The sequence below is a fragment of the Macrobrachium rosenbergii genome, chromosome 51, assembly GCF_040412425.1.
Source record: "Macrobrachium rosenbergii isolate ZJJX-2024 chromosome 51, ASM4041242v1, whole genome shotgun sequence".
NCBI classification, from domain to species: domain Eukaryota; kingdom Metazoa; phylum Arthropoda; class Malacostraca; order Decapoda; family Palaemonidae; genus Macrobrachium; species Macrobrachium rosenbergii.
The window spans coordinates 915,449-987,537 of NC_089791.1; the positions used below are offsets into that span (position 1 = coordinate 915,449).

Here is a 72,089-nt window from a genome sequence, read left to right on the forward strand (position 1 = left end):
CAGTCAACTTGCAGTCAACTACACCCTGATTTTTGGACTAATAAAATAATGAATGCTGTAATAAGCTTTTTATTAATGCCTATTTAACATTAAATTCATATAGCCTAATGAGTTAGCATCTAGGGTTACTGTCAGGCCACTGTCCCTACTACTAGTACTACAGTGTACATAGTATCATGAGGCCTAGCCTAGGGCTGCTGCAGTTTAAAGTGTTAATGAAGTGTTATAATGTTGTTTACCATGTTATCATTAGGTTCTCAAACCTCCTTGTATGCAGAGGGCTCAGCTCAAATTCAGACTACATTATGGTTTTAAAAGTAAACTTTACCAACTAGCTGGTCTACCAGGGTTGATCATCAAAAAACAAAGGGTAGCCTAACCTTAGCTTAGCAAAGGTTAGGCATAACCTTCAGGAATGTTGATTTTTCTATCTGTCCCTCTCCACAGACTATGAAATACAACTCAAGTCTTGGTTAGCTATGAAAGTCAAAGTTATTCTTACAGGCTATTCTAACTTAGACTGTAAATAAGTATGTAGAATTATAGGTCAGTATGACTGTGACATGTTACATAGCTTTATATATGTACTTCCTGGTAATAATTGCACTTGAAGCTGTACAAATAGCTTCTATGTCATTGTTCAAATGCTTTGATCTGGTTCTGTATAGTATGTAACAGTGTACTTTCCCCAGAATCACAACTGTATGAATATGAATTAATGGAGATTGTAATTACTTTAATACTGCAATTAAATACATAGTTTCTCTTATAAGATCTATGAGTAGCCTCGTAGGTTCAAATATGCCTTAAAAATGTTTAGAGGTCAGTGTAGGAAGCCTGTTAATATGTGAGATTCAGGACTGATTTTTGTCAACTTTGTGTTTAATAGTTCCCGACAAGAACAAATAGCAAGACCTCTACCTTACTTGGGTCAGAAACTGCAGAAGGTACAAAGAGCCAAACTACTGTATGGACCATGCATATGCAGCAAGCATTTTCTGCCAAAGTACATTTTCAAACCTCCTGGTATGCATGAGCTTAAGTTTCTGCAACAGACTTTGAAGTCAGAATATGTTAAGAGGCAACAATGTGGCTACCAAAGCAGATTTAGTCTGATAAGAAGCAACCAGAAGGGGCAAGCCGGCATGTACATCAGTATTGGCAACGGCAAGATCTAGACAGCTCTGCAAACAACGATATTAATTGTATCCCTATAAATAGTATCAGGTACAGTGAATTTTAAAATCCAATAAAATTATTGTACAGACTATTGAATATTGGCTGTTAGGTATCAGGCTATTAATAATATCATTATGCCTATGGATGAACCTTATATGGGATGACAGCTTTGGAGATGACAATTATTTTAGCATACTGTTGTCAAATTGTACTGCCTGTCAGTTTGGCCCATGAATAAAGTTTAAAGGTGCTAAATAATGAGCAGGAGAAAAGTTACTGCTGATTTATTCAGGACACAGGCGGTTTATGTAGCAGCGGACTGACGTCATGCCGAGGAAGACAATGAGAATCAGGGTGACCTAAGGTCAATTACTCTTGACAATAATTACAATAAATAAATACAATCTGAGTTACAAAAATGAGCAATGATCAAGCTAACAACAATCTGATACATGTGCAAAAGAAACATATGCAATATAAGTTAGTAACAAGCTTAAATTTACATAGGTCAGTTTGATTGATTCAACATGGCTGCTCCCTCTTGACCCGCTACTATGGGAGCAGTATAGAAAACGGGTCGTCATCATAGAAGACCCGCTTAGCGGGGACTTTACAAATACTCCCCCCCCCAAAACGTGGGTAACGTCTGATCAATCCATGTATCTGCTGGGGCATTGAAGAGTGCCGCGGCTCCGCGAAGTGAGCTAGGGGTTGTGGTGTGCATGGGAGCGGCTGGCTACGGGTGTGGGCGGATGCTTCCAGGGGCGGCCCAGTGGTCTCCTTTTGCGGCGGCCCGGCTGCGGAGGCGACTGCTCTGGCGGAGGGCGCGGCGCGATGACGTCTGCTGTTTCCTCTAGGAGGGCAGGCTTGAGGCAGTTGATTGACACCCAACCATCCTTTCTGTGCAGAGCGAGGCAGAAAGCCTTGCTGTGCCTCTCAAGCACGCGGAAGGCCTGCTTCCAGGCGAGGTCCCCGTAGTTGATTCCGAGCTGCAACGCGTTGAGCTTGATTCTGGAGAGGGCGTCTGCTACAAGGTTCTTCCTGCCGGGAAGGTACTTGATTGAGCAGGTGAACTCCACGATGGCCGCGAGGTGTCGCTGCTGCCTGGAAGACCATGTGTCCCCCTGCTTGGTGAAGGCGTGGACCAGCGGCTGGTGGTCCCTCCAGATTGTGAAGGGTGTACCCTCCAGGAGGAACTTGAAGTGCCGTACCACCCGATACACTGCACAGAGTTCCCTGTCGAAGGTGCTGTAGCTGGCCTCTGTGGGGGTGAACTTTTTGCTGAAGAAGGCGATGGGCTGGGGGGCGCCATCGATGATCTGCTCCAGGACAGCTCCGCAGGTGACACTGCTGGCGTCCGTCATCAGTTGGAGGGGAGCGGTGGGGTCCTGGTGGGCCAAGGTGGTTGCCTCGGCGAGGGCGGCCTTCATCAGGAAGAAGGCCTGCTGCTAGCTGGTCCCCCACACTAAGGATTTTGGTTGGCCCTTCAGGGTCTCCGTCAGGGGGGCCATGGTGTGTGCGATCCCAGGGATGAATCTCCAGAGTGGTTCCCGGAGCCATTAGCGGACTCAGACGGCGACCTAGTCTTGGCTCCATGAACTACCCCAAACACAGCACTGTAACCAGCGTTTGGGCGTGCTGACTCTCGTCGGCAAATCACCAGCGTCATTAGCGTACCACCACAAGAAAAACCCACCAGGGCCTTCCTACTACCACCAGCGGTATGGCAAGGACGCCCGAAACTGCCAACCCCCGCCCCCCTGCTCTTTTGCCCATCCAAAAAACGGGGGAGGTGGCAGCCAACAGAACAGGCCGCCATGGCAGCAGAGGAACCCAGGAGCCCAAAACCATTAGGCTTCTACGTCCGCAACACCGTCTCCGGCAGGATGATGTTGGTCGACACCGGGGCCGTTCGATCAGTGTTTCCACCATCCAGGGAGGACCGCAGACGCCCGCCGGACCCGGCTGCCTTCCTGACGGCTACCAACGGGTCCCCCATCCTCTCCTATGGCACCAGGCTCCTGTCGGTCTCCATCCTTGGCCTGAGATATACGTGGAAATTCATCGTCGCGGACATAAGGACCCCACTCCTGGGCACAGATGTCCTCACCCACTTCGGGCTGGCAGTCGACGTCGGTTGCAAGCGTCTCCTAGACACCGACTCCTGCCAGTCCCTCCCCCTGGCGCCGGAACCTAGCGTGCCTACCATTTGCTCCATCGCCCCACACCAGTACACCCAGCTGCTGAAGGAGTTCCCCGACATTTTCAAGCCCGAGCTGCGCTAGATACCCGGGGCCCCGGCAAAGCACAGAATCTACCACCACATTAAGACAAAGGGGCCCCCAACACACGCAAAGTTCTGGAGGATTTCCCCTCAGTGCCTTCAGGAGGCCAGGGACGCTTTTGCCGAGATGGAGCAGATGGGCATATGCAAGAAGGCCTCCAGCCCGTGGGCCTCTCCCCTCCACATGGTGCAGAAACCGGATGGCTCCTGGAGACCCTGCGGCGACTACAGGTGGCTCAACCTCGCAACTGAACCTGATCACTACCCTCTACCAAACATGCAAGATCTCACGGCCTCCTTTCATGGGGCCAAAATATTCTCTAAATAGACCTTTTGAAATCTTACTTCCAGGTACCAGTTGCTCCAGAGGATATCCCCAAAACCGCTATCATCACGCCCTTCGGGTCCTATGTCTTAGCCTTCTCCACCTTCGGCCTGAGGAACGCGGGGGACCTGAACTTCTGCGTCTGCTACGTGGACGATATTCTGATTTTTTCCAGATCCCCCAAAGAGCACCTGCGACACATACGGATGGTCCCGCAGTGCCTGCAGGAGAATGGCCTCGTCGTCAGGTTCGACAAATGCGCCTTCAGCATCAAAAAAGCTGACTTCCTGGGCCATGAGGTATCCCTGGAGGGCGTCCGTCCACTCACATCAAAGGTCGCAGCCGTCACCAGGTTCCCTACCCCTAGCTCCATCAAGGCCGTACAGGAATTCCTCGGGATGGTCAACTACTACAGGAGGTTCATCCCCGGGGTTGCACACAACATGGCCCCCCTGACGGAGATCCTGAGGGGCCAATCGAAATCCTTAATTTGGGGACCCAGCCAGCAGCAGGCCTTCTCCCTGATGAAGGCCGCCCTCGCCGAGGCAACCACCTTGGCCCACCAGGACCCCAACGCCCCCCTCCAGTTGACGACGGTCGCCAGCAGCGTCGCCTGTGGGGCCATTCTAGAGCAGATCATCGCCGGTGCCCCCCAGCCCATCGCCTTCTTCAGCAAAAAGTTCATCCCCGCGGAGGCCCGCTACAGCACCTTCGACAGTGTATCGTGCGGTACGTCATTTCAAGTTCCTCCTGGAGGGTACGCCCTTCACAATCTGGACAGACCACCAGCCGCTGGTCCACGCCTTCACAAAGCAGGGGGACGCATGGTCCTCCAGGCAGCAGCGGCATCTCGCAGCCATTGCGGAGTTCACCTGCTCAATCAAGTACCTCCCCGGCAGGAAGAACCCTGTAGCAGACGTCCTCTCCAGAATCGAGCTCAATGGGATCAACTACGAGGACCTCTCCCGGGAGCAGACCGCCGACCCAAAGACTCCAGCTTCCGCACCGCCATCATGTCCCTCAAGTGGAAGGATGTGACCCTCACCCCTGGGGGACCAAAACTGCTGTGCGACGTAAGCACCGGCCAGCCTCGCCTGCTGGTGCCCGCCTCCCGCCGCCGTCTGGTGTTCGATGTCATCCATGGGCTGTCCCACCCCTTCGGCAGGATGACGGCCAAGCTGCTGGAAGAGAAGTTCGTCTGGCACGGGATGCGGAAGGACGCAACGGCCTGGGCGAGACAGTGCATCTGGTGCCAAACCAGCAAGATAGAGCGTCACACCTAGACAGTGGTAGGCGAGTTTCCCCAGCCGGGGAGGCGGTTTGGACACATACACGTAGATGTCATAGACCCCCTTCCCCCATCAGGCGGGGCCAGATACCTCCTGACGATCGTCGACTGCTCAACCAGGTGGCCTGAAGCGACGCCCATGCAGGAAGCCACCGCCAGTGCGTGCGCCGAGGCCCTCCTCTCCAGCTGGATCAGCCGGTTCGGTGTCCCGGACCACATAACCACCGACAGGGGCCCAGCTTTCCTGTCCGAGATGTGGTCCGCCCTGTCATGCCTGCTGGGGATATCTCACCACACCACCACCGCCTACAACCACGCAGCCAACGGATTGGTGGAGAACCGCCCCCAGAGCCAATGGTGACCAGTCCGCAGCAGAGAAAATCTGCGGGGAGCCCCTCGTAGTCTTGGGCGAACTCGTCACGGGAGATCATCACAACCCGTTGGTCCAGAGGCTCCGCGACATTGTCGGGAAGTTCGCCCCCTGCCAGCATGACGTATACTGATAGGTCAGCAAGCTTCACGCCTCCCAGCCTATCCTCCACCACCCACATCTTCGTCCAGGACGACGCCGTCCGCCCCCCACTGACTAGACCCTACAGGGGGCCCTTCCGCGTGCTCAAGAGGAACACGAAAGCATTCCGCCTCGCCCTGCACGGGAAGGACAACTGGGTGTCAGTCAACCGTCTCAAGCCCGCCCTCTTGGAGGACACAGCAGACGGTACCACGCAGCGCCCTCCTCAAGAACCATCACCTCAGCAGCCGAGCTACCCCAAAAGGAGGCCGCGTGGCCGCCCGAGAAAGCAACCAGCCAAAACCACAGCCAGCCGCTCCCGCTCACACCACACCTCCCAGCTGACTTCTCGGAGCCACGGCACTCTCCAACGTCGCAGCAGATACCTGGATTAATCAGACATTACCCACGTCTTGGGGGCGGGGGAGTATTTGTAAAGTCCCCACTGAGCGAGTCTTCTATGATGAACAACCCGTTTTCTTCGATACCGCTCCTTATAGGATCGGGTCAAGCAGAATCAGTCATATTTTCCTATATAAATTTGTATCTATTACTAATTCATTTGTATCTGCTTCTTTTGTACATGTGTTAGAATGTTGTTATGTCGATCTTTGTCAACTCAATTGTTACATTACTTGTAATTATTGACAAGAGTAATTGACCTCAGGTCACCGAAATTCTATTGTATTCCTCTGTGTGACGTCCGCACGGCGCTTTATAAGTGGCCTGCTTTCTGAATAAAGTAGCAGTACCTTTCCTCCTACTCATTCTTTTGCACCTCTTAAACCTTGTAAGGAAGTAAAAGTGATTTTCAATAATTTTGCAAAAAAGATTGCTGCATCATTGTTATTTGGACTATAGTGATAATTTTTGGTGAACATTGACAAATGATTGCTCTACATAGACCAACTGCCATTTTGGAGATTGATCATGGCCAAGATTTTTTTTTTTTTTTTTTGTTACTTTTCTAATTTTCCATTTTTTCCATTTTTTCAGATTTCGCCATGTTGAGAAGGGCTATTGTGAAGGAGGAGGACTACGATAAGCTACTTTTTTTTCCGAGGATGACGCCAGTGACATGGAGGGCCCGTCTGAGATTGTTATTGAAGCGGACAGGGTGTTTGACGACCTGCACGATGCTCTCACATGGGAGGACGAGGAGGTAGACAAAGTCACACAGGAAGGCGTGGAGGCTGAGTTGGAAGGTGTCGCACCCCAGAAGGACAGGCCTTCTACGTTGAGTGCTGCGACAGCTTCTCCCCTTTCCCTTAGCCCCTCTGAGTTACAAAGCAGGAAGAGGGGGAGGGGGCCACTACATCCTGCAGCTGGTGATGCCCTCAAGAAGTTGCCAGAGGACATCTACAGAGGAAAGGACAAGACAGTGTGGCAATCAGAGCAAAACCCTGCCATGCCATCTATTTCGAGGAGTGACAACATTGAGGAGGGGGCTCCTACTACAAACACGCTATCTGCTAAGATGCCCTTGGAGGTGTTTTCTTTGTTCATGAATGACCCTTTGCTGGCAGAAGTCTGTGTGCATACGGTTGACAAGGTCACATCCTTGCGTGATAAAGTGAAACACCAAGATAACCCCACCTTCAAAAGACCTCCTCCTCATGGAACTGAAGGCACTACTTGGCATGCTCATCATGGCAGGGGCACACAAGGACAACCACCTCACTACAGAAGAGATGTTCTCTCCAGCATTAGGATGTCCCTTCTACAGGAGTGCCATGAGTGAGTGGCACTTCACATTCTTCATGAGGTCCTTACGATTTGATGATGCTGCCACAAGGACGGACCGTCTGAAGACGGACAAGTTCGCCCATGTTAGGGAAGTTTGGAATACTGTCATCCGGCACTGCATAGGCAACTACTCTCCAGGGCCTCATCTTACCGTGGATGAGCAACTGCTAGCCTTCAAGGGACGTTGCAGCTTTCACATGTTTATTCCAAACAAACCAGCGAAGTAAGTAAATGTTTTATTCTGTGTTAGTGATTCAGTTGTGTCAGTTCTCTGATATGTATATTTGGAAATATTTTGTATCATTAATTATCATTATCAATAATACTATTTTTGTTTTATAATGTTTTAACATTTCTGTTATTTCATTATAACAAATATTTCATGTTTTGATTGATAACTAATGTTAGTTTCTTTTTCATTACAAATATTTCATGTTTTGATTGATAACCAATGTTTTCTTCTCATTTTTACACATATTTCACGTTTGATTAATAACTAATGTTAGTTTTCTTCTTTTCTCTTTCCTCTTTAGGTATGACATCAAGTTGGTAGTGGCTTGCGACACAGAATCGCACTATATGTGCAATGCAATCCCCTATTGTGGCAAGACCACTGGTGCTGACAGGGTCATATTGCTGGGGGAGTTTTTTACAACAGAGTTGGTCAAGCCCTTCAGGATGGTGGGGCATGTTGTCACCACCGGCAATTGGTAACATCCCTGCCCTTAGCCAAGAGCCTGCAGAAGTACGGGATGCACTTGGTTGGTGCTATTCGTCCTAAACCCTACATGCCCCTGGAGTTGCTGACATTTCCGATGGTGGTGGGACAGGTGGTTGCTGTCTACAACTATGAAGACAAAGTGACCCTGATGTGCTAACATGTGAAGTCATCCAAGAGGATCCAGATTTTGTCCAGTCCACCATCAGCCCACACATGTGGAACGTCAGAAGACATACATCCACATGTACTATAATGTGACCAAGGGAGGGGTCGACACTTTCGACCAGCTGTGTGCCGCCATGACCTGCAGCAGGAAGACCCGTAGGTGGTCCTTGTGTGTCTTCTTTGGCCTGCTCAACATCATGGTCAATAACTCCTTCATAATTTATCAGCACCGACCAGAAAATTCCAAAGTTTCCCGAAGAAAATTTGCAATGGATTTGGCACTTGAACTTTGTCGTCCCTGGGCATTCCACCGCCTGCAGCAGAAGAGGTGCCTCCCAAGGGATGTCTCATCCCTTATTTGTTCTGTGTTTGAGGTGTAAGACATCACAGTTGCCACAGATGAAGCCCAGGGACGCTCTGAAAAGCGGCAGAGATGCCATCTTTGCCCCTCCTCATCTACAACAAGATCAAGAATTCTGTGTAACAACTGCAGGAAGCCAACCTGCGCCCACCACCTGAAGTACACCTGCGATAAGTGCTCTAATTCCTGGTAAGTGTTCCCAAATTATTATTGCCATTGTTTATTTATATTATATATTACATTTAAAAAACATTTGACATAAAATGAAACCTTTTTAGCCATTTCATAACCCATTTTTACATGAAAAATATTTTGGCACTGGATGGCAGTGTGTGATGCCATCCAAATTTGCCTGTTTTTACCCATTTGTAGCTTTCAAATTATCTTTTTTTATTTTTCCCATGCTTGTAGAATACTTATACCAAATTTCATCCAAATCCATAAAGGTTTAGTGGTAGAAAAAAATAATTTTGTTAGGTAAAATTTTTTATTGGTTTTCAAAAAAAAAATTACCTATATTTCTCCTCTTTCCAGATTTCGCAGTTTTTTGTCCTATTGGACCCTGACTAGTCTCAAAAGGGTGCTCAATCCTTTTTCTTTCAAGTCTACCTCGCATTTCTCAAGAATTTTGGACCCCAGGAAACACAAGTGTGTATACATGTATGTATATCAATTTTAATACTTATTGTCAGATTTTAAATAAATAGGGTATTTTTTTTAACTAGAGTTTTTTTTCCTACACCAGTAGAAAGAAGAATAGTTGCTGAGTAATTTGAAAAAAAAAATTGGTTCCATAGGAGCCGAGCAGTTGACGGCCAAAGTTGGTGTGTCGAAACCAACATTAACCCTGGACAGGTAACGTCAGAAACCTGTCACGCTACCTGTCCAGGGTTAATGTCCTCGTCGAGTCGAGCAACGGGAGGAACGCTTCACTACGAAGGTGTATACGAAACCCACGAACCCGGGTATGTCTGAATGGAGAGAGTGAGTACCCCGAGAGATAAAAATATCCAACCACACCCGTCTCCAGAATCATTTCGCACGTTTTGAAAATGACCAATGGGCCAGTCGGAATACCGAACGAAAAAGAAACTCCGAAAGTAATACATTGAAGTGTCCAGAATTCATCTGTTGGCAAGTTTACGGATTTATGCCACTGCATTCCAATGTCCGTACTTGTACAGAGAATAAAACTGCTGTATAAACGCTGTTAATGTATTTCTCTTTGCCGAAGTATGAACATTGGGCAGCTGTAGACCAATGTTAAAATAGAAGAGAAAAGAGTCATAAGGAAAATTGAGAACAGAATAATAATAATAATAATAATAATAATAATAATAATAATAATAATAATAATAATAATAATAACTACAAGCTTATATTTGTGGAAAATTAACAGCTACATGAAAAAAATCATTTGTAATGAAAATCAAATTCATGAAGACATATGCTCCCAGTGGAACCTTCTCTTGCTACATTATAAGCCATTACCAATCACACAAGACTTTATGTCAGCTGTAAGTTTAGGCAACACCTGACTCGAAGGCCCTGACAACCCCAGAAAATGTTCTTGTTAAACATCGATATTGGGAATGAAGTTGCTGGTTCCATGTTCCATGACTCCAATTGCTTGAAATACATCAGAAAAAAACATTCAAGGGAAAATGAGATGAACGAATTTATAAATATTCAAAGAATGAAAAATCCCTTGATATTAAGGAAGCTATAATATCGCCGTTAATGACGTACTGGAAACAAAGAACTCAGTTTTATCGGCACCAAGTTTTCATCAGTCGGAATAAGTTGTACAAAATTTTAGCGTCAATTAGAGGAGTCACTGAGCAATTACCATAAATAGCAGAAAAGGAGAAACTTAGTCATTAAACATAGCCTTGCGGTGTCTTGTAATGATCCCAGACCACTTGTACAGCAATTATGACTAACTTCTTTGAGGTTTAAATGAGGATGATGTATAAATTCATTTGCCTAATGCAGACAAAAATGAAAGAGAATTTACTCTCTCTCTCTCTCTCTCTCTCTCTCTCTCTCTCTCTCTCTCTCTCTATATATATATATATATATATATATATATATATATATATATATATATATATATATATATATATATATATATTGGATTATTCTCACTGTAACGTCACAAATACCTCACATACAAAGTACACCTGTTCCTACATAAGTGCCAGAAGCAAAAGATAAGAAAAGCATTCTACAAACGGGTCCATAAATCAAGTATCTTGAATGCAAAGCTGAAACGTTGTTTCCCAATTCATGACGACCGCTCAGTCTTACCATTCCTTAGGTCTCTAGCATTATATGTTTGGCCAATGATGCCATGTACACTCACGTATGATCAGTGATACACGTGCACACACCCACACAAACACACACACACACACACACACACACACACACACACACACACACACACACACACACACACACACATATATATATATATATATATATATATATATATATATATATATATATATATATATATATATATTCACATACTTAGAAATTCGTAACTTCAACCCGTTAGCTAGGAAATCAAATTTAATGGCAGCTGGGGAGACTCCACTAGGGGTGGATGTATGCAGGCATGTTGGTGTTCAGTTTATTTTAGTCCACCTTGAGTATGTTTTTCATTTTCTTTGTAAGCCTAGTGTTGTCATAAACACTAGATGTCATGAATGTTGATGTTGCAAAATTGCATTTTCCTTTATGCCTAATTTGTAGGTCTGTAATATTTTTGTTGAGTTTCTTTAAAAGTGTAGTGACATTCATTTGTGTATTATCTTTTTCAAAAGTGTTTGGCTGTATCATACTGATAGTCCACTGTTTGTTATGGGTGCCTGACAGATTGTTGGAACTCCAAAAGCCTAGCAACTCCATTCTTCATTCTTGGCTTATTCTGTTGTCATGTAAACCTTGTATTATACATTCTTACAGCGAATAAAAGCCAACTGATTATGAAGATATCATCTTTGCTTCCAAACCAACCAAGTTTTAACAATGGTTATGGGCCCAGTCACAAGTGAAGATGAGAAGACAGTTAACGGTGTAGGTAACGGTAAGCTAGGCTATGGACGGTAATCGTTTGTTTTGGGTGGCTGTGATTCGACGGAGTACCAAGGCTATAGTACATTCACATCAGCCATGCATTTGGTGCCTAGCGCCGTCCCTTACGACACTCCTGATTGGCTAGTGGTCAGCCAATCACATTACTGGAAAATGGCCAGCCTGCAGTCTCTCTCAAAGCTCCAGACAGCAAACATCTCCGCTCCGACACCTGAAGAACATGTCTTTCAAAAGTTATAACTTTCATTACACCTCAGTTTTACCCAAAGAATAGTAGTGTTTCCCAATATCATCACTAAACATGTCAAGCCAATGGTTGAAAGATTATAATGATATATGAATTATTTACTTCAATAAAATTAATGGTAAGATATTTGATAGTGAAATATGAACAAGAAATTTTTAATGATAAAATGTATTCTTTCATTCCTTACATGGCATCGCAGCGCATTTATCGTCTTTTGTCTCACAAAATTTCGTAGCTTAAATGTCATGGATGGCAATGCTACCTAAAAAGTATGGGTAGGGCTATCAGTCAATATGAAAATAACAAGCAAGCGATTAAGAATATTAAAATGCGTGGGGCTGCACGCAGACTATAGCATATATCCCGGGCAACTAGCCAGCCCTTTACACATTCCTTAGGCCTACTTCTAATGGAATCTCTTGCTTTTGCTTGTTGTTATTTGGGGCCACACTTGAATGATGCTTGTATGTCAGATCTTGCATTCAAGTTCAATAAATGAGCCTAGGGTTGTAAAGCCACCTACAGAGCCATCAGCGGAGTCTCCATCGGACGTGTCATTCGCTAAGTCTGCGCTGAGCAAGTTTTCTATGGTGGCGTCCCATTTTCTTCACCTGTACAATTAGTCGCGCCTAACATGCCAGGTCACACGATTTCAATCATTTAAACTATGTATGTATTTTGTTCACCTGTTGTCAATTGTGTATCTTGCATTTCTTCTTTCACAGGCATCAAGATTGTATCCAATTTCACTTCTGTCTATTTTCACATTGTAAAGTGTACTCGATCGCTGTTTTTATTGTTATTTATTATCGACTTCAGGTAACTGAGGCTCCCATTGTATTCCACGGCTCGACGCCAGTCTGCCGCTATATAAACCGCCTGGATCATGAATAAATTAGCAGTTCTCTTTTACTTGCTCGTTTTTTTGCACCTCTTACAGTGGTGACCCCCGAGTAGTCCTGGAGCCATTAGCGGACCCATATGGCGACTCAGTCTTGGCTCCAGGTACTCACTCACGCCCTTAGCGGACTAAAAACAGCGCTGTAACCAGCGTTTGGGCGTGCTGACTCTCGTCGGCAAAATCACCAGCATCATTAATGGACTCACACGACGCGCTTCCAAGTGCGTTTTGACGCGATTACCCCACTCCAGTAAGAGGGCAAGGAGCGAGCATGGACGAGGACATCCCCTCCCTTGTACAGTTAACCGCGAACCTCGCAGACTCAGAGGTCTACCTTCCTCCCATCTCACCCGCGCCCGCCCCCGCGCCAAGGCTCTCAAGCTCCTCCACACCCATCCCCGCGCCCCACACACTCCCTGGTCCAGCAACGCAGTCACGGGCCACCCTGTCCATAAAGCTCACACAGGGGAACCCAACGACGTGGCTGTACAGGGTTGAGAGCCAGTTCAGGATAGCGGACCTTACCGATGAAGTGCTGCAGGCTGACAGTCCTTAACGCCCTGCCAGGGGAAGTATATAAAAAACTCGTCCTGTGAGTGTCTGCCGCAAGCCCCCTCACATACCACATCCTGATGAAGGCCCTCCTCGAGACATGCTCCCTTCCAATCGACGAGCGGGACGCCCACGCCATCAACCTTGCCGTCAACCCACGGCATGATCTGAACGCAGTGGAATCATGGGGCATGATCAAGGACCTGCTCTCACTCCCAGACTTCAACGGCAGCAAAAAGCAGCAGGAATTAAGCCTATCACGGGAGATCTACCTTCGCCAGCTGCTCCCGGAGGTCCACACCCAGATTCCTCACCCCTACATCATGCCCCTCGACACCCTCATCCAAACGGCGCAGCACCTGACGGACTGCGTGAGGGCAACGAAGCAGTTAACAGAGCCCACACTCCCAGTGAACGCCATCCAGCAGGAAGAAGCCACGGAGAAGGAAGTCAACGTCATCACCAGGAGGCGACCACTGCCCCACAACAAATGGAGTTCCCCAGGCCTGTGCCACTACCACAAGTGGTTTGGCAAAGATGCCCGGAACTGCCTGCTGCCCTGTTCATTTGCCCGTTCAAAAAACTGGGGAGGCGACGGCCAGCAGGACAGACCGCCATGGCAGCCGAAAATCCCAGAGGCCCAGAATCACTAGGCTTCTACGTCCGTGACACCATCTCCGGCAGGATGATGCTGGTTGACACGGGGGCCATGAGATCGATCTTCCCAGCATCCAAGGAGGACCTCAAGCAGGAACCGGATCCGACTGCCCTCCTGACAGCCGCCAATGGATCCCCCATCCTCTCCTACGGCACCAGGCCCCTGTCGATCTCCATCCTTAGCCGGAGTTATTCCTGGGACTTCGTCATCGCGGACGTAGGGACCCCGCTCCTGGTTGCTGATTTCCTTGTGCACTTCGGGCTGGCAGTTGACGTCGGGCGGAAGCGCCTCCTCTTCACCGACTCCTGCCGGTCCCTCCCGTTGGCAGCGGGACCCAAGGCGCCCACCATCTGCTCTGTTGCCCCCAACCAATATGCACAGCTGCTAACAGAGTTTCCGGACATGTTCAGGCCCGAGCTCCGACAAGTCCCCAGGGCCCGAGCCAAACATGGCATATACCATCACATAATAACCAAGAGCCCCCAACACATGCGAAGTTCCGGAGGCTTCCCCAACAGCGCCTTCAGGAGGCCAAAAATGCATTCGCAGAAATGGAGCGAATGGGAATCTGCAAAAAGGCCTCCAGTCCATGGGCCTCCCCCCTCCACACGGTGCAGAAACCAGACGGCTCCTGGAGACCCTGCGGCGACTACAGGTGTCTTAACATCGCAACGGAGCCCGACCACTAGCCCCTGCCGAACATGCAGGACCTCACAGCCTCCTTCCACGGGGCCAAAATATTCACTAAACTAGACCTTCTAAAATCATATTTTCAGGTACCTGTCGCACCAGAGGATATACCAAAGACCGCCATCATCACGCCTTTCGGGTCCTACATGTTCGCCTTCTCCACCTTTGGCCTGAGGAATGCCAGGGCAACCTTCCAGCGACTCATGGACAGCATCCTCGAGGACCTGAAGCTCTGCGTCTGCTACGTAGATGATATCCTAATGTTTTCCAGGTCCCACAGCGAGCACCAGAAGCACATCCAGGCAGTCCTGCAGCACCTGCAGGAGAACGGCCTCGTCGTGCATTTCGACAAATGCACCTTCGGCGTCCAGAAAACCGACTTCCTAGGCCACGAGGTATCCCCGGCAGGTGTCCACCCGCTCACATCCAAGGTCGCAGCCATCACCAGATTCCCCACCCCCACCTCCGTCAAGGCCGTTCAAGAGTTCCTTGGTATGGTGAACTACTACAGGCGGTTCATCCCCGGGATCGCGCACACCACGGCCCCCCCTGACGGAAGTTCTCAAAGGCCAACCAAAGTCCCTGTCGTGGGGACCCAGCCGGCAGCAGGCATTCTCCCTGCCGAAAGGCTGCCCTCGCCAAGGCAATCGCCTTGGCACACCAGGATCCTCCAGCTGACAACAGACGCCAGCAACGTCGCCTGTGGTGCTGCCCTAGAGCAGGTCATCAACAGCGTTCCCCCGCCCATCACCTTCTTTAGCAAGAAGTTCAACCCCGCAGAGGCCCGCTACAGCACCTTTGACAGGGAACTCTGCGCAATGTACCGCGCAGTCCGGCACTTCAAGTTCCTCCTGGAGTGGACACCCTTCACAGTCTTCACGGACCACCAGCCGTTGGTTCACGCCTTCACCAAGCAGGGGGACGCATGGTCTTCCAGGCAGCAGCGACACCTCTCAGCCATCGCTGAATTCACCTGCTCCATCAGGTACCTCCCCGGCAAGAAAAATCCTGTGGCAGACGCCCTCTCCAGAGTCGAGATGAACGCGGTGCAGCTCATGGTAAACTACGAAGACCTCGCCAGGGAACAGGTTGCGGACCCAGAAACCCCAGCCTACCGCACCGCCATCACGTCCCTCAAGTGGAGGGGTGTGTCCCTCACCCCCGAGGGCCCAAGTCTCATCTGCGACATCAGTACTGGCCAGCCCCACCCCTTGGTTCCAACCTCCCGCCGCCGCCAGGTATTCAACATCATTCATGGCCTCTCACATCCCTCTGGCAGGACAACGGCCAAGCTGCTGTCAAAGAAGTTCGTCTGGCACGGAGTGCAGAAAGATGCCAAGTCCTGGGTGAAACAGTGCCTGCAGCCAAACCAGCAAGATGGGACGTCATACACAGTCCGAGGTAGGCTAGTTCCTGCAGCCAGAGCGGCGCTTCGGCCACATCCACATCAACGTCGTCGGGCCCCTTCCCCCATCAGGCGGGTCCAGATATCTCCTGACGGTGGTAGATCGCTCAACGCGGTGGCCTGAAGCCACTGCCAGCGCTTGTGCCGAGGCCCTGCTTTCCAGCTGGGTCAGCCGTTTCGGCATCCCAGACCACATCACAACCTGGCTCGGCTGCTGGGAACAACGCACCACACCACCACGGCTTACAACCCGACGGCCAATGGCCTGGTCGAGCGGTTTCACAGGTCCCTGAAGGCGTCTCTCATGGCCCGCTGCACCGCCGAGGATTGGAAATATCAGCTGCCATGGGTCCTCCTCGGTTTGAGAACCGCTCCCAGGGCCGCAGCTGAGAAAACCTATGGCGAGTCCCTCGTGGTCCCAGGCAAACTTGTGACAGAAGATCGCCACAACCCGTCAGTGCAGAGGCTCAGCGATGTGGTCGCCAAGTTCGCCCCCTGAAAGCGTACATACACCAACAGGTCGACCACTTTTACACGGCCAGGGCTGGCATCCACCACTCACGTCTTCATCAGGAATGACCCCGTCCGCCCGCCACTGACCAGGCCCTACAGGGGTCCCTCCCGCGTGCTGGAGCGGAACAACAAGGCGTTCCTGCTTGCACTTCCCGAGAGGAACGATTGGGTTTCGATAGACCGGGTAAAGCCCACCCTCCTGGAGGACGACGCAGACATCACCGCAGCGCACCCCCTGCCCAGCCACCCTCCGCCACAACCGGTGCCCCGCAAGCAGCGGGCGCGCGGCCGCCCCAGAAAAAGGCTGCCCTCACCCACAGTCAGGTAGCCTCACGCACAGGGTGCTCTCCAATTGCTCTCCCGCAGCCGTGGCACCCTTCAGCGCCCGAGCAGATACGCAGACTGATCAGACGTGTCCCACGTCTTGGGGGGGGAGTATTTGTAAAGCCACCTACAGAGCCGTCAGTGGAGTCTCCATCGGACATGTCATTCGCTAAGTCTCCGCTGAGCAAGTTTTCTATGTTGGCGTCCCATTTTCTTCGCCTGTACAATTAGTCACTCCTAACGTGCCAGGTCACACGATTTCAATCATTTAAACTATGTATGTATTTTGTTCACCTGTTGTCAATTGTGTATCTTGCATTTCTTCTTTCACAGGCATCAAGATTGTATCCAATTTCACTTCTGTCTATTTTCACATTGTAAAGTGTACTCGATCGCCGTTTTTATAGTTATTTATTATCGACCTCAGGTCACTGAGGCTCCCATTGTATTCCATGGCTCGACGCCAGTCTGCCGCTATATAAACTGCTTGTATCATGAATAAATTAGCAGTTCTCTTTTACCTGCTCGTTTTTTTGCACCTCTTACAGGGTTATGTAATGACTCGTCCATGGCCATCTGCAATTAGCTACACTTCTAATATTGTGAGCCTCCTCGCTCCCCTACAAAAAAGGTTCCATACACATACCATACTTTTCTATGTATCTACGTATGTATGTAGTCTATAATTACTCATTTTAATTGTTTTCCATATCGTGGCCCCTGATAGGGTGCTACCGTAGGCTTACAGTCAAGTGCAGCTGGTCGTACCCGTGTAGAGAGGTTACCTCTTTATTCGGACAGCCATAGACGATTCATTACATAATCCTAGGCTCGTTTATTGAACTTGAATGCAGGATCTGACATATAAGCGTCATTCAAGTATGGCCCCAAATAACAAGCGAAAGCAAGATTCCTTTAGAAGTAGGCCTAAGGAATGTGTAAAGAGCTGGCTGGTTGCCCGGGATATATGCTATAGTCTGCGTGCATCCCCGTACATTTTAATATTCTTAATCGCTTTCTTGTTATTTTCATATTGATTGATAGCCCTACCCATACTTTTTAGGTAGCATTGCCATCCATGACATTTAAGCTACGAAATTTTATGAGACAAGACGATAAATGATGAATGCACTGCGATGCCATGTAAGGAATGAAAGAATACATTTTATCTTTAAAAATTTCTTGTTTATTCCACTATCAAATATCTTACCATTAAGTTTATTGAAGTAAATAATTCATATATCATTATAATTCTTCAACCATTGGCTTGACATGTTTAGTGATGAAATTGGGAAACACTACTATTCTTTGGGTAAAACAGGTTTAATGAAAGTTATAACTTTTGAAAGACATGTTCCTCAGGTCTCGGAGCGGAGATCTTTACTCTCCGGAGCTTTGAGAGAGACTGCAGGCTGGCCATTTTCCAGCGCTGTGATTGGCTGACCACTAGCCAATCAGGAGCGTTGTTAGGGACAGCGCTAGGCACCAAATGCATGGCTGATGTGAATGTACTATAGTGATAGGCTGGATTAATGCAGAACCTTATTAGCAGGGACAGAGTTGTATGCCACAAAGAATCGTTGATGGGTTACTGTCATTTTTGGTGTGCTGTCGTCATCTGTGGATGTCAGTGGAGTCCTGTCATCATCGACTGTCGTCGTTGTTGGATTACTGTCATTTTGGTGAGTTGTCAAGAGAAGATACCCAGCCATGGAGCCCGGTAAGATAACCTTAGTACCGTTAAAAGAGAAGAATTATGCTACGTGGAAAGTGCAGGTAAAAATGCATTTGTTAAAAGATGATTTGTTCAGAAGTGTGGAAGGGACAGAAGAAGCTCCTTCTGCAATAGATGCGGAAGTTTGAGTTAAGAAAAGACAGAGCTTTAGCTACAGTTGTGTTAGCGGTAGAGCCTAGACTTCTTTACTTAATAGGTGATCCTAAAGATCCAAAAGTGGCATGGCAGAAACTGCAGGATACATTTCAAAAAAAGTCATGGGCCAATAAATTCAGGTTAAAAAGAAAATTATACAGTCTGAAGCTGAAGCCTGGTGATGATTTACAAGGGCATCTTAAAACTTTTGCAGAAATTTTTGAAGAATTAGCAGTTATTGGTGATCCAATAGAAGATGAAGACAGGGTAATAAATTTATTAGTTTCACTTCCACATGATTATTCAACTTTAGTGACAGCTCTGGAAGCTATGGAAAAAGTTCCTTCATGGGAATCGGTCACTGAGAGGTTGCTGCATGAAGAATATAAAATTAAAGGTGATAGGCTTAAACCTATGCAGGAAAGTGAAATTAAGTCTTTACTTGATAAACGGAAGAAAAGTGTTAAGTGTTTTGAATGCAACAAGACAGGTCATGTAAAGAAAAATTGTTACATTTTTATTGAAAGGTGCAAGAAAAGGAAAGAGAATAATAAAAAGAGTCAAGGTCATAAGGTTAAACAAAGCCTAATTGCCAAAGGGCAAGGTAGTGATGATAAGGTTACTTTATTTGTAAGTGTTTTATCTACTAGTGATACATGTAATGACTCTTGGGTACTTGATTCAGGTGCTACTCAGCATATGTGTAATGATAAGTCTTTCTTTTCTAATTTTGTAAATCTAAGAACACTTGTTAAAGTTGAAGTGGGTGATGGGAGACCACTCACAGCTGTTGGTGAAGGCTCTGTGTCTTTGCAAGTTAATTTACCTAACAATAAGGTAGAAAACCATATACTTGAAAAACTTTTGTATGTGCCAAATTTAGCTTATAACTTGATTTCTATTGCTCAGGTTACATTAGGAGGTAAGGTGACACAATTTTATGAACATTCATGCAAGATTTTCAGTAAGAAAAATTAGTTGCTAGCTGTGGGGAAAAAGTTAAGAAAATTATATAAGCGTGATTGTTTCCAAAAGGCAGCTGCTCATTGTTCAAATGTATATTCAGATGAAATCTTGTGGCACAGACGATTTTGTCATCTTGGAATGAATAATGTGAGAAAGTTGATTTCCAAAAATGTGGTTAGTGGCATTGATTGCAAAATTACCTATGACTCATATGTCTGTGAAAATCGTTCAGATGGTAAAATTCATAGATCCTCATTTCCTACTGGAGAGGTTAGAAAAGAATATAAGGTTTTAGATTTAATTCACAGTGATGTCTGTGGTAAGATAAACCCAGGTTCTGTGGGTGGTGGAAATTATTCTGTTACTTTTATAGATGATGCCTCAAGGTATGTTTGGGTGTATATTTTGAAGAGTAAAGGGATGTTTTTAGTGTTTTTAAGAGTTGGAAAACTCTTGTTGAAAACCAGTATGAGAAGAAAATTAAGATTTTTTTGCACAGACAATGGTGGAGAGTATACTGTACATCTGTTGAGTTTGAAGGATATCTGCAAGATGAAGGTATTCGTCATGAAAAGACAATTCCCAAGACTCTTGAACAAAATGGGGTTGCAGAACTAAGATCTTTTGGGGCTGAAGCTGTGTTGCAACTTTTGCAGCTGTATGTATGTGCGTCATAGAAGTCCTAATTCTGTCTTGAAAGAGAAGACACCATATGAAGCACTGAATGGACGGAAGCCTAATGTAAAACATTTCCGTACCTTTGGCTGTATATCTCATGTCCATATTCCAAAGGATGAAAGAGCGAAATTAGATTTTAAATCAAGGAAGTGCATTTTGCTTGGTTATGGTTCTACAACCAAAGGCTATCATCTTTACAACCTTGACACAAAAAGGATTTTTCATAACAGAGATGTTATTTTTGATGAATCTACGTCTGTAATTTTTGAGGAGTCTCCATGTGAGGATTCACCATGTAGTCCAAAGTACATTGAATTTCAAGCATCACCTGAGAGTGATATTGATGAGTCTGCTGATCCAGAAATAAATGTTCGACGTTCAGCTAGAGAAAGGGAACCTCCTGTCAGATTAGGAGAATGGGTTAATTCATGTATAGGAGAACTGGATGAACCTTCAACCGTCGAAGAAGCTCTTTGTGGTCCAGAAGCTGAAAAATGGAGAAGAGCTATGCAAAATGAGATGGACTCTATCTACGAGAATAATATGTGGTCCTTAGTTGAATCTCCATTAGAACATAAACCCATTAATTGTAACTGGATCTTTAAGAAGAAAGTAGATGCAGATGGAACTGTGTGCTCTTACAAGGCCAGATTAGTGGCACAAGGTTTTTCTCAGAAAATTGGGATTGACTATGATGGAACATTTAGTCCAGTGCAGTGGTAAGGTATGAGTCTGTCCGTGCATTGTTGGCTCTGGCAGCTCAGCATAACCTTCATATTCACCACATGGATGTGTCATCGGCATTTTTGGATGGCAAATTTTCAGAAAAATTGTATGACTCAACCTGAGGGTTTTATTGAAAAAGGGAAGGAAAATTTTGTCTGTAAATTAGATAAGGCAGTCTATGGTCTTCAGCAGGCTCCAAAATGTTGGAATTCATTGTTGCTGGGTATGTTGATGATATCATAATTGTTTGTGAATCTGGATTGTTTAACAGAAATTAAAGCAGCATTAAGTAACAAGTACAAAATGAAATATTTGGGTAAGTTGCATTATTTTCTTGGTGTTAAAGTGTTTCAAGATAGTGATAAGATTTGTATTAATCAATCTGCTTACACCGAAACATTACTTAAGAGGTTTGGTTTAGACAAGTCAAAACCTGTGTCTACTCCTGTTGAAGTTAATCGTACCCTTGAGAAGGCTACAGAGGAATCAGATTTGTTAAGTAGTGAAATTTATCAGTCTGCTGTTGGTAGTTTACTTTATTTGTCTACTAGAACTAGACCTGATATAACATTTGCTGTATGTAATGTTGCCAAATTCTGTACCAATCCAACAATTATCATTGGTCTGCTGTAAAAAGAATTTTTCGTTATTTACGGGGCACGTGTGATTTAGGTATTGTGTATTCTACACAGAATTCATGTTCTTGTGTTGGGTAGGCTACTCAGATGCAGATTGGGCTGGAGATAAAAATGATCGCAAATCTACATCAGGATATTGTTTCGCACTTAGCAGTGGCTTAATATCATGGTGTACAAATAAACAGTCATGTGTTGTATTGTCAACTGCTGAGGCAGAATATGTTGCTCTGTCTAGTGCTGCTCAAGAGGCAGTTTGGCTAAAGTCACTTTTTAAAGAATTGCATTTTGGTAATGGAGGTCCTATGTTAATATATGAAGATAATCAGTCTGCAATATGCCTTGCTAAGAATCCCAAGGACCATCCAAAGACTAAACATATAAGTATAAAATATCATTATGTTCATGATCTAGTTGCTTCTGATCAAACTGAAGTACAGTACTGTCCTACCTCTGACATGTTAGCTGATATTTTCACAAAAGGTTTGCCTACAGAAAGATTTGTTAGACTCAGGTCAATGTTGGGTGTGTGTTAGTTTTGAAAAACACGCTCAGTTTGAGAAGGAGTGTTGGTGTTCAGTTTATTTTAGTCCACCTTGAGTATGCTTTTCATTTTCTTTGTGAGCCTAGTGTTGTCATAAACACTAGATGTTGCCATGGATGTTGATGTTGCAAAATTGCATTTTCCTTTATGCCTAATTTGCAGGTCTGTAATATTTTTATTGGGTTTCTTTAAAGGAGTAGTGCAATTCATTCGTGTATTATCTTTTTCAAAAGTATTTGGCTGTATCATATTGACAGTACACTGCTTCTTCTGTCGTCATGTAAACCTTGTACTGTACATTCTTACAGTGAATAAAAACCATCTGATTATGAAGATATCATCTTTGCTTCCAAACCAACCAAGTTTTAACAAGGCATCCTATCCCCCATGTCGCCTGCTGATTTTGGGGGGACCATGCCGACATCTTAGCCCCTGCATCGTGTAATTTTTAGGGGGCAGAAAGCTGTAAGGAACAGAAGGACTAGTCAGGACTGTAATTGGGCTGCTATGCTGACCCTAGTAGCCTTAGCTATAAGATCTATTCCCCTTCAACCTTTTTCTGGCTGTTATTGCCCTTCCAGATCGACCAATGTGCTGGAGCCCCAACGCTTGAAACCAAATGGGAGACGCATCACGCCCTGACAGGACACACACACTCGAGGCAAGACCACGGACACACACAGTTAGTGCGGTCTTTCTGTCTATTACGCTGGCGAGGTGTCAAAACTTTTTTGGCCGAAATTCATCTTTTGAAGCATGCTCCATGCACAGATGCAATAAGGTACATCTGAAGTAGCAATTGACAGCCAGTAATCTTTCTCTTCTCGTGAATTTCTCTCCATTTTCAGTATTTCCAACTTTTCATTCTCCTAAAACAAAGCCCCTTTGTTTCCCACAGCCTAGCGCACACATTTGCCCTCATGACTTGTTCCGAGCTCAAATTAAAGTAGTTCTGTAATAATAATTAGAGCATTCCCACCATAGTGTTACCATACCCATATGTGACTGTCGCTGCCCCCGTTGCTGACCCTGGCTTGTCCACGACTTTTGTTCCTCGTCTGACTTTCCAGCCCTGCCCTTCGTCTGTTCCAGTCCCCATCCCATCGACCCTGGCGCGGCCTGACTTGAATATCCACGCGGGAGGGGCGGCGCCTGCATTCCCGGCCCCGCCCACTTTTGTTCCCGGCCGACGCGCGGCTGTCTCCACCCAGGCAAATGCTGGCTCGAGCTCCGCAGTCTCTGCCTGGGATGTGCCTTCTGCTGCAGCCCCTCCTGCTGTTCCTGAGTCTGCAGCCTCACTTTCCTGGCTTAGGGACTTGACGACGTTCCTGAAGCAGATGGTGAAGAAGAAGAAGAAGAGGTCTAGGGAGGTCTCGTCGTCTCCATCTTCGTCTTCGTCATCATCATCGTCTTCGTCTGCTGCTTCTTCCGCTTCTCCTTCCGAGGCTTCGCAGCCAAAGAAGAAGAAGCCTGCCTCTCCTCCCCTAAGAAGCCTCACACTGAGGCTTCTAAGGGTCTGCCTCCTTCCACAGGGAAGGCAGTGGGATCTCTCGTCGGCTCTTCCCGATCCTCGGATCAGGCAATCGCTGCCCTGGCCTCCGGGCCAGTGGCACCGGGAGCCAAGGGCGTGCAGACCAAGGCCTGCACTCCCCCAGCTGCGCCTAAGAAACTTCCTACATCAAAGGCCAGCGAGTCCGCGTCAGACACTCGTTCGTGAGTTTCTCCGAGTACCTGGGTCCCCAAGGAGACCCGGGTACCCCAGTCTGTTACGGGAGAAACTTCTCGCTGTACAGACCAGGGTGTGGGGCGAGAGAAAGAGCCAGGGCATGCAGGTGCTCCGTCTCTTCCTGCTGGCACTCCTTCAGGTGCCAAGTCAGGTTCCCAGGATAGTGCTTCAGCACCGCAGGGCCGAACGCAAGGAGAGGTGGGGAAGAAGTCCCCTGCTCAGTCTTCCCGAGAGGCTCCGGCCTCGAAGAAGACTGGGGCACGTCCAGAGGACAGCGGAAGCTCGTGCCAGTCAGCCGCTCGCTCGACTCCTCCCAGTCCCCGGCCACGTCCGCGCGGCCAGCCTGGCTCGGGGGAGGTGAGTGTGCGGCTCAGCTCTCGCGAGCCGCTCCGCTCTCCTCGGGAGATTGCTTCACCTGGGCGAAAGCAGTCTCCTCAACCCGGGGGCTTGTCATCACCGCGGATTGGTGACCACTTCGGCCCACTGCCTTTGCTGGTTCTACCAGTAAAGCCAGTGGGAGCGCCCGATCTTCCTCGCCTGTCCCCTCCGCCCCTTCGGTTTCTTCCAAGGGGGCACGAGTCAGAGAGGAGGAACTCTGGGGAGTGTTCTCCTCAGAGTTCTACTGCGTGGGGGTACGAACCTGGCTCGGTTCTCAGCTCGACCAGGTCCTACGCCCACGTAGTTCAGGAAGGTCCACGGGGGTCTGCCGAGGTTCTCCCTCCTGCAGGGAGAGTAGTTCGGGGAGACCGTACTCTAGAAGGATTCGAGGGTCCTCTGCCCCAGGATGCGGACACCCCCGAAATACAGAGGACTTTTGCGGAGGTTTTCGCGCTGATTTGTCAGCACAATGACCTCGGGGAAGGGACGTCTTCTGAGGTATCTCGACGACTGGCTAGTCCTGGCGAGCTCTCGCTCGCAGTTGCTACAGGACAGGGATCGGCTCCTCGAGTTTTGCCGAGATCTAGGGATCATGGTAAATCTGGAGAAGTCAGATCTCACCCCTAAGCAGAGGATAAAGTACCTGGGCATGCTGATAGATACGGTGGCAGTGAAAGTCTTTCCCTCGGACTCTCATATCAGCAAGTTCAGGCAGGCAGCACAGCTGCTCCTGTCACGGCAGGAGCAGCCAGCTCGGCAAATGCAAGTCGTCATCGGTCACCTGTTGTCTTTGGAGAAGCTAGTACCTCACGGGCGTCTTCACCTGCGGTCTCTCCAGTGGAGACTGAAGGAGTATTGGTCCCAGTCCCAAGACCCCCAGTCCTTCCGTATCCCTCTTTCTGAGGAGGTGAGGAAGGACCTTCGCTGGTGGTTAGACGACAGGAACCTTTTGATAGGAGTATCCCTGCATATTCCCCCTCCGGACATGCTTCTGTTTTCGGACGCATCGACCGAGGGATGGGGCGCACACCTGGAGGAGTTGCTGACTTCGGGAGTGTGGCACCGAGACGATGAGCACCTTCACATCAACATCCTAGAACTCAAGGCAGCCTTCCTGGCCCTCCAAGAGTTCCGGGATCGAGTGATGGGACACTCCGTGGTACTGATGAGCGACAATACCACGGTAGTGGCATACGTCAACAAGCAGGGGGGACTGGTGTCCCACCAGCTTCATCAGTTGACGATGCAGGTGCACGAGTGGGCCGTGGCTCACTTGGTAGAGCTGTCAGCCAGGAACATTCCAGGCAAGAGGAATGTCGTGGCAGACAAGCTCAGCCACCAGAGCCAGGTGGTAGGGACTGAATGGTCCCTCCATCAGGAAGTAGCGGAAAGGCTGTTCGACCTGTGGGGGCGTCCAGCCATCGATCTGTTCGCCATCTGGCACAACAGAAAGCTCCAGGTCTTCTGTTCTGTCGTGCCGGACCCATGGGCCGCTGAGGAGGACGCGTTCCAACACCCGTGGGACAATCTCGACGCATACGCCTTTCCCCCGTTCTGTCTGATTCGCCGAGTGATCAGCTGAGTGATGATCACCCCGAATCTTAGAATGACTCTGGTGGCACCCAAATGGCCCCAGGCCGTTTGGTACCTGGACCTGCTAGCTCTCCTCTCCGAGGCGCCGAGAGAAATTCCCCCCTGGCCCAACCTCCTGCGTCAACCTCACGCAGAGCAGTTCCACCTGGCAGTGCATTCCCTGTGTCTTCACGGCTGGAGGTTATCCACCATCTCTTGCGAGCGAGAGGCTTTTCGCGCCGTGCAGCAACAGAGATGGCAGGATACCCCAGAAGATCCGCAGCAGCAGTATACCAGGGAAAGTGGTCCATCTTCTGTGGTTGGTGTCGTCGAAGGGGTATCTCTCTGGTCGGAGCTACTGTTCAGTAGGTCGCAGACTTCCTCGTCTTCCTTCGCCGAGAGAAGCTTCTCTCCGTTTCAGCTGTGAAAGGCTACAGTGCCGCACTCGGCCTAGTCTTACGGCTGAAAGGAGTAGACATCTCCTCCTCCTTCGAGATTTCTCTACTCATGAGAAGCTTCGAACAGTCTTGCCCACCCAGGGATCTCAGGCCCCCTGCGTGAGATGTGACTCTCGTCCTAAGGAGCCTGACTCGTGCACAGTACGAGCCTTTACGAGAGTCGTCAGACAGGGCTCTGACCCTCAAGACCGTCTTCTTGCTAGCCCTGGCATCGGCGAATAGAGTTGGCGAGCTTCACGGACTTTCCTTCGATGTTAAACACTCGAGGGGATGGGGATCAGTTACACTCGATTTCGTCCCGGATTTCATAGCGAAGACTCAGAACCCTTCGGTCCCTGACGCAAGGTTCGAGTCCTTCACGATCCCCTCCCTAGAGGACTTTGTAGGTAATGAACCAGACGAGATGCTACTGTGTCCTGTTAGAGTGCTGCAGCGCTATCTGAAGAGAACTCGGCGCCTCTGAGCTGTTTGACAGCTCAGTGCTATTCGCAACTTATAGTTACAGTGAGACTTATATCTTTACCTCTCAAACCCAACTTGTTTGCCATCCGATGCGTAATCATGGTTAAATTTGAACCTTGATCCCACAATTTTGCCCTTTACTCTGCATATGTCCAATCATCAACAATACTCCCTCCCTCGACAATAAGTTATTTGATCCCTGTACTCGACTGGTGAAATAATTTTGTACAAACAAAGAATGGAGAATAGGGTGGTGAGGTCTGCCGCATACTTCATTATTTTGATCTTTAACATGACATAACTCTCTGTTCAAACAGTCACTACTGACATGTCCCTTTCGTAAGCAGATAAAGCATACTCTATTGCTTTTTAACAGCTCATATTTAGATTTATTATCCAAGTACTGAAACCCTGAACAATCCAAAATGCTATGGGAAGCTGTGGTATCAATGAAATTACATCTGACATTGCAGAATTTGACACCACATTGATAGCTAAATTGTTTGGTGTAGAGGAGTGGAAAATTTGTCGGCCAACAGGCAAGGTATATTTGTTAATTGGCGTGGATCACAGTAGCATGATACCTCAAGTGGTTAGAACCATTGATAACTTACAGCTAATGCAAAACAATTTTGGAATGTGTGTAAGAGGTTCATATCCAGTTATGAATAAGAATATGGGTACCAATAGTGTCTTAACGGTAAGGATTAGCCACATGACTGTAGCTACTGAGGTCAATGACATCATACCACGATACAGTGAGAACTTCTCAAAACAGTTAGAAGATTTTTTTTCAGTTGAAAATTTTGGAACTTCATGTATACCTAAATGTAGTGGTTGTAAATGTGGGAAGTGTTCATTGAGTGAGGAACATAGCTTGAAGGAGGAAATGGAATTTAAAACAGATAGAAGAAGGACTTGATTATGATTCAATAAATGGGTATTGGATTGCAAGCTATCCATGGATTAGGGATCCTAACAAGCTCCCTAATAATGTTTCCCTTGCATATGGAAGACTAAAATCTACTGAACGGAGGTTAATAAAGCTCGGAAGCGATTACTCTAAAAAATATAATGATCAGATTTTAGATATGGTTCATAGGGGAGTTGCTAGAAAATTGAACATAGATGAGATAAGTAATTATAATGGACCCGTTCACTACTTGCCCCACCATGAAATCCACAAGCCAGACTCTGTTTCTACCCCTTTGAGAATTGTGTTCAACTCTTCTTCCTCTTACCTTGGTCACGTACTTAATGATTACTTTGCAAAGGGCCCTGATGTGCTAAACAACATGATTGCTATACTGATACGTTTTAGGCAGCATGCTGTGGCCATCGTAGCAGATATTAAGAAAATGTACAACTCTGTACGAATTTCAGAACTTGATCAACATACTCATAGGTTTTTGTGGCGGGACTTAGAGACTGACAGAGAGCCAGATCACTATGTGCTTACTACTGTGACCTTTGGTGATAGACCTAGTGGCATAATAGCAATGATGGCCTTACGTAAAACCACCGAGATGGATGAATCCTTTCCCCTAACTGCAGAGATGATCAATCGCAACTCGTATGTTGATGATATACTGTCAAGTGTATCGACGGTTGAAAGGGCTAAGAGAAGTATTGTAGAAGCTAATGCAATATTATCTTGGGGAGGATTTCAGATCAAGCAGTGGGTTATGTCAGGTGAGAGTCCAGAAGATAATTTTCTTAACATCTTGAAAACTGATAAGGAAAAGGTACTGGGGTTGAACTGGAATCCTAAGGAGGACCTGTTTCTCTATGTGATAAAGATAAATTTCTCTAAGAAAGTAAAAAATATTCGAATGGAGCCACCCATAAAGAAATCAGAAATCGATGAGAAACTCCCGAATACGTTAAATCGAAGGATGGTACTCAGTCAAACTGCTTCGGTGTATGATCCCCTTGGGTTCATTGTGCCATTCACCTTGAAAGCAAAGTTGCTTATGCGCGATTTACTAACCACCATCAGTGAAAATGAGCGAAGATTAGATTGGGATGAAGCAGTGCCACAGTATATGTATGAAAGATGGAGAAAGTTATTTAAAGAAATGTATGAGTTAGAAACCTTGACGTTCCATAGATGTGTGAAGCTAAAGATGCCGTTGGTAAGCCTGATCTAGTAATTTTTGCAGATGAAAGTAAGTTAGCTTATGGAGCCTGTGCGTACTTGAGGTGGAAAGTGAGGGAGGGACCCTTTGTAAGTAAACTCTTGATGGCAAAGAATAGGAATGCCCCTACTCAACAACTCACCATCCCACGGTTAGAGTTGTGTGGGGCTGTGTTGGCCTGCCGGTTGAGGACTGTGATTGAGAAGGAAATAGACGTTGAACTTGAGTCAGTCATACATATTATTGATTCATCTATTGTCAGAGCACAAATTTGTAATAAGTCAAGCAGTTTTAATATTTTTGTCGCTACTAGAGTAGCAGAAATTCAAACTAAATCAAAATCTGTTGAATGGTTTTGGACATCCTCAGGAAATAATCCAGCAGACTTAACTACAAGGCCTACACACCCTATGCTTTTAGATTCTGATTCTTCATGGCAGAATGGACCCCCATTTATGTGTTTCCCTGTTAGTGAATGGCCCATCAGTCAGTCAAATGATCTCGAACTACCAGATATTGCTCCAGTCAAAATTGTAAATAATCTATGTAGGGATAATACTGTTATAATTGATGTAAATAGATATGGTAGTTACAGTAAGCTTTTAAGAGTGACTGCTAGAGTTTTGAAGGCAGTTAGGTTGAGGTCATTTAAAGGTGTCTTTTTAGTTCCTCACTCAGATGATTTGAAAGTAGCAGAGGATATATGGGTAGGGTGGGTCCAGAAGACTATAGCTGATGACTGGGAAAAGAGATATGAGAGACTTGGAGCTGTGATGAATGAGGAAGGTTTAATATGTGTTAGTCAAAGGATTTCAGTATGGCTGAAGGATAATTGGAACAGGAGTACATTCGTATTGTTACCTGTGAGGCATTCATTCACAAGATTGTATGTTAAACACATCCATGAGATAGATCATGCTGGTGTAGAGGTAACCTTAGCCAAATTGCAATCCAAGTTTTGGGTGCCTGGAGCCAGGAAACTTATAAAGTCAGTGAAGGCTCGGTGTGTCATTTGTCGTAAATTGGCTAAGAAGACTGAAGAGCAATGCATGGGTCAGTGTCCATCTGAGAGACTTCAACCTGCCCCACCCTTTTTTAATACAGCTATTGATTTGTTTGGACCATTTATTGTGAAAGACACAGTCAAGAGGCGCACTAGAAAAAAGGTTTATGGGATAATCTTTAATTGTATGGTGAGTAGAGCTGTGTATTTAGATTTAGCAGAGGGTTATGATACAGAGAATTTTTTAATGACATTACGTAGGTTTGTCTCCATAAGAGGATTTCAAAGCGTATGCATTCAGATGGAGGCACACAGTTAGTAGCAGCTAACAAAGAATTGCGAACTATGGCCAGGAACTGGAATATGACACAAATTTCAGAGTTTGGTAGTGTTTTCGGAATGAGTTGGACATTCAACAAGTCTGCAGATGCTCCATGGGAGAATGGGTGCAGCGAATCTCTGATAAAGTCTGTAAAGAGATGTATTATGATGTCTGTTGGTACTAATATTCTTTCATGGAGTGAGCTTCAGACTTGTATGTTTGAGATTGCTAATTTAATGAATAGCCGTCCAATTGGTCTCAAACCAGGGTTTGATCCCAGTTTGGGCATTTATCTTTGCCCTAATGACTTGCTCTTAGGTCATACAGGTGTCAGAGTCCCAAGTGGATTATGGGATGAAAGTAATAATCCAAGGCAAAGTTTTCAGTTTATGCAGATCATAAATTCTTTTTGGAAGAGGTGGCATCGAGATTATTTTTCTTCACTTTTAGTTAGGCAAAAATGGCATACTCAGCGTAGGAATTTAAGACCAGGTGATATTGTACTTATACAGGAAAACAATATTGTAAAGGGTGCATGGAAAATGGCCGAAGTTGCCGTAGCTGTACCTGGAAGTGATGGTCAGGTACGAGATGTAACCTTGAGGTATAAAGTGCATAAACCAGGTCCACAGTACAAAGGTCAAACCGATATGTTAATTAAATGGTCCGCTCATAGACTGATAGTTTTACTTCCTGTTGAAGAGCGTGGTGAATGTTGAGTTATGGTGGGGGGAGTGTATGATGTAATCATAATTATTTATAATTGTATATTTTGTTTGTAACATTATATAATACAGAAAATTAATGTTAAACAAATTATGAATAATATTAGAAACAAGTTATTGCGCAAGGTGATGGTGTTTTGTTGGGGAATCAGGAGGTTGGCGAGGCGGCTGCCGGCCGTCATTTCTGTGTGTGTGTTGACAGGTGTCGGTTGGCCTCCTAGCCGGGTGTGCAAATGTAGGCTGATTTCTGTTTTTATTTATTTGGAGAGGTAATACGTCCAGAGTGTACTGGCAGAGGTGTATGGCCAGCATTGCACCGGTTAAGCAAGGTGTAAGTTGCTGTATTGATTAATCATATGTACTTATATTTATGATGGATTTGGAAATGTTATAGTGGGATATCCTGTACGTTTGTATTTGTAATGGAGTTAGTGTTATTGCTGTGTTGTGTACAATAGACTGCTTACATTTTATATTTGATTTTACGAATATTGCTGTGTTGTTTTGCATATTTTATTAGAATTACATTTTGAGTGTCTGTTTAACAATTTGGGGGTTTGTTTTAATTTGGAAACTTGTTTACAGGCTGAATGTTACTCAATAAAGTATTCATGTGGCACTTGGTGACTTTGTATCTACCCGATCCATACACACTCCAATGGCAGAGAACGGTCTTTACGTCTTGTGGATCACAAACTTTCCTGCTGCAAACTTTTCATTGACAGATGGATTGGCCTCAGGCAGCTTCAGCATATCATTAATGTGCACAGACAGCCATCTTGCATAATGGGTGCTGTCATTGGCAAAGAAATACAGCATCAAGGCATTCAGTGAGACAACATAGTTTGTGAAATCTCCCATCCTGATGGATCTGATAAGCCCAAGGATGATTGCTTCCAGTCTGAGCACCATTTCCAGTACAAGAACTGGGGTTCCTGAGCTTCTCATTTGGCACACCAATCATCAAAGTTCCTAGACTTATCGATTGCCTCATATACCCTTTTCTTTAGCTGATACAAGCTGCAGGCTGTTACCTGATGTACTCTTCTTGTTTTTGTTACACTAGCAGCAGACAAGAAAGACTCAGCTGTGCCAGAGGTTGCAATGCTAGCTTCTTCAATCGCTGTTGTCCACTCACTGCCTTTGTGCAAACCACCAGCTACTCTTAAAAGCAGCCATTTCAATGTGCAGTGAGCCCAATAGTATGACAAAACTGCCTTACCTATGTGGCCACTTCCATTGAATCTGCTTGGCCAGTGCAAACAGTGGCTGAATTACAGCCAGAACTGGACTCTGACTTGGATTTAAGTGATGTATGACGTCTTTGACTTTGTCCATGGCATGCTTGATAGTTGACAACTCGTTAGAATGGTTTCTTAGTAAGGGCATAAGGGCAGACATATCCATGTCAAACTGCAGGTCTTTCACTTGTTAAGCACTGTGTGCTGACCTTGTGACTTTAATGATACTGTCACAGACTTCTGTAAGAGCTACTGACCGCAACCAGTCGTACTCAAGTTTTAGATTCGGTGCTGCAGGTAGGGTGGGAATGCCACTCGAAGGAGGTATAGGGCACTTCTCCAGAAAAGCTGGTTTTGCTTTCATGAAGCTTTCTGGGAGCTCAAGAATCTTTTTGATCTTCTTCTTTACAGCCAGTTCTGCTTGAGGCTCTCCTCTTGCAATACTCTGAAACAGAGAAATACTTGTCCCATGGAATGATGTTCTTGCTGTTGTTGCTTTTGGGTCATGGTCAATGTTATCTACAGCCACAAGTGTGAACACACTGCACTTCATCTGTGGTGGACACACTATGTCATCTTCAACATACTGACTAACGACAGCTTCGCCCAGCTGGTTTGATATTTCAAGCATGTGATCATATGAGACAGACAATCCGTGTTCAAATAGTGTCCACTAGCTGTTTTTTCCGACTCCTTGAATACAGAGACAGTCCCAAATAAATAGGTAAAGATGGTTCTCTCTTCTTCGAGTGTCTGTAACTTGTAGCTGTGAGTTTTTTCTTGGAACAGCAGTTAAACTGTAGCAATCAAGCCATAGCAACATCAGCTTTAGACACACCGCTTTCCATTTGTACCTTAATACTTGATCCATGGGCGAGGCAGGTGACAAAATGTTGCAGCTCTGGAGGGACACTTGAGTTTAGGTACAGGCTATCAAACTTCCCATCGAATGAGCTGGAGCACTGGAGCATCTTTTTCCTGAGTATATCAGCAGTTTTCGAGATAAGTATGGCTTCATCATAGTTTATCGTGTCTGAAGGTAGAACTGGTCCAATATCTTTTTGGAAAGCTATTACCATGTCTCTTCCATTCTTATATGCCTGTACCTCTGGAGCATGGAACAAGATCCTCTCCTTCAGCCTAGTAGCATTCACATTTGGTTCTACTACACCTGACTGAACAAGCACCGGCAGCATTGCTGCTTTCATGTAAGTAAGCAAGTAGTTCAGAGAAAGTGAATGGATATCCACTGTTATTGTCACTGTTCTCCAGCCTCTTTTCTTCTGATTTTAAAGAATGAGCTTTGCTTCGCAGACTTATGTAGCAATGCAGATGATATTTTAGCTACTGGGCAACTATATCAGGGCCACTAAGCTTGGCTTTCAGTTTGCTGTCACTCAGGGTCAGTGCAATCTCCTTTACTGATACACCAATCTGCATTGTTGATGCATGTCTCAAATTTTCCCGTGTCCTCCTTTTCACAGATGAAACAAATATTCTCTTTTGTGTTGATGTGCTGCCTTTTGGTCCTTTCTTCGTTTCTGCTAAGACCCTCTGCCGCACTCTCTTTCCTTTTTCTTGCTCTCTCCACTTTTGTGTTACTGAACATCAAGAAACAGCTGGGGTGGTACTTTGCGTCATTTCTCTTTAGTGTCTCCTCTATGCCAAGATTGCCTTCATCTAGCCTGGCCAGATTGATGGGTATGGGAAGGTCACTTAGTTCACACAGTACAAGAATATTCTTGTGCAGAGTCTTATAGCCACTGCTGTTGGGGAACCAATGGTAATCAGCTTGTTGGAGTCTCTCCATTGTGGTGTTTTGGCATAGGCAGCACTTTGTCCAGTTCATGGGGATGTGTACAGTTGCCATATTCATACCTGCAAAACTGAAACATATGTCAGACATGACAGTGTTTACAATATCTAAGGGTATTGTTATAAAAATAAAATAAACAGCCTTGAAAAACTCTGAAACAACCAAAGTTAAATACAGTTATTCATGTTATTTTTAATTGTAAATTCATAAACATTTATGTAATAACTTAGTGTACATAGATTTTTTAAAAATAATAAATTGGTGTTCTTATTCTACGAATGTTGAGTATGTGTGCATTTGTGTTTGAACACTTTTTTGCATCGTTATGCTAAGTCAACTGTAGTTTGGTGTGGCAGGTGCAGTGTGTATGTGACTGTTAATAAGAAAGGTTGTGATGGAGGTCATTTTTTATTTTCACGTTGGCAATCATGCCTGTCTTAAAGAGCATGTTGTAAATGTAAGGGCGACAAATCACACCTATCTTTCCTTGTGTTTCTCTTTCCAGATGCACATTAATCACATAATGTATGTTACCTGTCTTTATTTCAGATTCTGTGTACCTCATCTTATGTATCATTGTACAGCCTTTCTGCTGATATGCATATATACCTTTTATATGCCATGTAACGAATATTGTACGTATTTTTATTCTTCTCAGAAAACACAAATCGTGTATGGACGCAGCAGGGGGCCTTGGGTCGCCTGCTACCTTTCCGTCTGCTTTTTGTCTTATCAACATCCATCGAGAATAATAAAGAATCAGTCTTTCACTCCTGACTTTTCTTGAATCCTCACACTGGTAACCTCATGTCAGGGACAGGTAGCGCGGTTTTGGCCCAGCCATTAATGGACTAACTACGGCCGCACCCTACCATCAGAAAGCCTTTAACGGAATAACTACAGTGTAAAGTTTAGGCCTCTGGTAGCACCCTACCTGGCAGAAACCGTGCCATTAACGGACTAAATACGGCGTACCCAAAAGGGCACGTTCTGGCACTTTGTTCGACCTCTCGAACAAATCAGCACTATTAACGGTCTCAATATGGCGCATTTTCCCGCATTTTGGGGCGTTAGAAGTCAAGATGTCAAAAGTAGAACCTCAATGCGAACCCGTGAGCATCATCTGCATGCCTCTCTCACCAACAATGCCAGATACGGTCGAACTTTCCCCGTTCTCACGCCAAAACACGGCATCATGGTTCCGGCGCGCAGACGCGCATTTTCACATGGCGCACATCTCAGACGATGCTACAAAATCAGACATTGCCATGACAGCGCTCCCAGAAGTATTCAACAGAATCTCCCCCGGCTGGACACGCAATCAGACAGTCACATACACAGACTTAAAAAAAACAAACCGCTGAATTCCTACTCAATGCCCGTGTCTGAGAGAGTGCAACATGCATTCTACCTGTTATCCCAGCCCCTCGGAGATGCATCACCCAGGGAAGCCTGGGACCAGCTGCGAGGGTTAGTGACACTCCCAGGTCGCTATGAGAACTGGAGGAAAAGAACAATAGACCTGACAAAAGCAACCTTCCTTCGGCGCCTCCCACAAGAAGTTCGGCGCCGGATAAGGGATGCAGAGAACCTGGACATGGATCCCTTAGTCGACGGCGCCCAGAAACTATACGAGGCCACCAAGGCCTCGACACACGCCACCGCCCTGGGAGTCTGCAACCTGTTGGAGGAAGACGGCGATGACAACAGAGACATCAATGCCGTTTATAAGAAGAGACTGCCATTCAGAGAGCACAAGACATGACCAAACCCGCCATGGTGTTTCTACCATAGAAAGTTCGGGACCAACGCCAGAACCTGCAGGCCTCTGTGTTCTTTCACAAAAAACGACAAAGGCGGCCACAAGTAACAGCTGTGGCAGCGAAACCCAACTCCCCCCACCCAGCAATATTTTTCATCACAGACAAGATCTCCAAACGGCGCCTGCTGGTTGATACGGGGGCAGTGCAGTCAGTTTTCCCGCCATCCAGGGAAGGTTTAGAAAAAATACCTGACTCACTACCCACCCTCATAGCAGCAAATGGAACTCCCATCCTCACTTATGGGACAACGACCCAGACTATCTCAATCCTGGGGAGCAGATACCACTGGCCTTTTGTCATAGCGGATGTTAAGTTCCCTCTGCCAGGCGCGGATTTCCTAGGGCATTGCCAGACAATGTCTCAACACAGGGACATGCCATTTCCCATCAGCTCTCCACCGGACCCGGGATGCCCTCCATCTGCTCCACAGTCCCCAACAGCTACACATCCCTCCTACAGGAGTTCCCGGATGTGTTCAAACCAGAACTGTCCCAGTCACCTGGGGCTTCAGCAAAGCATGGCATCTTCTACCACATCACCACAACGGGCCCACCAACCCATGCCAAGTTCCGACGTCTGTCCCCCCAGAAGTTACAAGATGCCAAATAGGCCTTCGCAGAAATGGAACGCATGGGCATCTGTAAAAAGGCATCAAGCCGTGGGCGTTCCCTCTCCACATGGTAAAGAATTCCGATGGTTCACGGAGGCCCTGCGGGGACTATCAGCGCCTGAATTTGGTAACAACACCAGACCGCTACGCCCTCCCTAACATGCAAGACCTGACAGGCACCCTCCACAGAGCCAAAATTTTCTCCAAGATGGATCTACTAAAGTCATACTTCCAAGTTCTTGTAAATCCCAACAATGTGCCAAAGACTGCCATCATCATGCCCTTTGGGAGCTACACATTTTCCTATTCCACTTTCGGTCTCTGGAGATCTGTCCTTCTTCATCTGCTACGTCGACGACATCCTCATTTTTTCCAGGTCCCCAGAGGGACACCTTCGCCACGTCTGCGCCGCTGTGAAACGCCTGCAGGACAGTGGATTAGTTGTCAGGTTCGACAAGTGCATTTTTGGGAAAGAAAAAGTAGACTTCCTGGGCCATGAGATTTCCCCAGCAGGAGTGCACCCACAGCCTCCAAAGTAAAAGCTATAGAAAATTTCCCAGAACCACAAACCATCAAGGCCCTTCAGGAGTTTCTTGGGATGATAAACTACTACCGGCACTTCATCCCAGATGTCACCCACATCACGTACCCGCTGACATCAATCCTGAAGGGGAAACCAAAAACACTAACGTGGGAAGCTCCGCAGCAGCAGGCATTCATCCAGACGAAAAGGGCCCTCTCCAGTGCCACCACCTTAACTCACCACAACCCCACCGCTGCCCTCAGATTGATAACGGATGCCAGCAACATCACTCGAGCAGCTGGTGAATGGCACGCCCCAGCCCTTGACCTTCTTCAGCCGCAAGTTTTTGCCAGCCAAGACCCACTACAGCATCTTCGACAGAGCTGCTGGCTATCTACCAGGCTGTGAGGCACTTTAAGTACCTGCTGGAGGGAACCGAATTCACAATCCCTTGGTTCATGCATTTGCAAAACAAGGGGATGCCTGGTATGCAAGGCAACTGTGGCACCTGACCACCATCTCCGAGTTCGGTTGCACCATCAACTACGTCCCTGGCAAGAAGAACACAGTGGCTGACGCTCTGTCAAGAATAGAGATCAATTCCCTTCACCTCGGCATCGACTACAAAGACCTTATGAGGGAACAAGCAGCAGACCCAGAGACAGCGGACTACAGGACAACAGTGACAGCTCTCAAATGGGAAGACGTGCCCTTAGCAAACTCAGACACAGCTCTCCTCTGCGACACTAGCACAGGCCACCCACGCCCCCTGGTGCCCGCATTGAGGAGAAAACAAGTGTTCGACATCATCCACATTCTCTTCCATCCATCGGGGCGCACAACGGCACGCCTCATGACTGACAAGTTCGTCTGGCACGGCATCAACAAGAACGTCCTCCAGTGGGCAAGGAGCTGCATCCCGTGCCATACGAGCAAAACATCCCAGCACACTGAATCTGGGTTCGGTGATTTTCCCCAGCCTCGTTGGCGGTTTGGCCACATCCGCATCGACGTCATTGGGCCCCTTCTGCTGTCGGGTCCAGCCAAATACCTCCTGACGATCATAGACCGCACCACCCACTGGCCCGAAGCAACCCACATGGATGAAGCATCAACATCATGTGCAGAAGCCCTCCTCTCCAGTTGGATAAGCCGCTTCAGAATGCCAGACAGCATCACTACGGACAGGGGACCTGCCTTCCTGTCAGAGCTCTGGGTCTCCTTGGCATGCCTGATGGGTACAACTCTACATAGCACAACAGAATACAACCCCGCAGTGAACGGCATGGTCGAGGGGGCGCACCACTCTCTTAAAGAAGTAGAAGCCCATAAAATTGGACCTGCTTGTGCTGATGGGTGTTTACAGAAAGTTACTATGCCCATGATAGAGGCATTGTTTAAAGATTATTGGGCCATGGGAAACTACAATGCCCAGACATCATATTTGCAGAAATTAATGGTTTCAGTGCCAATAAAACGTCGAAGGAAACCTGCAGAGGAAAGTTCGCATACACAAACAATTTTGTATGGTGTGATGTGATGTACGGGGATAAGCATTACAATGCGTGCAAAAAAGCTTTTATGGCTATTTTTGGAATAGGGGATAAGAGGGTACATGTTTTTTTAAAGAAACTGACAGTGGGGAAAGCAACAGTGACTGACAAGCGGGGAACAAACGCAATGGTATCAAAATTTTCTGGGGAAAAAGCAGACCTTGTGCGTGAGCACATTAAGAAGCTGCCGACCATGACATCTCATCATTCTCGGCAAAATCTCGTAATCGCGTGTACATGGAATCGAATCTTAGTGTTGTGAAGTTGTATGATATGTATGTGAAGTTTATTAAAGATGAGCATCCAAATGTGGATATTGTCTCTTTTAATTATTATAGCAATGTGTTTAGGACTGAATTTAACATTGGTTTCATGCCTCCAGTTGTTGATACATGCAACACCTGTGATTCATCGTCAGCAAATATTTCAAAATATAAACAAATGGGTTGTGAACAGGCTCAATTGGACGAAATGCAACGTGAGTTGGATGCACATAAAGTGCTTGCAACACAAGCTAGAACTGCACTTGATAGCTTTACAACTTCAGACAAAGATGATTTTATGGCGTTTATGTTTCGATCTGCAACAAACATTGCCGAAACCCAAGCTGAGTACTAGTGTTGCAGTTTATAAAAGAAAACTGTGGGCGTACAGCTTATGTGTTTTTAACGTGAAAACTCAGAAATCGACCATGTACATGTGGGATGAGACTACGGCACAGCGAGGGTCATGCGAGATAATGAGTTGTGTTAACCATTACATTGAGGCTAATCATGATGACAATCAGACAAAGCTTGTTCTTTTTTCTAATAACTGTGCTGGACAAAATAAGAATATCAACATGATCCTCGGATGTCTAAGGCTAATGCACAGTAAGAGGTTTGCCAGAATTGAACATTACCTCTTGATGTCTAGGCACTCTTATATACCTTGTGATCGTCATTTTGGCGATATAGATGTGAGGGTAAGGAGGAAATCCACGACAAGCAGCAAATATGAATACATGGAACTCATTAGGAATGCTATCAAGAAAGGATTTCCAGTTGTCGAAATGACACAAGATGACTTCCTCAACTTTGAGCTTCTACAGTCATACATCACAAAACGCACATCTTAAACTACCACCTTGCAGGATGCCAGGGTCTTTGTGTATGACTTTAGGTATGGGGAAGGGTATGCCATCAAAAATAGCTATGATATAGCAGACACTTCTGACAACCATCAAGTCCCACTCATGTAAGGCAGAGGGAAGTACTCACGCAAGGCCTTTAACTTGTCTGAGGTAACTCTGCCTCCTAGGTACACCTCCCCCATACCTCTATCAAAAGAGAAGCTACAAGATATTAAGGTGAGTTAATGCTTGTTTATGTTTTTATTTTTGTGTATATTTTTTTGTATAAATGATAATAAAATCAGATTTATACATTGATTAATGGTTTTAAAATAGGAACACAATCCACTTTTTTATTGTTATTGACTTATATTTTATTTTTTCTGGGATCTGGTACTTTACGTTGCCCCACTTGAGAATGCCCAGTACTCCAGGGACATTATTGACAATCAAGAAGGAGCAAGGCTTCGTGATGCCCCTGCAGAAGAGGTTCCGGTCAGAGATGCTGACGTTGATGCCCTGGACACACTCTTAGATTACTAATGAGTGTTAAACACTCTTCATAGCTTTTAAAGCTGAAACTAGCCCACAAAGTTGGTGAGTAATGAAATGCTTTCTCTCTCTCTCTCTCTCTCTCTTGCAATTTTTAGCGGGCATGTTTTTTTTATATTGCAGTATTTTATGCACAGTATTTTTGTATGTTAAAGGTTTTGACATTTTTTTCCATTATTTATTTCTTATATTTGTCTATCATCATTTCGTGTAAAAATACAATAAAATCAGATTTATGCAATGATTAATGGTTTTAAAATAGGAATACAATCCACTTTTTTTTATTGCTATTTACTTATATTCAATTTTTTTCTAGGATCTGGTACTTTACGATGCCCCACTTGAGAGTACCCAGTACTTCAGGAACTTTGGCACTCAAGAAGGAGGAAGGCTTAATGATACCCCTGAAGAAGAAGTGATGCTAACTTGATGACCTGGACATGAATTTCATGTGTGCCAGTTTTTATGGTATTATTTTCAATAATTTCAAAGAATTTTATTTTTTTATTTACAATTCATCTAAAGAAATTTAAAACCATATTATTGATTACAATTCAGGAATTACAATCAATGTTTTTTTATTGCTATTTAACTTTCTTTTGTATTGAGCTTTTTTATTTTTTATTATTTATTTGTTTTTTGTGTGTGTATTTACCATGACTTTTTTTCTTAAGTGTTATAATATCAATAAATAAGGAAGGGCCAAAGAAAGTAAAATCAACCACAAAAATCGTTATTATCAAGTAAAATAATAAGCTGATACACTCTACTTTACCTTACATTTTATACCATAGCTTAAGTATAACATATAATAATGGCATAATTTTGGGATATATGGTACGCAGATAACTTTCCTTTAAAATGGCAAAAACTAGATTAAAATCATATGGTTGGTTTCAAAGATCTTGATGTTTGAAAACTTTAAATGCATTTTCCTCAGTTTGTAAAAAACGGCGCTTGCGCCCTTGCTCCACTGGGCACCTCAAATGTTCATTTATCAGTTTTGTATATTGAAAATGCATTAGGTAGGAAACAGTCGAATAAGTGCATGCGTAAATCTAAAATTTGCGAGTAAGAAGTGAATTCAGCATTATATGAATTGCAAAAGCGAACCCAAGCTCGCTAAAGTTCATAAGTTAGCATCACGAGAATAGACAGGTGAGACTTTCACAGTATAGGCAGTCTGTCAGTCAGGGACCAAGAGTAACCAGTTAGGGTTTCTTGCCAGGTGCATGCCGGCAACCTTTGCATGTAATTAACATAGCTAGGCGAGTTTAGTGCATGAAATTCTGGCGGAGAAGTGAACAATCTCCCCATCAAACAGGTTCAGTGAAATTTTATTTCACTCACAAGGTTCAGGGACACCACAATTAGCAACTCGCTTACATATCAGCGATAACAAAACCTGCCTCCCACATACCCCTGCCAGACTGGGCCAGTGGATTTCATTCACCAGAAAAGACTCACTCACTCTCACAAAGCTTAGGTACCTTAGTCGCTGTGTTATTTGTGTATTGATTGCAAAATATCTGTTTAAATTTTACTAGCAACAAGATAGCTCATCACAAGTAAACGTATTTCTCGTAAATAAGAAAGATTGTCTTACTCTCTGTGTGTGCATGTGTAGGCTACCTTTTCATGCATGCGACGATTCAGTAAAATTTGTTCACTACCCATAGGCTACATGCAAGCCATGTCTCATCGCTGCTTAAGCCACTTCCACCTGTAGGCACAGTTGCCTCCATTCAAGCTTTTGTTCGAATTTCCTAGTAACATAGAATTATTATTGGTGTTTTAAGAAAGCCATTAACTTCTATGCATATTCCTGAATCATTCCATCGGAACAATTTTGTTTTCCTATTTTGTATCTCGTAAGTAATGAAAGATTGTGTGTGGTGGTGTTTGTTACTCGCACAAAGTTCGCCCGGTCCTCCCATGCTGTTTGAAAACACTCACAAAAGTGTAGTTGTGGCCTTGAGCTATCATAATGCATTGGCCATCTTGTACTTGCTTTGTTTGTAAATTCTCTCACAGACATGTAGACGACCTTGAGCTGTCATGACAAATCGGCCATCTTAAATTATTGCCATTTATCGACACCGCTGACAAGTTGTCTTTCCATTCATTCATATGTATAGGCTACCTATTGTAACCCTCGTGCAGTAAAACTGTAACTACTGTTATCAAAAATCTTTTGCAATTCTTTAATGTAACAGGAACAGAACACACATTTGTTATTTACTCGAGAGTGGTCATTTCATTCTAGTAAGAACTACAAGCCACTTGTCATTATTAATCTACGCTGCTCACTTTGGGAGAAAGAGAGAGAGAGTTGTTGATAACCTCAAAATATATGCCATTCTTAACCAAATCCATGAAGCATGTTTTGTTAAAAATTGTGGATATATATTACTTGCTTAATACAACCATTGTTTTACAGCAGTCATGCACTGAAAAGTCAACAAAACCCGAGGTTATGTATTAAACTAAATCCCTGGGAGAAAATTCCATACTTAGCTGAGACTCATTTTACGCATAGTGCCATCATTGTTTACGCACACTTATCCAATTACCTGTGGAAAATATTTCGCACGCTTATTCGTTAAGTGCTTTTAGGATACTCAAGCCATTTCTGAAAAGAAAAGAAAGACTATCCAAACCAATAATCCTCTGCATCACAGAACAGACCTGAGTGTAAGTAAAAATTAACCTCAGTTGAGCGAAACTGTACCGCACCGTGGGTTATTCTCACGACTTGTGTTTTTTTCTGCAAGCAACTGCTGCAAATCACATGAAAATCTCCGAGCATGTGTTCATGAATACCGCTTCGGCCAGGGCCTCTGTAGCCCACCATGACTTCCTCTCTCATAGCGAAAGGGAGTCCACAACCTTTTGGTTCTTGGGAACTAGCCCCAACCACCCACCCACCCCGCCGCCCCCGAGTGCTAACCAAGGGGATTTCCCTTCACAGTGCCGCAAATCTGCTGCATTTCCCAACGAGTAACCCACCTGAAGTGTTGTACTCTTTTTCTTTTGCTCACCATGTGTGCTTTGCTTCGTGCGGAGTGCCATTTCCTTTCGTACAATTTATTGTGCGGTTAACCAGTGTTGTTCTCCTGAACCTGCTGGCACCCCAGTGCCATGAAGAAAGAATCCTATGTAATATGCAACCGCACCTGTGCAGACACAAAGTACCAACATTAGCATGTCCACCCATAATACCGTAAGTCACTACGGTGTCTGGGAGTCCCAAAAAGTTTTTGCTCAATGAAGACCTTTCCGTTTAGTGTGACCTTTTAACGGCACACTCAGCCACAGTGCCACCCTATTGAAAGGTGCCATTCCAGTGAAGTGTCACCAAGTTAAGGGACATTTCCCCAAATTGTTCTCCCTTTCTTCCCCATGCCATTTTAATATGCCCTAACCTACCAGGACCATGTCGGCAGTAAATTACAAAGCCTTCATGGATATCGGGAAGGAGGCGGGTTTCATGGGAAGAAAGCTCACCCAGTGGGTACAGGCACAGCTAGATGCCATACTCCAAAGGGAGAGACAGGAGAGAGAGGAACAACAAAAGTACGAATTGGAAAAGGAAGAAAGAGGGAGGAAGGCGAGAAAAGCAAAGGAAGAAAGAGAGAGGAAAGAAAGGGAAGAGCAATGGCAACATGAAATGGCTCTCAAGGACAAGGAGCTCGAGCTGGTGAAAGCTCGACAGGACAATGCCATGGCTCTAGCCCAACAACCAACAGCTAACCCCACACTTTCCGAGCCTCATTCCAATATATCTAGTATCAACTCACTGATACCCAAGTGGACTGACGACGAGCCAGAGGTGTGGCTGGAGGAGGCAGAAGCACTGTTTGCAAACTACAGTACCACTGAGATGGGGAGGGGCTATGGAAGGTAGAGCCAAGGCCACCCTCTGCATGCTGGATAGTGGTAAAAGGGGAGACATGGATGAAGTTTGGAGGGCCATAACCAAGGCACATGAAATTACACCTGGGAAATGGAGACAACAGTGGAGGGCTCTCCTGAAAGAAATCCGTCAGACCCCGGGCTGAATGGGCCTATCATAAGACCCGGGCTGGCGAGCACCGGCTCGATGCCCTGGAGTACATGGGATTCAAGGACCTGTTCAACCAGATAATGCTGGAGGATTTCTTCCAGTGTGCTCCTGGGTCCCTTGCCGTGTACCTCAATGATAAACAGCCCAAGACACTCATGGAAGGTTGTCATATGGCTGACGCTTGGGAAATCTTCCACCCATCCTCCAGCACATCTCACCAACAAATAGTGCCACCTGATCATCTCTCCAGGCCAGTTCGCCCAAAGAAAGGACTCCCTTCCAACCCTCCAGTATGTGACCACTGCCATAAAACCGGACACTCAGAACCTGAGTGCCACTTTAAAGGGGGAGCTATCAAGAGACACCTTTTTTTGAGTTGTTTAAGAAATCCAAGAAGCCCAGTGGCTCCTCTCCATCCACCTCCAAGCAAACTTCACCACCTACTGACACCATAGCCAGACAAGCCCATCCAAAAGGCCCTTGCAAAGACTGTGGTGATCCTGGTCACTATAGTGCCAGATTACCTGTCTCATGGGTTCTACTACCAAGTTAAATAAGATGTAATGAGTTAGAACTGCCCTCTAGCCTAGCAAGCTGAAGAACACATCCTAGCCGCTCATACATTGTGTTGCATTCATTAACCCCTCAGGTTGCATGTTCTTTTAAAATGTTTTGTATGTATCATAGCATAAAAACTTTTGTGATTCATAATAGTACTGCATGCAGTTAAATCATTGTCACTTAAGTTGGTGCTGCGGCAGCCATTTCTTATGTCTTGTTGATGATAATGTGCAACTGTAATTTTAAACCTTACTAGGAATGCATTTTACTCTCTTTGGGGACAGATAGTTAAATACCCACAGACACCTTAGAGTTAGCTTTAGGGAACTTAATTTAAGTAAGCTAGTATTTTCACAGCCCCTCCTAACAAGTTAGGTATTCACCTTAATTTATCCTCATTGCATAGGCAAGACCCATTAAGGGAGGGAAGTAATGTAATCGAGACTGGCGGCTCATTCTAGTTCAGACCCTCACACCCAAAAGGGACCAGAATGTCTGCTTAAAGGGGGAGCTATTACAGATTTACACCACCATCGTCTCTCTGCTTAGCTAGAATAGAGGTTAAACTCAGATTCACCAAGGAGAGGGTATGTCAAGGCCCACAGAGGTCAGAGAGAAAGTGAACTTTTAAGGTGTGCCACTCACCAAAGGTCAGTCAGGTAGCCAGATTAAATCCGCTGTAGGGAATTTGCAGTTCAGTGATAGCTATGTCCCCTTTCCATAAAGATTAAGTTTGATAAAACTCCTGCTGTTCACCCCTTTCTGTTGGTATTTAGATGTTTTCAGAAGTCGTTGGTATTCATTGTTTTGAATGAGATGGTGCTATGTCTACAGCAGAAAGCATCCTCAGAGCCGGTCCAAGCAGTCTCAGCCCAGCTCTCACTTGTGAAGGATGCTCTGTCAGGCTACTCCCGAACAAGGCCTTCTTTGTCTTGGCAGTCTTGCCCAGGAACTGGAACTTAGACCACAAGAGGTCTGGCAACAAGTTTCCCATCAATTGTTGAATGAAGACCAGTCCACTCATCTGCGTTGAATGAAGACCAGTCCACTCATCTGCCGACGGTTGCAAAGTGCACTTGCAAGGGGGATTATCCAGGTACATCTGAAATTAACATTTGAGTTATCAGTTCCCTTTTCCTCTAACTGAACTTCTAATTTCATTTCACCAACATCCCCTCGTTAACCTCGCCTCCTTTCACAACCATCTTGCTTAGTGGAAAATCAGCCATCAGGAGGCAGTCTCATTAACCTTGCCAAATTTCAAGCTAGATGTTCCTGCAGCTGAAGTCCCAAGGATCCTATCGTGTTTCCTGAGCCCTCAGGCTCCGTTGTGCTAAATTTAGTATAATTACTTTTATGATTCCAGAAATCTAGCAAAGTTACATTTGCTGTTACATTTTATCATAGATTTACTTTAATAAGAATTGTACGAGAGCTTTATTCTCATTTGCCATGTCATAACTGTGTGCAATAAAGTATAATGTTGTAATTAATCACAGTTTCCAGTGGAGACCTTTTACCCAGTAAGTCATGTGTAATTTATCCAATTCATGTGTTTCTATTCCTTACAATTGGTCACGGTAAGTGGTTCTGCAAGGTCTAGGTAAAATCGCTATTACATTTATCCTTTCCCGTGCTAATACACACACACACACACACAAACATATATAAATATATATATATATATATATATATATATATATATATATATATATATGTGTGTGTGTGTGTGTGTGTGTGTGTTATGCCCTTCGACAAGGTCAAATAGGGTCATAATCTCTTTCTACATCTGTTTTAAGAACAGAGTCCTATCACCTTACATCCCTAAGACTCTCTGGTAGCAATGGCCAGCATTGGGTCAGCACATTCTCTCTCTCTCATCGACTCCTCTCCCTGTATCTATCCTCAAACAAAGGCCTACTGGAATAAAATGCCGAGATACAAAACTAGACTTTAGTTGCAGATTTAACAAAAGCATTTCAGCAAAAACTATGTTCATGAAGAGGAGTGCCTCACACCCCATAAAAATAGAAATCGTAACTAGAGGCAACTCAGACTCACAATCAATCGAATTAATGATTCTAGACCAACCAATACTAGTGACTTTAACCCCGGTCACCAAACAAAATAAAAAGGTCATAATTAATCTAGACCAAAATAAATGTCATATACTGTGTTAAAGAAAAGAACACCACTTCCACGAACCCAGAATTCCTGTTTAAAGAAACATAACATATTTTAAAACCTGAAATGGTGTATAAAGAAGATTTAAAGTGCTAAATAATGAGCAGGAGAAAAGTTACTGCTCATTTATTCAGGACACAGGTGGTTTATAAAGCGGCAAACTGACGTCACGCCGAGGAATACAATGAGAATCAGGGTGACCTGAGGTCAATTACTCTTGACAATAATTACAATGAATAAACACAATCTGAGTTACAAAAATGGACAATGATCTAGCTAACAACATTGTCATACATGTGCAAAAGAAATATATGCAAATAAGTTAGTAACAGGTATAAATTTACATAGATCAGTTTGGTTGATTCAGCATGGCCGCTCCTTCTTGACCCGCTACTATGGGAGCGGTATAGAAAACAGGTTGCCATCATAGAAGACCCGCTTAGCGGGGACTTTGCAAATACTCCCCCCGCCAAGACGTGGGTAACGTCTGATCAATCCTTGTATCTGCTGGGGCATTGAAGAGTGTCGCGGCTCTGCGAAGTGAGCTGGGGGGTGCGGTGTGAGTGGGAGGCTGCGGGTGTGGGCAGATGTTTCCGGGGGTGGCCCCGTGGTCTCCTTTTGAGGCGGCCTGGCTGCAGGGGCGACTGCTCTGGCGGAGGGTGCGGAGTGGTGACGTCTACTGTTTCCTCTAGGAGGGCAGGCTTGAGGCAGTCGATCGACACCCAGTCATCCTTTCCATGCAGGGCGAGGCGGAAAGCCTTGTTGTTCCTTTCCAGCATGCGGAAGGGCCCCCTGTAGGGCCTGGTTAGCGGGGGCCGGACAGCATCGTCCCTGACGAAGACGTGGATGGTGGAGGACAAGCTGGGAGGCGTGAAGGCGACTGACCTGTCGGTGTATGTCCGCTTACAGGGGGCGAACTTGCCGACTATGTCGTGAAGCCTCTGGACTGACAAGTTGTGCCGATCTTCCATGACTAGTTCGCCCGGGACTACGAGGGGCTCCCCGTAGATTTTCTCCGCTGCGGACAGGTTGCCGTTGGCTCTGGGGGCGGTTCTTAACCCAAGGAGGACCCAAGGCAGCTGGTACTTCCAGTCTTCGGTGGTGCATTGAGCCATGAGGGAGGCTTTCAGGGACCTGTGGAACCTCTCCACCATACCGTTGGCTGCGGGGTTGTAAGCGGTGGTGGTGTGGTGAGATGTCCCCAGCAGGCGTGCCAGGGCAGACCACATCTCGGACAGGAAGGCAGGGCCCCTGTTGGTGGTTATGTGGTCCGGGACGCCGAACCGGCTGATCCAGCTGGAGAGGGGCCCCTCGGCGCACGCACTGGCGGTGGCTTCCTGCATGGGTGTCGCTTCAGGCCACCTGGTTGAGCGGTCGACAATCGTCAGGAGATATCTGGCCCCGCCTGACGGGGGAAGAGGGCCGAAGACGTCGATGTGTATGTGACCAAACCACCTACCTAGAGCTCGGGCTTGAACACGTCGAGGAACTCCTTCAGCAGCCGGGCATACTGGTGGGGGGCGGCGGAGCAGATGGTAGGCACGCTTGGTCCCAGTGCCTGTGGGAGGGACTGGCAGGAGTCAGTGTCGAGGAGACGCTTGTGACTGACGTCGACTGCCAGCCCGAAGTGGGTGAGGAAATCCGCACCCAGGAGCGGGGTCCTTACATCCGCGATGATGAATTTCCACATATACCTCCGGCCAAGGATGGAGATCGACAGGAGCCTGGTGCCATAGGAGAGGGTGGGGGACCCGTTGGCGGCCATCAGGAAGGCAACCGGGTCCCTCGAGCTTCAAACTGTGGTCCTTCTGGATGGTGGAAATACTGAACAAACAGCCCCAGTGTCAACCAACATCATCCTGCCGGAGATGGTGTTGCAGATGTAAAGCCTAATGGTTTTTGGGCTGACTGATGTATGTTTCATGGGTTTCCTCTGCTGCCATGACGGCCTGTTCTGTTGGCTCCACCTCTCCCATTTTGGATGGATGAATGAGCAAACACAGGGGGTTGGCAGTTCCGAGCATCCTTGCCATACTGCTGGTGGTAGTAGAAAGGGCCCGGTGGGTTTCTTCTTGTGATGATATGCTGGCTCAGTAAGGGTGACAACCAACGCCAGTATCTCCTCCTCTGCGCCCTCCTGCTGAATGGAACTGATGGGGTGTGCGGATATGTGGCCTCTGATGCCCGTTTGCCGTCCTTGCAGAGTCGGTCCCTTCTGATGCCCTTTCCGCCTTATGTCCTAATCAGGTCCTCAAGAGGCATGGTGTAGGGATTGAGGATCTGTGTTCGGACCTCCGGAGGAGGATCTCCCTCGACAGGCTGATCTCAGACTGCCTACCACTGCTGGCGCAGGCGGCCCTCTCGGCGATCAGGAGGGAGCAGGTCTCGACGGGGGATGCTTTCAGGTGGCAGTAGGTGTCAGGCGTGCGGCAGACACCCACAGGACAAGTTTCCTGTAGACCTCCTCCGGCAGGGCGTTGATTACGGCGTCAGCTTGCAGCACCTCGTCCGTGAGTCCCACCAGCCTGAACTAACCCTCGACCCTGTAATGCCATGTGTGAAGGGCAGCAGCTTTATGGTGAGGGCGGCTTTTGTTTGTCCTGCCAGGCAGGGCAGCATGCAGGGCGCAGGTAGAGGCGTGGAGGAGCGAGTAATTCTTGGCGTGGGGGAAGGCATGGGTGATATGAGCGGGAGGTAAACGTCTGAGTCCGCAAGGTTCGCAGTTAACTGAACGTGGGAGGGAATGTCCGCGTCCATGCTCACTATAGCACACTTAATTGGAGCGGGATACTAGTGTCAATACGCACTTGGGGGCGCACCTTGTGAGTCCATTAATGACGCTGGTGATTTGCCGATGAGAGTCAGCATGCCCGAACGCTGGTTACAGCGCCGTGTTTAGTCCGTTAGGGGCGTGGGATAGTTCATGGAGCCAAGACTAAGTCGCCGTATGAGTCCGCTAATAGCTCTGGGAACCACCCTGGGGTCACCACTCTAAGGTGCTAAATAATGAGCAGGAGAAAAGTTACTGCTGATTTATTCAGGACACAGGTGGTTTATATAGTGGCGGACTGACGTCATGCCCTTCCATACAATGAGAATCAGGGTGACCATAGGTCAATTACTCTCTTGACAATAATTACAATGAGTAAACACAATCTGAGTTACAAAAATGGACAATGATCTAGCTAACAACATTCTGATACATGTGCAAAAGAAACATATGCAATATAAGTTAGTAACAGGTATAAATTTACATAGATCAGTTTGGTTGATTCAGTATGGCCATTCCTTCTTGACCTGCTACTATGGGAGTGGTATAGAAAACAGGTCGCCATCATAGAAGACCCGCTTAGTGGGGACCTTACAAAGACATTTAAAACAGAAATGCATAATGGAGAATAAAATGGGAAAATGCATAATAGAGAAACAGAGGAGTTTCACTGCAACGCAACTGGGTATCCCACATAATGTCTGGAAAAGATGTAAGTGGTAACAAGTTATCTTGCTCACATTCTATGGCCACAAATAAACGTTTCTCACAGTGGTTGTTCTTATTCACTAACACTGCTCAAAGAGCAAATCATCCAAGCCACAAATCAGAGTGAATAGCTAGTGTATGGTTCCTTGATAATATCTGCTGCATTAGAGAGTGCTGTTGCACTCACTCACCTAATCCCCCCCGGATGTGATGAACCGGTTCAATGTTCTAAGGATCACACCGCTTCCATCAATCTGTCACATTGTCTCCATGCATCTTGGCCATGATCAGAAGGCACAAATGAACGAGTCAGATACCCGCTGTATATAACTGCGCAAACCACCAACGTCAACATAAATGCCACCTGCACCGGATATACCTTTTCACAGGCCAGCACCCCTGGTACGACAAATATCCACGATGAAAGTTCAGTAGGGGCCAGCTCCAAAAATCATAGCAAAAAATATGCACCAGATACGAAAGTTACTTATCTCATATGCACGAATTGTTATTTCAATAAACAGTTCATTGTAGAATGCATCACTTCACAACTTGCACTCTTGATGATCTAAATATTCTGGATGGCTTGCGACTGTACAAGCCCAGGTTGAATGCGACGCCCACGAATCCTTTGTGCCAAGTAGATGTCTCCAGTAACAACGGTGACTTGTAGACGTCCTGCCCGACATCTCTCCACAAAACCATGGATCCTCTAATGTAGGCACAGCTGTAGAAACCTACAGATGAAATGTAGATGACCTCCATATCTAACTTGTATCAGTTGAGGCTCATAGAAGTCATTCCACAAGGCACTGCTGCGAGGAAGTAGTGTATAACGTAAGTCGGTCATGTCGACAGCCAACCGAAAAGGTACATAGCCTCCTCACCATCCCATACTATTACTGAACCATTAAAACCACTAAGGAAAGGTCGTATGATAAAACTATGAAACTATTCCAAGTCATTAAGTGGAGTTTCCACAATCAACCCCGTATCAGGTACACTAACTTTAAGATCCTATCCATACAAATTCTTCCCAGTAAAAAATTACCTGAGAACCATACAGATATACTGAATCCATTAAAGGTGGCGATTCTAAACACCTGAGACTAAGGTAAAATATCCCCAAAACTCGCCCTGGAAGAACCAACCACTACCTTAACCTGACTTTGAATTTCCGATGAGCAGGAGACTCCGTTTTACTCAATATTCAACAAGGTAGTTTGACAGGAAGACAAACGTACCATAACATCTAAATCTCCCCCATCCTATCAACTTGTGACCAATTACCCGTTTAAAGATACAATCTTTAACGCAAAACACAATGATCTAGCTAATTTCTCATTACTATCTCATAGTCATCAAAGTTTTAATATAAGTTAGCAACATACTGTCAATACCTTCTCAATTCTCAGCAAATTAGCAATTTACCTGCTAGCAATGGGAGTCCTATGATCATAACGGCTCCAATTACCAATGGCCCAGCAGCCCCTTACAAAGACATTATAGAAACAGAAATGAAAAATCGAAACACCTAAATTTGGAAACAGATGTTAAAGTCTTCACTAATCCCATCCTGAACCCTAACTGCTGTAGCATTAAGTTCAGTTATCTTGCTCAACATTCAACAGATCAGATAAATTTCGTCCAGTATTCATCTTATTCCAACAAAAAAATTGCTAATCAACAGAACTTTATTCTGAAACTCTATACTCAAAGATATTGTTCCTTGATAACAACTACACATCATAATATTCTTGTATAATAAATACTCCCTAACCTCTGTTCAATTAGCCCTAATGCAAAACTACTAAAATCATGAGAATTGTCTCTTGCATCTTGGCAAAAAAACAAAAGAAAGAACCTATAAGATACCCAGTCTTGAAACGGGAAAGAAAAAAACAAACAAACAAAAAAAAAGGAAACCCATATATCTATAAAACCCTGTGGTATTTTACTCGATAATTCAAATAAGTATAGCAACACACAAGAGCAAAAAATGAACTCAGGACAATTAAAGATTTGTATAACTCTATGGACCAATATCCTCCCCAGTTAAAAAAAAACTACAGGTCACATCCCTTAAAACCCATTTAAAAAAAGAAAGAAAAAGAGGGAAAACAAAAACAAAAAAAATAATCAGAAACATAGTACAACACAGGAATTAACCCATAAGTTCCCCATTAACCTGTCTTTTTAGTTTTAGATATATTGTCAGACGACATACCCGACATTCTCATCTAGAACAACAAATCTATTCCCTACTTTACTTCTACAACAGAAAAGGACCCTCAAACTTAGGACCTAGCTTATAGTTCAAGTGATTCCTGACATTTATCTTCACAAAAACCCTATCTCCCACAGCAACTTTAACTCTACCCGGCTTTCCACTACTCTTATCCACCATATCCCGCGTTTTCATTTCATGATTCCTAGCAAGACACAAGCGCCCTTACAGTCTCATCCCCCAATAGAATAGGTAACAAATTGAACGCACCCCACGCTGGGTGACCAAACAGCACTTCATTGGAAGACATTCCAGTGGTACCACTAACCATGGAATTAATGCTATGCTGAACCTGTGGAACATACCAATCCCAATTTACATCATTCCCCCTACAGTCAGTCTGAGAGCTCCAAAAACCTTCCTATTTGCCCGTTCACGCAGTCCATCAGCTTCTGGTCTATAGGGAAAAATAATGACTTTCCAAATGACCATTACACATGCAAGACACTCTAACATCTTGTTCAAAAATTCTCTCCCATTATCTGCAATCAGCACCTCAGGAACCCCATAACGACAAATATATCCAATAAAGAATGTGACTGCCACCTCTTCCGCTGTTTTATGCTTCAACGGAAAAATCTCTACGAACTTAGTTAATTCGTCAACAACCACCAACAGGTGTTTATGGCCATAACTAGATTCACAGAAATTGGATAAGAGATCCATATGGACCCTAGGGAATGGTCTACTGGAAATAGGAAATGAGCCCAATTTACAAGAAACTGCCCTCATGGCTTACATGCATTACAAACTGAACAACCTCTCACAAAGTCTTCCACTGACGTGAGCATATTCTTCCAAAAGCATTGTCCCCATATATTCTGATACGTCTTCTCAATACCCAAATGCGGACTGTCAGGCCTACAGTGCACAATATCCAGAACCGTAGGCACTAAACTCCTAAGAACAACTATTTAGGTCATATCATCCTTATCCTCACTATTTCTCAGTCTGTATTTAATCTTCCTAACTAACCAATCACCCTCCAATTCAAGCCCTGAAAAAGGCAACTTATAGCCCTTCCTAACTAATTCCTCTCTAAGAAACGTTTTTGCTTCTGCCAAAATCTCATCCTCATCCTGCTTAGCTTCTACTAAACTAATGTCCCAGTCTATGCAATCTCCAGATACATAACATACACGAGTACCATCTGCATCAGAAAAACTTCTACTAAGGGCGTCTGCTACAACATTATGTCTACCCTCTATATACCTAACTTGGCATCAAAATCCCTGATTGTCAGATACCACCTAGCCCTTTTAGGGAAAAGATCCGGCTTATTGAAACGATCCAACGATGGCTTATGATCCGTAAGAACCTCTATTTGATTGCCCATCAATAACATCTTGAAATGAAGTAAACTAGACACTAAAGCAAAGGCCTCTTTGTCCACTACCGACCATAACTGTTCATTACTACCCCGTGTCCTAAACTTCCTACTGTAAAATGCAATCAGATGGTGTCTTCCACTGAATTTCTGCATAAGGCATGCCCCTATACCATCATAACTTGAGTCTGTTATCAATGTGAAAGGACATTACAAATCAGAAAATTTCAACACTGGAGGATTCACTAAGGCACCTTTAATCTTCTGAAAAGCTAATTGCTGTCCATCTCCCTATACAAACTGCGCATCATCCCTCAGGACATCTGTCAAGGGAGACGCTAGAATAGAAAAACCCTTCACAAACCTATGGAAAATCCAGCCATGCCTAGGAATGACTGAATCTGTTTCTTATTCTTGGGAGTAGCAAAATCCACAATTGTCCTAACTTTATCGTCACTCACTTTAACATGCTACTTAGAAATGAAATGACCCAAATATACTATCTGCCTCTTCAGAAAATTACACTTAGCTAATTTTATCTTCAAACCCACTAACTTAAGCCTCCTAAAAACCTCCCTAAGAACCTCTAAATGTTCCTCTACCGAATCCGTGGCAACTAATATGTCATCCATGTAAAGAAATATACATTTCAATAACAAGCAATGCAAAACTGTATTCATTAGCCTAGTAAATGTCATAGGACTACCTGTAAACCAAGCAGTATCTGCATGAACTCATAATGCCCCTTTGGCAAAAAGAAAGCCGTGTACTCTCCACTCTCCTAGCTAAGCGGTACTTGCAAGTACCCTTGCATTGGATCAGTTGAAGAATAAATATTCATGCCCCCAATCTCAACAAATAAATCTGGCAAACACACCACAGGGTAGCGATCAGGAATGGTTTTCTCATTCAACTTCCTAAAGTCCACACAAACTCGGACTGAACCATCCTTCTTAGGCACTGCTAACAACAGAAGTTTAAAAGGCGAGGAACTGGGCCTAACAATGCCTTCCTCCTCCCACTTATTAACCTCTTGCTCTACCTGTTCTCTAATCTTAAAAGAAATCCTATATGAAGGAACAAAAATAGGCTTAGTCTTGTCCTCCAACTGAACCTTATGTTAACCCTAACTTATCCCCTTTAAATGCGACTATGTCCACAAACTCAGCCAGAACATCTTCCACACCCCCAGCATATTCTTTATAATCAGCATTGGCTAAATGATCCCTAAAAACCCGCCTCCTAGCCTGTAAATCTGCTTCTGAAAAACTACAAAAATCCCCAACAATAGCAACTGAATTATCTTCATCGACCCAGTCAACAAAGTCGATTGCTCAAGTACCCTTCTGATAATTGCGAACTGAATCATTACAGTTTAGGAATTCCACCCAAGTATCCCCTGAATTCGATACCTTGTTTACAGAACCTGTACACACTAACCCCCTTCAGCTTTTTGCTACAATCATCCACACACACCAGTCGGGATTTATGCACTCCTTTCACTCAAACTTTCACCATAGCAACCATACCAGGACCAAGAACCACGTCACCCGACAAAACCCCCTTATAACACTTCTTACCCACTGACGCATGTTCAGCATCCACCCACAAATTCTCATGTACACCCAATCCATTATTATCATCCACTACACTCACATCCGCCCCTCATAAGGCACAAACACACCAGGTATCCAACATTTATACCACATACCCCTGCATGAACTGAGATTTTTTTTCCCTGACAAGCTGGATGACCCAGTAACAAAGTATTCCCCAAAGCAGCCCTTGTATAACCAGAAATGGTTCTGTAAAAGTTCTACCCCCAAGAGATAAATCCACATCTACGTATCCCAAAACCCATTTGCTTGAACATCACATGCTGTCTCTTTAGCAGGTATCAAAGAACTATCGGAAAACATCGATCGGAACAACTCATAATTCATCAAATCAATAGAGGCGCCTGTATCGATAAATACTGTATATCTACATTGTCCCATGCACAGACCCTTTTACCACTGGCTTTGCCTCCGAGGGTTCCCCCAGAAGCCCTATATCACAAGAAACCCCCATCCAGTTTTCCTTTACAACTGATCGGTCTTTAGACAATGCTCGCCAATCACTACATCCCCTTGAAAAATCCACTTGAACTTTCTTACCTGATCTACAAAAATTCTGAAATGTCTCAGAGACGGACAAGACCGCCAAGGATGACCATAATTCCTACAACCGCCACAATATTTAACACGGCAAAATCCCTTAATGTATCCCTGCATATTACAATTAAAACAACGAACCCGTGGGGACCGAGAACTCAACCCAACCATCGACCTTTGGCTCTTCCAAATTTCAACAAAACCATTCAAACTGCAGACTGAATCTCCGAGCCTTACACTTCCTCTCCTAGCCATTTTCACAGGTTTCCTCTTCGTAAATAAATTCGTTAACTTACTCTTGGCTGATCACAAAAATAAAATTTCCCAAGTCCTGCAAAAGGAAACCCCTTAAAGAAAAAACGATTCTCCCCGAAAGAATTCCCACACAGGAAGAAACCCACAATGTTAATTCCCTTTACTCTAACAATCAATCTCCAAAAATAAAAAGAAAGTACTAATTAAACCCAAAATTAAATCAAAACCCCATGGGGAAAAAAACAGGTGCCCAGTACACTGCTAACCACAAAGCAGGTCAAGATGAACTTCAAGTCTTCAAGGGCAAACAAAAAAAACACTCAGTTCCCCCTTCAAGTAAAGAGAATGGAAGTCTACCTTCATGTAAAGAAAACATGACTCGAGCAAACGGAAAGGGGGAAGAAAAAGAGAGAAAAACAACAAGAGAAAAGAGAAGACACTTGGAAAAGAATTTTTATTCCCTTAGTGCAATATCTCCAAATGTCAAAAAACACATCTGTAAAGTCACCAAATCCCCAGGATAATGTTTAAAATACTCCATTAATTAAATCTCCCTGAGCACCAATTCTTTGGTGACTTCCCGATTTCTTCATAGCTCAAAAAAAACATTTAACGTGCCAAAATTCAAGTTAATCATTTTACTTTGCAGAATTTATAAATCCGTCACACTTGTGTACACATGTTTCTTCATTCACAGGCATCAAGACTGTATCTGCTACTGACCGCTTAGTATGTTTTGTATTGTAAAACAATGTCTCGAAATTCAAATGCATAAAATTGTTTAAACGTTTCGACCTCAGGTCACAGTCAAATCTTGTCTCAACGGCCCAGCGTCAGTCGAGAGCAGATATAAGAGCCTGGATCTGTAATAAAGTAGCAGCAACTTTTACCTGCTCGTGTTTTTTGACACCTTACAAGTGGTGACCCCGAGATCCCGGCAATTACATCACACGGCGACTCAGTCTTGGCTCCAGGATTTCTCCAAAATGAACTAACGCTCAACAAATCCCTGTAACCACGTTTGAATCCTTGACTCCCCGTGACGCATCCCACCAGCGTCACTCGCGACCACCGCACTGATTCAGTGTGCCCAACAGCTCCCTAACCTGAAACTTTGATCCATCAAAGTCCTCAAAGAATGCCAATACCAGTGGAATAAGATATATCCCTCCTTCATGCAACATATACCCTACTCTAGGTTTACCTATCCCATCATGTCGCCCGCCCCGCACCTATGCCCTCCCACTGTTAATGACCCATCGCCAGGTCAAATAATATTCTAATCGCGGGCTGTTTCAAGAACAACTTCAATCTTCTTACTTTCCAAAGATTCTCTGGGAACCCATCGATGTGGCCATCGCTGGGTGGAAATTCCTTCTCCCTCGTCGACTCCTCTCACTAAATCCTATCTTTAAACAAAGGCTCAACTGGAGTTAAACACTGATATACAAAACTAGACTATCAAATTTAACGAAAATAATTCACCGAAACAAACACCCTCATCAAATGGACAGCACCACAAAAATGTTCATCACTAGAGCTTCTCCCTGCCCATCGCCGACTTTCAGATTAATGATTTTAGACCAACCAATACTAATCCAACGACCTCAATCAAGATTAAATAAACAGGTCATATTTCTTCTAGAATACCATAAATGTCATGAAACATGTTAAAAGATAAACTTCACTTCAAATCTATTCGCCAACTCCTCCCGGATGAACCCAGAATTCACCCTGCCTAAAAAAACACCTCATATATTAAAACCTCAAATGGTGTAACAAGATATCAATATTCAAAAACAGAAAAATGTACAATCAGCTCCGTCCAGCCTGGGAAAATGCGTAATGGAGCCCCAGAGGAATTTCGCCATCGCCAACAGACGTCCACAACCACAGCAGACGGAATCCCCGGGCTTCTGGAAAACCATGTAAGTGGTTCGGAAAGTTATGCCTACTCACTTCCTGCCGCCCTGCAAATAACCGTTCCCAAACGCGGGAGGTCCGTCAACACTGCACCACTAACAAATTGGAACCCAGGGCCTCAAAATGAAGTCCCCGACTTGAGTTTCTCGGATAATATGCTGGTCGACACAGGAGACACCTTACACATCCATGATCTGTCTCCATGCACAGAAACAACACTGGTCAGAAAAGCACACATGCATGAGTCTCCCGTCCAAGGCAAAAATTGCCAAGTAAGCCCCCAGCAACAGGTTTCCCCTTTGCATACATGCATGTATGTACCCAAAATAAAAGATGTACATATGTACCTATCTAAAAAGACAGTTTAAAAATCTAAGAAATGTACACACACTTGCATAAAAATTGTTTACTCACAGTAACCCAACAACTGTCAAATAAATTATTTCCCAATAATCAAAGTATAGATATATATACAATAATTAAATAACCCCTTTATTAAACACTAAATTGATGCATGAACATCTGACCTATAAAAAGTTGGGTAAGCTATTTGCAAAATTCATTTTGACTATAAGAAGATATAGAAAATGCTGAACCAATCGCATACACACACTCAGGGGTGATGTTACTACTGCAACTGCCAATATTTCAGTGCAAAAAAACCTTCTTATCAACCAGTTTGGTTTTAAAATCTGACACTAAAATTAACAATAAAAAATTAATACAACACTTACGTGTCTCATGCCTCCTTGAAGTACAGAGGCGTGTCTTTGTCGAACAAAGAAAAATGAGAGAGAAAAGAAAAACACTTCATTTTTCGCATAATTAACATAATGGGAAGATCGTTAAACACACTGGGCACACTATCCGATCCGTTATCATTCCCCAATAGAACTAAAGTCTGTGCAAACACCTATGGACACTGTCCCAGCCTTTTGTGAAGTGACACATCATTAAACATACACAGACACTTTAGCTCATATCAGAACTAAAGACTGTGGCAGTGCATTTCACACCTCTGGTTTTTAATGCTGAACCATTAAAATACCACTTCAAAATATTTCTTCATAAGACTCCCTCCTTTAAAAGAAACATAGCATATTTTAAAATCTGATTTGTATAAAGAAAAGACATTTAAAACAGAAAAAGGACAGATGGAGAACAGAACCTGGGAAAATGCATAATGGAAAACAATTGAGTTTTTATGATTTTGGACCTAATGTCTGGAAAAAAAATGAACTTTTGATAGTTATGATGAATCATTCTGTTTTCATTCTTCGTAATTTCTATTCAGAAGTTATTTTCAAAGTTCTTTTTGTCAATAAAGGTTTAGTTTTGTACTTTATTTCATTCCAGTAGTCCTTATAAAATTTAGTTACTGGAAAGGTATAAATGGATGATGTCGACCTGAGGTTAAACAATCGCTCAAATATCTCAGTGAAAAGCGAGTACAAATTCAATACAAAACATACAGAGACTTAAATCTAGTATACAGTTTGATGCCTGTGAATATATAAATATATATATACAATATGTGATATTATATAAATACCATATATATATATAAAAATATTAAATATATATGACCTGGCACGTTTTATGTATGACTAATTGAGCTTGAAGAAAACGGGAAGTCAGGCAAATGAAAACAAGCTCTTACCGGAGTTCTTCTTTTCTTCTTCTTCTTCTTCTTCTTCACTATCCTCTTCTTCTTGGTCTTCTTCTTCTTCTTCTTCTTCTTCTTCTTCTTCTCACTTAATGTTCACTACCTGGTGGGAATTACTAACTATCTTAAAGATAACTGAGGTCCCCAGACAGAAGAGATGACACTGGTCTATCAGCCAAGACACCTGAGAGACTGAAGAAGCTAAAGAAGTGAATTCCAAAAAGGGGTCCCTGTGTCCCTCCCTCCCATAAGCATCGACTTCTTCTTTTGTCCCATCAATGCAAACTGTTCATTAAACCAGTCTGCATCTCGAGACTCTCTGCTTTCAGTTGAATTTTAAGATGTTCTTCATCATTTCCCTCGGGTCAGATAAAGAGATTGATGAATAGATGGATAGGTAGAAAGATAGATAACAAACAGTAGATAAATAGTTAGAAAGCATGAAGGTGGTATGCTTGTCGATGAATGGGCGCCTACATTTGGTAAACTTGCCAAAACTGGGTTGCTATGCTTTGTCAAGCAAGGGGAGCGATCATCTCTCTCTCTCTCCTCTCACCTCTCTCTCTTCCCCAGGTTTGTTCAGCTGCTGTGTTTCCCTGTCTGGTATCACACACCCGAGGAGGACCCATACACACACTGATGTTTCATAAGCACATTTCTGTTGTTGCGGGCCATACAGTCATGAATTGCGTGAAAGAAAAACCATTACTGAACACAGACTTGGCCGCTGGGTTGTACTTGTTTTGGTGCGTATTTTTGCATTCAGCCAGGGCATTACCACAATAATATTAAAATTATTATTAGGAGAGGATTATTATTATTATTATTATGTCGGTTGTGATGTATTCCCAAAAGCACTGACTGCAATAACACAACTGGACAATCTGGCCTCCTCAGCGCAAGCGATGGAGATCTTGGCTGTTGCATGGACTATACATAGCAGCCACATGTCGTTCTCGCATTGCATTGTCAGGTATTTTGTATCAGCCTGATGGGGAAACCCATTATTTAATTTGCGTTCGATTAATGGCCAAGTCTTCTCTCTCTCTCTCTGTCTCTCTCTCTCTCTCTCTCTCTCTCTGACGACCTCTTTCTGGTCTAGCACTGCAACATTCATTTATCCGTGCCACAATTTGGTGGCGTTTGAAGCTACCCGAGAAGAAACTTCGACGAAGTTTTTCAAAGATTCAGTACAAACACACACGCACTCACACACACATGTATACATATATCATGTCTCTTTGATGTAATTCTAAGTCTCATCCAAAGGAATGGAACCAAGAGAGAGAGAGGAAGCTGGCCTGTGCTGATGTCAGAGAGAGCAGGCTGGGGCCTCCGAACCGGGACGTCTGTCCGATCGATGAAACTATAGAAGTGAAATTATAAAGAAATAACTGGGGTTAAATGATTAAAAGGCAAAGTCACTCTGATAACGGAACTGATAGAAAGATAGAAGGATAGATAACAGATAGTAGACAGATAGACTAGAAGAACGAGAGCTAGTATACTTTTCATTAACTTGGTTGCTGCGCTTGATCAGGTAAGCACGGCTGCTCTCGTCGTTCTTATTAGGTGCGCTTCTGTCTGGAAGACCACACACACACACACACACACAGGCGTGAACCAGTGGCCAACGTGGTCTTTGTTTTGTCATTGAATGAAGCCTCGCGTACTATGAGGAACTGATCTCATCACGTCCATTCATGCCGAGGAGCCAGTCGTAGTAATTAGAAGAGTTGCCAGTTTGTATTTTTATTCCTGTAAGCGGGACTTTCTACAGGGACCATTCATTCTGAAGAAGGTTTCTGGGGCGCCGTTGATGATTTGCCATATAAGCTTTGAGCTCTAAGTCAATCAGCGTCATCATTGGTCTTTTGGAACTGATAGGAAATTCAGTTTTATGGCGGCACCTGGCAAGATTTTTGTGAAAAGTGTCCTGCTGCTGGCATGGGTCCCCTGGAATAGACAGGGATAGGAAAATTAGGAACAATCAAAGCGCGCGGTGCTGATCCATGACGTCATGAACCACACCTTTTAGCTCCTCAATCCCATATCCATCACTGCCAGTCAGGATGCCGAAGAAAAACTTCCCAATTTCCACTTTCGATGTTTACGGCGGACGCCTTGGATGACACCTTTTAGTCAGAAATATCTAAAAATAATGCAACACTAATTTAACAACAATATATTCTTCACATGAGTTTTCTTGGGCGCTGAAATATACTATGAGTTATTATTGGCTTCTCCTCTTGGGAATAGTGGTCAATGGAAAAATTCCAGCTCACGAAGTCGATATTTACTGCATAAATAATATTTTCATCCCCAGGATGCTGTAAATTATATACTGGAAAATGCATGTTTAATTCCATTTATAAAGAGTTGAGATAACTCATGGGATGAATCAAACAATGACAAGATGGTAAAAATCTGGCGCATGGTACCTGGAAATGTTTTAAGAAGGTCCAATTTAGAGAGGGGATATTTTGGCCCCGTGAAACCATGGCTTTCTATGGACATATGCTATTTCTTAGTAATGTTGCATTGCTGTGCATTGTATAAAGTCAATATACTGGTCACTACTTTCTGCAACATGAACAGGAATCAGACTGGACTATAGTCACTACTATTTACAGGGACACCCATCAGTTTCATCTCTGAATTATTTCAAGCCTAATGTGCCCTGAAGGAAACCTACGGTATTGTTGTTTTGGGGATCTAAGTTACCTATGGTGGTATATAGTTACTTGACAAACTCATCCTGTCAGTAGCTAATCTGAATAGGTTGTTTTTCAAAGGTGTACTTGATAAGCTGGTAGTAAAAATTGCCTTTTGGGTGGGTTCCCTTTTGATAACCTTCCAGATGTCCTTACCTGATTGGTGTTTGTCATTCATTCATTGCCGACAAATATATGAAAAGTTTTTATTGAATATTTTTTTGCTTTTGATTTTTAAGTTTTCAGGAGTAACTCTGTACAAATAAATAAAAGCCTGGTGTGATAATATAGTTTAGTATTGAACATTTTTAGGAAAGCCCTTACGTGATTTTTGCTTAAAATTCATTGAAGACCGACTTAAAAAACACCTATTATTTAATTTATTTATATTTTGCCGCATTCATTGTGTACAAAAAATTAAAATGAGTATTTCATTAGTATTAATATTTTTAGCAATTATAGGAGTACAGAATACCTATTTATAGCCGCCACAGTAGACTTTTTACTGATGAACTAGAGCAGAATTGATGCATTAATTTATTAGAACCATGCTTTAAAATAAATATGGAATAACACTTTCTCCAAACTCTCTTGGTTCGGTGGAGAAAATTTTGTACAAATATTCAACATGTATTCATTAAAGCTGGAGGGATAACCGGCTAGTATATGGTTTTACCACTATTTTCATGCAACCTCATGACTCAATAGCCAAATGTTATGCCGCCTTAAATGAAGTGCATAAATTTGTATCAAAATCTGGTATCCTTCACATTTCATTTAAGCATTGGCGGCAGTTAGATTTTAGTATTTTATCATAATGCCTTGTTTGTAGCCTGAAATAAAGACAGGTATTGACGCCTGAAAACTTTCCATGCCCCAAGTGGGCTTGGAGTGGTAAGCATTAAGATTAGCAAAATCGATACACACACACACATATACATACATGCATACATATACATATAAATAATATACTTTTGTGGTGCTGTATATATATATATATATGTTTCGGGTATATATAGATGAGTTTGTATATATATATATAAGGGCGTTGAGCACTGTATCGGCCTATATGACTATCCGTGATCACATCACCGCGATTCATATACAATCAGACCCTGCTACAAACGATGGGTTAATATCAATTCACTCTACAGCTTTACGGAATATAATATATTTTCATATATGTTACCCGAAGTCGTGTTTTAGGGCGCTGATAATAAGTTGCGACCCGATGACATATCGGCGGCAGCGATGGACGAGGAATCAGGACTACATATATATATATATACTATATGAAGGATATATATATATATATATATATATATACCCCTTACTGGATATATATATATATATATATATATATATATATATATATATGGTTCCGAGAGTTCATTTTGACAGGTGTGGTTATAATGAAATAAATGAGAACTCAGTCCTGGAACATGGTTTATTCCAACGTTTTAGGACTGCTGAGGTTTTGGAACTGACAAAGTACTGGTTGCCAAGACTGATACAAAATCATATTCCCTAGGGCTGCACTAATGCTTTAATCTCCACCCTACCAGGGGCGTCATTTAGAAACGTGCTGGTGGGGCAAGTTACTGCCTAGACTTACAGATGCCCCCAAGCCTCAATTGCCCCCTTCACACCCCAAGCCAATGGAAGTAACAGTGACCTGAGGTTTTCCATTATTCAACTGATATTCAAATGTGTCACCACATTACAATTATAACTATCTATCTATCTGTCTATCTGTCTTGATGCTAATGAAGAATCTGTCTGTCTGTCTGTTTATCTAAATACCTATCTAAATTTCTCTATCAAACAATATTTGTTTGTCCCCTATTTTGTTTTACCTTGCTAATTGGCTTGAAAAAACTCATAAAATCAGCTCAAAATAAAACAAAACCCAGCTGGAGACTTAATTAATGGCGCCGCCAAACCATCTTTGCCCCTCCCCCAACAAAAATCTGAAATGACAAGCCCCTCACCCTACCCCACACTTGCAGCCCTAGGGAATATGATTTTGTAATAACTCCTTCCCAGAACCTGTACTTTGTCAGTTCCCTGAATGTTCAAATGATCAAAACACTTCCATCAATCTGTCACATTTTCTCCATGCATCTTGGCCACGATCAGAAGGCCCAAATGAATGCATTAGATACCCGCTGTATCTAACTGCGGAAATCCACTAATGTCAACATAAATGCTACCTGCACCAGATATACCTTTTCACAGGCCAGCACATAGTTTGCTAAAAGACTTAATATTTATATATTATTTTTACGTTCTGGGGCCTGTTGGAGGAATGTACAGGGATTTTCTTATCATTTAATATCCGTGAGGGAAAGCAGGTATCACCAGAATGTAAAACGAATTAAACAAAACAGGTGACTTACCTTGATATCACCACAATTAACAGGGAGTGGAAGGTCGCCATGAAAATATGAGCATCAGATTACGTTAAACTGAATTTATTTACAGATGAAGCAATTAGGAAATGAATCTGAAAAAACCAACTGAGCGGCTTGCAAGCACATACAATGTGCAATGATATTAGACAATGAGGAGCAAATTTCTGAATATGAAAAGGTGACTACTGATTGAATGAATTTCAGGAGCTTGTGCACATGGGGGAGGGGGACTGGCCTAGTACCACACTACATATGTCATAATCAAGTATGCCATGTTATAAAATGGAATCATAGTTCCATTCATGTATTCATTAAATGAACTTAGAAAAAATATATATATCTCTGTGCACATGAGAAGAGTGTTGTTTATGAAATCACAGTTTAGTCCACAAGTCGAGACGTCAAACGTCATCAATAAGCATCCATGTGTTGTTTATAGACAGTATGTCAGCATATGTCAGCATAACTCAGCATCCTCTTTTGTTCTGAGCTGAGGCTGTCACGTAAGCCGTGAGAATCTTTGGAACGAGGTCATGTGTGTGTTCGTGTGTGTGTAAATGATAAGTCTTGTTGTGATGCAAGTGGAAAGCTTTAAGACAGATCAAAATGGGAAATCATCCTGTGTAGACCATTTATTATTCTGTTGTACAAAACCTTTCCAGAATACATAGAAAACCCATTATGGAGTTTGTCTAAATCCTGCCAGAAGAACTTTACTATTTCAAAGACTATAACCTCATTGCACAACCATGAAGAAACCTTGTGAAGATGCATACCATTTCCCTGACTGCGTGTAAACTCAGTCCACACAATAATGAGATATGAAAGATACTTGCTGGCGGAGTACCTTTACATTAATGGTGGCAGCGCACATACATTTTTGGAAGCAGAAAGGAAACTACGATTGGGCAAGACGACTAAATACCATAGACGGACGTCATCTTCATTAACTACATGGTCAAATCGGACGAACGATTCGGTGCATCAAAATGTCTTAGAAGAGGAAGGCAAACATACAATTACGAGAGAGCGAGGAAAACATCTGACCTTCAAAATACATCCTTCTCAACGCGCGGCAGAGAGAGAGAGAGGAGAGAGAGAGAGAGAGAGAGAGAGAGAGAGGAATCTCCACAAAATCTACGCAACGCGTCTCAAATGCAGCAACATTCCACAATCAACATTCCACAACGTTCCTTGGAAGAATCTACAATCAACATTCCACAACATAAGGAAATTTAACATCCGCAGTAGGACCCTTCCGATGACGTGTATCTAGACAGGCGGAAGTCAGACGGCAGAGGAACTTCGTCAACCTACTTACGAGAATCCAATATAAAGCTAAGTACAACCCTTATCTATAACAGTTAGTGATCTCGTATTCCAGTGGTTCAGGACTCGAGCGGCAGGTTGCTGATATAAGGTGAGCGGCGCCGTAGATTAATACTTTTTCCTTGCAGAAGTAGCGGTTCCCGGTACCTCATTTTTATTTTTTGTGCTCTTTAATTTTTACACTTGACACATGGTTAACTCTGTTCCTTTTCAGAAAGTGCATTTATTACTTATTGATAGTAGGTTATGTGATGCATTTTTATAGGTGATGTTATTTTTAGCGAAGATATGAATCTCTGTTGGGATTTACTTGCGTTCCCGGTATATATATATATAGTGTTACGTAGCGGCCGTGTTTATTCATATAGGTTTCAAGGTCACTTAGAGAGTAGGCGTGCGGCTAGGAAACTTAATAAGATGAATCCTACACCCTCAGGTGGGAGCAACCCCACTAACCCAGCTTCCCCACAGAATCCTGTAGTGACGATAGTTAATGCTAGATCGGCAATTGTACCATTCGCAGATTCGCAGGTCGAGTTAATGGATTTTTGACACAGGGTGTCGAGTCTTGGATTTCGTCTGTAGACGTACACCTCACGGCAAAATCCATTACCGATCAGTCTTTACAATTGCAGGAGGCAAAGAGTTTCATTGACTATGCTTGGAAGAGACAGGGATGCTCAAGGGGATGCAGGTGCGTACTTAAGAGGAATATCTTTTAAAGAAACAGTCACTTGGGATGATTTCAAAACCAAGCTGCGTTCCATCTATGGGAGTGAGGACGCACTGGATGAAGTTCTTGCTTTACGCAACATAATAAAAGTCGCATTTATGACTAATCTCAGTATGGTGGATAGGGCAGCTCTGATAGGAGATAGGCTCGAAGAATATAACGGACAGTTTGATGCTTCAAGTTGGGTCAATCGTAATAAGCATCTCAGTTCCAAATCTCTTTGTAGATTGTTTTATTTGACACTTATAACAGCAATGTTACCTGAACCTTTGGTTAAGTGTTTTGATGAGAAATTAACATCAAATAGCACAGAATTAGATATCTACAGACAAATTCGGAAACACTTGTCCAAGTGTACAGATCTCGATCCTTCTCTAGTTCAGGCTTTTACTAAACAGGAAAACAAAAATCACACCTCTTCATCACCGCAACAGGTTAACTTGGTCAATAATAATCCATCGACAGTCATTTGTTTTAATTGTAAACGTCCGGGACACATGATAAATGAGTGTAGGACACGGTATTGTTCAATTCATAATAGTTCATTTCACACGTATAAGCAGTGTAATGCTAAGAAAAAGAGTCCAAACAGTAACACAAACAATCAAGGTGCTGGAAATGATACTGTGAAAAAACAATACCATGGGGAAAGAACAAACAATTCAGGCAGAACAGTAATGTAGGCCAGAAACAAGCACAGTCAAATCGTTCCTCAGGAAAATCAAACCCAAACTCAGCAGTTCAAAATAATCAGGCATCAGTGAATTTTCAGAATGCCAGCGGACAGATAAACAACACGTAGCCAGCTTAAAGGGGGAGGAGAGTGATATTGGGTTATCATCACTTTTTCAATCAGATAATAAATTTAATATTCTCCAAGATATGTGTGAAGACAGGAATTTTCCAGAAATTGAGGTAGACCATTCCAAACATGCAGAGCGCAATCCCGTAGACTTTTGCAAAATTCACGCTATTATTGGCTCAGAAGAAATCAGGCCAACTTTGCATGCAGTTAGCTTAGAACATAAACATTTCACCTTGTTTTTTGATTCAGGTAGTCCACGTAACATAATGGATTTACGTACTCATCACTTGTTGTTTTCCAAATTTCCTATCGAACGCTCCAATATTCGTTTGTCAGGAATAGGCAATAATGAATTGGAAGTAGTGGGAACAACTCAAATACAATACAGGTTAGGGCAACGTACTTTCACGGACACCTTTTATCGTTATTAGTAATATTAGTATGTACCCAGTAGTTATTATGGGCTATCCATCAATGTCATTACATAACGTAATCTTGACACCTGCAAAACACGGAGTGTTTTTAAAAGGGAAATTCTATCGGTCTTCACACAAATTGAAATCTGTTTTGGATCAGAAGGAGACAGTCAGTGAGAAAGTAACATACATAGAGGAACCAGTCACCTGTCTCATGAGTGATGATATTGTTAGAGCCACCCAGCATAACTCTCAGGCGCCCGCCATTGCTGCTTTTACACAAATCATTGAGCCAAGCACACCATCATATCTGACAGTAGAGGTTAGGAAAAAGATACCAGGCTCAGAGATTTTGATTCTTCCTGACTCTATAAAAATCAATGGGCTTTCAGTCACGCAAGCGTTGTACACAGTAAATTCTGATCATCAGGTCAATATTGAAGTTTTTAATCACTTAAATGCTGCTTTAACAATACATGAAAATCAGCACATTGTCAACATAGAAGCATATAAACATCGAATTCTTACAGTTGCTGAAATTAATTCCACTGAATCAGCAATAGATGAATCTCTTTTAAGCATAATAAAAGGCAAAATTGAAGCAGACATCTTAGATAGGGATATAAGTAAGACATTTTTTGAACTTCTATCCAAATATAGTGATGTTTTTTCTACAAGTACTGGAGCTTTAGGCAAAACGGAAGTCATCGAACATCAAATTCGTTTAAAGGATAAGGACAAAGTCATTTATGTACCTTCATATCGTCTACCTGCCAAATTTCTGAATGAGATCAATCTAGAGGTAGATAAAATGTTAAAGGAGGGGGTTATTAAGAAATCTAACAGTCCTTATAATTTTCCCTTGATAGTAGTACCAAAAAAGGATAAAACCTGGAGGATTTGTGTAGACTTTCGCAAGCTCAACGACCAAACTATCCCAGTACCTTGTACAGATGATATTTTATCTTTATTAGGACATAATAAATTTTTTACTTCCTTGGACTTACTTAAACGCTTTCACCAGATACTGCTTTTAGTACAGCTCGGGGTCACTATGAATTCCTACGTATGCCATTTGGGCTACGTTGTGCCCCTATTACGTTCACTAGAATGATCAATATAGTGTTCGGAGATTTACTAGGGAATATTCTCCATGCTTATATGGACGATCTAGTGATATTTTCTAATTCTTTAGAGGAACATATAAGTAAACTAGAAATAGTCCTTCAAAGGTTAAGAGAACATCATTTAAAGGTAAAAATTTCTAAATGTGAATTTTTTAAAGATGAATTAGTCTATTTGGGTTTCATGGTATCTCGGCAAGGTCTTAAAGTAGTCCATGATAAAATCTCTGCTATTAGTAAATTTCCCGTTCCTACTAATGTTAAAGCCATACAGCAATTTCTTGGGGTTTCGGGTTATTATCGTCGGTTTATCCGAGATTATTCAGTGATAGCAGCTCCTTTAACTGATCTTATAAGGAAGAATGTAATTTTCAAATGGGAATCCCAACATCAAATTGCTTTTGATACCTTGAAAGAGAAAATGAGTTCTGCTCCTATTCTAAAGTTTCCCGATTTTAATAAGGAATTTGTTATTGCAACCGACGCTTCAGATCAAGGGGTAGGGGGTGTGTTACTCCAGTGGCATGACAACAAGTTTTTTCCCATCGCCTTTTATTCTCGTAAACTAAAAACGTCAGAGAAGAAATATGCAGTAATAGATAAAGAATGTTTAGCGATAGCTAATTCGTTGGTACATTTTAAATATATAATCTATGGGTACAGTGTTAAGGTTCTGACTGATCATAAGCCCCTTACTGATTTTTTTAAAGGTTTCAATCATAGCCCTAAAAGGACTCGGTGGCATATGATTATCCAGGACTTTGGAGCTAAAATTGGATACTTACCCGGCAAAGCAAACGTAATAGCCGATGCGTTATCACGTAATCCAGTACCAACAAACCAGTCATCTCCACTCGATGGGTTAGAAGAAATTCCAACTTCTTCGCAGGCCATGAAAATTGCTATCGAAAATGGTCAATCTTTAGCCCAAACGATAGAAAATATTACAGATATAGGATGGAATATAGATTCAGTACGACAAGAACAAATGAAAGATCAGAAGTTAAAAGTCATAATAGACGCATTAAATAGGAATCCGGATGATAAGGAATATTTGAAATATACTAACCAAAATTTCTTGGTTAAGGATAACATTTTATGCCGATCTGTGGCTAGGAAAACCAGGAATACACCGTCAACACAGTTGACTAACGACCAGGTGGTTGTACCAATTACGTTAATACCCACCGTTCTGAAATGGCTTCACAACCATCCTTTGCATGGTCATCCTGGGTTCGAAATAACTTCTCAAAAGGCCAAGTCATTATTTTACTGGTCTACTATGTTAAAAGATATTAGGAAATATATTAAAAACTGTGATGTATGTTTCCGTCATAAGGGCCATACTAAGAATCCTGTAGGTCTCGGAACTTATCCTGTGCCTAGCAAACCTTTTGAAAGGGTACACCTTGATTTATTGACAGGTTTTTACGAGACAGACCGAGGGAATAAAAACCTATTAGTTATAATAGACGCTCTTACACGGTATACTGAACTAATACCATTAAAAAGTAAAACAGCCATTGAGTGTGCTAGGAAGTTTTATGAGTGCTATATATGCAGACATGGGATCCCAAATATGATAATCTCCGACTCGGGAGGAGAATTCAATAATCACTTCCTTAACTCATTGTGTGAGATTCTGCAAATAAAAAAATCAACACGATGATCTACCATCCTGAATCTAATGGTTTGGTCTAACGTGTTAATAGAAAGGTGTTAGACATACTGCGTGTAAACATAGGTGGTATGGACCCAAACTGGGATATTGCAATACCCACTGTGTCCAGTACCCTAAATAACAATTATCATACTTCAATCCGTATGTCTCCCCATGAAGCTGTTTACGGGATACCTGCTAGGTCACCTGTCAGATCCATTGAAGGATATAATAGATGTTAGCCGGAGTAGATTTCAAACACTTTATCAAAACCTCTTACAGGCTCAAGTGTTAATGAAGAACGCACATGATAAAAAAGCTAAGGTCACAAAGCCTTACCAAGAAGGAGATACAGTATATGTACAGGTCTATGTTAGGAAAGGGCTAAATTGGAAATTGTTGCCTAAATTTGAGGGTCCTTTCACAGTTATAGAAGTTTTAGTGGGTAACCGACTTAAAATTCGGAATCAGTCCGATACAACGGATGTTCGAACGGTATCTATCTCTCATGTGAGAGCTTAAGACAATGGTTTGTTATGAAAAAATAAATTATTGTGAGAAATATTTTATATATATCATTTGAATGGTGC

The 72,089-nt window shown here is 43.9% G+C and overlaps 4 protein-coding genes across 4 annotated transcripts; 3 read left to right on the plus strand and 1 right to left on the minus strand.

Moving 5' to 3' along the window:
• Positions 1-29,229: 29,229 nt before the first annotated feature.
• LOC136833521 (uncharacterized) lies at positions 29,230-30,447 on the plus strand. The gene has a single exon (XM_067095749.1). The coding sequence runs from the start codon at positions 29,230-29,232 to the stop codon at positions 30,445-30,447; it is 1,218 nt and encodes a 405-aa protein (XP_066951850.1).
• Positions 30,448-30,473: 26 nt separating this feature from the next.
• On the plus strand, positions 30,474-31,169 carry LOC136833522 (uncharacterized). Its single transcript, XM_067095750.1, has one exon. The coding sequence runs from the start codon at positions 30,474-30,476 to the stop codon at positions 31,167-31,169; it is 696 nt and encodes a 231-aa protein (XP_066951851.1).
• A 2,053-nt stretch (positions 31,170-33,222) lies between these two features.
• LOC136833523 (uncharacterized) lies at positions 33,223-33,624 on the minus strand. Its single transcript, XM_067095751.1, has one exon. It carries the CDS (start codon positions 33,622-33,624, stop codon positions 33,223-33,225), a length of 402 nt encoding a protein of 133 aa, XP_066951852.1.
• A 4,198-nt stretch (positions 33,625-37,822) lies between these two features.
• On the plus strand, positions 37,823-38,728 carry LOC136833525 (protein NYNRIN-like). Its single transcript, XM_067095752.1, has one exon. The coding sequence runs from the start codon at positions 37,823-37,825 to the stop codon at positions 38,726-38,728; it is 906 nt and encodes a 301-aa protein (XP_066951853.1).
• Positions 38,729-72,089: the final 33,361 nt, after the last annotated feature.

What these genes read in the sequence shown, in the direction of transcription:
- LOC136833523 (XM_067095751.1), bottom strand. Translation starts at nt 33,624, where the DNA reads ATGAAAGCAGCAATGCTGCCGGTGCTTGTTCAGTCAGGTGTAGTAGAA.
- LOC136833522 (XM_067095750.1), top strand. Translation starts at nt 30,474, where the DNA reads ATGGCCAGGAACTGGAATATGACACAAATTTCAGAGTTTGGTAGTGTT.
- LOC136833525 (XM_067095752.1), top strand. Translation starts at nt 37,823, where the DNA reads ATGAGGGAACAAGCAGCAGACCCAGAGACAGCGGACTACAGGACAACA.
- LOC136833521 (XM_067095749.1), top strand. Translation starts at nt 29,230, where the DNA reads ATGGCAAAGAATAGGAATGCCCCTACTCAACAACTCACCATCCCACGG.